The sequence below is a fragment of the Arachis hypogaea genome, chromosome 5 (assembly GCF_003086295.3).
Source record: "Arachis hypogaea cultivar Tifrunner chromosome 5, arahy.Tifrunner.gnm2.J5K5, whole genome shotgun sequence".
Classification (NCBI taxonomy): Eukaryota; Viridiplantae; Streptophyta; class Magnoliopsida; order Fabales; family Fabaceae; genus Arachis; species Arachis hypogaea.
In genome coordinates, this window is record NC_092040.1 from 95,728,169 (window position 1) to 95,800,257 (window position 72,089).

General features: G+C 34.5%; 5 protein-coding genes across 5 annotated transcripts; 4 read left to right on the plus strand and 1 right to left on the minus strand.

The window, feature by feature from the left end:
• The first annotated feature begins 15,897 nt into the window (after nucleotides 1-15,897).
• LOC112803797 (serpin-ZX-like) lies at nucleotides 15,898-18,714 on the plus strand. Its single transcript, XM_025847258.2, has 3 exons — nucleotides 15,898-16,008; nucleotides 16,116-16,367; nucleotides 17,979-18,714. The coding sequence occupies exons 1-3, from the start codon at nucleotides 15,898-15,900 to the stop codon at nucleotides 18,393-18,395; spliced, it is 780 nt and encodes a 259-aa protein (XP_025703043.1). The 3' UTR covers nucleotides 18,396-18,714.
• A 1,892-nt stretch (nucleotides 18,715-20,606) lies between these two features.
• On the plus strand, nucleotides 20,607-25,261 carry LOC112802079 (uncharacterized). Its single transcript, XM_025845087.3, has 14 exons — nucleotides 20,607-20,827; nucleotides 21,451-21,506; nucleotides 21,662-21,836; nucleotides 22,041-22,142; nucleotides 22,249-22,320; nucleotides 22,535-22,651; nucleotides 22,748-22,825; nucleotides 22,913-22,975; nucleotides 23,082-23,178; nucleotides 23,303-23,381; nucleotides 23,460-23,671; nucleotides 24,266-24,411; nucleotides 24,568-24,690; nucleotides 24,779-25,261. Exons 1-14 carry the CDS (start codon nucleotides 20,741-20,743, stop codon nucleotides 24,932-24,934), a joined length of 1,563 nt encoding a protein of 520 aa, XP_025700872.1. The 5' UTR covers nucleotides 20,607-20,740; the 3' UTR covers nucleotides 24,935-25,261.
• Nucleotides 25,262-25,922: 661 nt separating this feature from the next.
• LOC112802080 (senescence/dehydration-associated protein At4g35985, chloroplastic) lies at nucleotides 25,923-28,382 on the plus strand. Its single transcript, XM_025845088.3, has 6 exons — nucleotides 25,923-26,441; nucleotides 26,532-26,882; nucleotides 27,142-27,257; nucleotides 27,346-27,512; nucleotides 27,629-27,713; nucleotides 27,969-28,382. The coding sequence occupies exons 1-6, from the start codon at nucleotides 26,190-26,192 to the stop codon at nucleotides 28,141-28,143; spliced, it is 1,146 nt and encodes a 381-aa protein (XP_025700873.1). The 5' UTR covers nucleotides 25,923-26,189; the 3' UTR covers nucleotides 28,144-28,382.
• Nucleotides 28,383-28,473: 91 nt separating this feature from the next.
• Nucleotides 28,474-32,157, minus strand: LOC112802081 (proteasome subunit beta type-7-B). The gene is made up of 8 exons (XM_025845089.3): nucleotides 31,810-32,157; nucleotides 31,194-31,335; nucleotides 30,650-30,746; nucleotides 30,500-30,569; nucleotides 30,295-30,399; nucleotides 29,493-29,591; nucleotides 29,312-29,399; nucleotides 28,474-28,760 (listed from the first exon to the last, which is right to left on the minus strand). The coding sequence occupies exons 1-8, from the start codon at nucleotides 31,951-31,953 to the stop codon at nucleotides 28,684-28,686; spliced, it is 822 nt and encodes a 273-aa protein (XP_025700874.1). The 5' UTR covers nucleotides 31,954-32,157; the 3' UTR covers nucleotides 28,474-28,683.
• A 10,865-nt stretch (nucleotides 32,158-43,022) lies between these two features.
• Nucleotides 43,023-43,580, plus strand: LOC114927782 (uncharacterized). Its single transcript, XM_029298737.1, has one exon. It carries the CDS (start codon nucleotides 43,023-43,025, stop codon nucleotides 43,578-43,580), a length of 558 nt encoding a protein of 185 aa, XP_029154570.1.
• Nucleotides 43,581-72,089: the final 28,509 nt, after the last annotated feature.

The following is a 72,089-nucleotide window of genomic DNA, read 5'->3' on the forward strand; positions in this document are numbered from 1 at the left end:
TAACACACTCTACTTCAAAGGATTATGGAAAGACATTGGCATCTTCAGACAAAAAGATACACGGGATGGTGACTTTATCTCTTTGATGGGAGTGGCGCAGTGAAGGTTCCCTTCATGGATGTAAGTCACCGCCGTTCCGCCATTGCTCATCATTATCAAGATTTCAAGGTCCTCAGTCTTGATTACAAGGTAGCCAGCAGCGAAAATGTCCCCAGAAAGAGGTACACCGTGCATATTTTTCTTCCCGATGAAATCAACGGCTTGCCGGCTTTGGTTGAAAAGGTACGTAGGCAATACTCATTTGAGTAAAATATCCTTTTTGGTCTTGTTCAAAGGATAATACCCTCCACAATTTATAATTTTTTATACGGTTTTCAATAATTCAAATAATATTGGATTAAGCCGTCTGGTTGAAAATTAGGTAAAGATTTTCGAATTATGAAAGATTTTTTTGTCTTTTGAATAAATAGTTAAAGTATCCAGAAAAGAAAACATTTACTCTTATCATTTGAGTGTTGAATATTTTAACGAGAAGTGTTAAGCTACCAGTAAATTTTGTGATTTGTAGTTATTAATTAATTATTATTTAATGGTATAAAATTTTATCAAATGATGTGAGATATTTACTTTTCATTTGGCGTGAACTACCAATTTGGCCCCTCTTATAAGGACAACGCGATCCCTCACCATAAAAATGATCCACTTCGATTTCTGTTCTTTACTTCTGTGACCCAATGTGATTTCTGTGGGTATTTTTCCGTCAATTTTGAATAGAAAATGCTGACGTGTCAGGTTCAAAAATAGACAGGATCTAATTGTCTCTAAATTTAAATTGGTTAGGAATTTATTTGTCTCTATTCTTTAAATGATATTTTTTAAAATAATTTTATTCATTATATTAATATTCTTTTTTTAATAAATTATTGAATATATGGTATAATAAATACAAACTAATTAATAAATTATTTAAATTTAAAAATATTATTTATTATGAAAATAAATAAATAATTTTTAAATATAATTTTTAAATATATAAATAATAAATATTAAAATATGGTTAATGCATTAATACTAATAATTCTATGATATAATATTAGTATTATAATCTAGATAATTTTAACAATAAAATAAAAAATAATAAACACATTATTTGATATATAATAAATTTTTTTGAGTTTTTCTCTCTTTAAATTAAATAATTTTATTTGATATTTTTGCACTAAAATACACTATGAGTAGGCTATTAATACTAAATAAAATAAAATAAAACATAATATATATATATATATATATATATATATATATATATATATATATATATATATATATTATGAAGACCATTTATAAACTCAACAAACTCAAAGCATCAATAATATTATTAATCTATCAATAATACATATTCTCATAAGGTACAGATCCATAAAAATTTATCAATACAAGAATAATGTGGATTAACTAAACTTTTATGTATATTAAAATTTAATTAAATGTTACATATATTTTACTCAAAATATTATTCATAGATTAATAATATTATTGATATTTTGAATTTACTTACTTTATAAATATTCTCCATATATATATATATATATATATATATATATATATATATATATTATGTTTTATTTCATTTAGTATTAGACTATTAGTAGTCTACTCATAGTGTATTTTAGTGCCAAGATATCAAATAAAATTATTAATTTAATTTAAAGAGATAAAAAAAATAAATTTGTTATTACTAAAAAAATTTACTATATATCAAATAATGTGTTCATTAATTTTTATTTTATTATAAAAATTATTTAGATCATAATACTAATAGTATATCAAAGGATTATTATTAATGTATTAACTGAATTTTAATATTTATTATTTGTATATATTTAAAAAACATATTTGAGAATTATTCATAATAAATTATATTTTTAAATTTTAATAATTTATTAATTAGTTTATATTTATTATACCATATATTCAATAATTTATTAAAAAAATATTAATATAATGAATAAAATATTTTTAAAAAATATTATTTAAAAAATAGAGACAAATAAATCTTTAAACAATTTAAATTTAGAGATAATTAGGCCCTGTCTATTTTTGAACCAGACACATCAGTCTTTTCTGTTGATAGTTGATAGAAAAACACTTACAGAAACTACGTTGGGTCACTAAAATAAAGGACAGAGACCGAAATGAATTGTTTTTATGGTAAGGGGTTGCGTTGTCATTCTAAAAAATGGACAGAACCGAATTGATAGTTCATTTTTTTTTTGTTAAGTGTGTGCCAAATTTTAATAAAAATGTTGGTTCTAAATTTTCTCTATTTTAATTACATAAAATATTAAGTAGTTTCGTTGAATGTTTTGAAAATTTGTTAAGCTAATTCAATCGTTTATTATCGGAAATGATAATTCATTCTTAAAAGTTTTAACACACACGCTATCAATGCTTCCATTTGCATTCATATGGCAAGGGAAGGAAATAAATTTTAAAGAGCAATTAGATTTTATGCCAAAATTATTTGTTTGGTATTTAACGGAGAGAGAATTGATAAAATTGAAGGAATATTGATAGGGTTTTTATCATCGCCTAAAATAGGGGATTTTATAAAGTATCGAAAAGTGATTTTTTTTTATCACTATTTAGGTTTTTTTATTTAAATAAAATAAATATATTTTAAAATTGTTTGATTTTCCTAAAGTATTTTCTAAAATATAAATTTGTTTCCAATGATATATACATTTTTTTTAGTACTGTGGTTTATATAATATGTTAACTATGCACTCTATGACGATTTAATTCTACATGTGCTATATATGTATTTTGGTTTTTTCCCTTACTTTTTAGTGCTATTTGATCAAATTAGTATTATTCTCACACACATAAAAGATATGATTCAGTTTTCGGTCATAAAGAATCTATTATTCAATTTTAGGATTATTCTAATACTTAATCTTTGGTTTAAAATTTTTTAAATTGAATAAATTGATAAAATAAAAAATTAATTTTTAAAAATAAAATAATAAAATATACATTTTATAAAAATACAAATTTAATGATATTAATTTTTATTTTATTATTTTAAATAATTTTTTTATTTAAAATATATAAATTCTTTAATTTTTTTAGATATTGTTCTTTAAATAAAAAAAATTTCATACACAATAATTTAATCTTTTAAATGAAGTTTTTATTTATTTATTTTAAAAAATAAATTTTTGTTGTAACAAAATTATTTTTTATATTCATTTCTTAAACTAATTAAATTTTTTACTTCTTAAATTTATTAAAAAATTAATACTCTTGAATACAAATTAAAATTATATCTAAATATTTATCAGATTTAGATTTGCATGTTAATTGTGCTAGAGAAATACATCGGCATATTAGGATGAACGATTTACATACAACTTCAGAAATACATTGACATGTTTCATGGCACAACTTTGAGACGATTTACATAATATATAATGTAAAAAAATACATGTTTAAAAATTCTATTTAAAAAGATTTAAGTAAATTTGATCTTGTATTATTTTATTTAAATTAAAAAACCCACTATGTATTAGTTTCTTATTTGACATAATTAAGTATCTTTGAACCCTTTAACACTGAAACAAAAGTTACGACACGTTTAGGGAAAAAAATTCCGTGAATCTGAAATTTATACTAACTAATTGTGGCTGATATTCACACTTACCCTAAAAGATAATATACATGCATTTGTTTGTTTTTTAAAGATAGCCTTAGAAGAATTTTTATTCGTATGTTCTTTCTAATATAACCTTTAGTGAATAGTTGAGAGGTTTTTAAAAAAAAAAGTATAAGAAAAAATAAATCTTATTATTGCTCTTAAATATGTTATCAATTTTGAAAAATATAATTATAACAAATTTTAATATAAAAAATATTATTTACACACATAAAATAATTTTCAAATAAATTATTATGTATTCATTTGTTAACTATATTACTCATATACAAAAAGTTAGGTACCAAATTAATTACTCTTATATGATATACATTAAAATATAATATACATATTATAAGTAAATTAAACAACACATATTATATACAAATATATGATAATTGGTTTTATAACTGATTTTTTGTGTGATATAACATTTTATATATATATATATATATATATATATATATATATATATATATATATATATATATATAGGTGTTTTCTGATTCTGTATCTGTTGAAAGCATGCTCCCGTTCAGTAATGTAGATTTAGGTAAACTAAAGATCCCAAGATTTAAGCTATCTTTCAAGATTGAGGCTTCGGCAATGTTAAAGGAGATGGATTTGGTATTACCATTCATGGAAGAAGCTTTGACTGAAATTGTGGAAGAGAGAGCTGTGTGTATTTCCAAGATTATCCAGAAATGCACCATTGAAGTGAACGAAGAAGGGACCAAAGCTGCTGCAGCTACAATGATGATGTTTCCTCCTGCGGGTTGTGGAGCACCACGAATGAATAAGCCTCCTCCTTTTGACTTTATTGCAGACCATCCATTCTTGTTTTTTATCAGAGAACAGTATACTGAAACTGTTCTCTTTGTTGGTCAAGTGCTCAATCCTCTTGATGAATGATATGCCATGGTTATATACTGCTTTATTAAGGGTAGATGGAGTGAATTATTTCTTCGATGCAAATGCTTAATTGATTGGGTTATTGATTTTTATTTAAATTGGCTAATTCGATCAATTTTGACGATAGCTATATGATTTATTCTTTTTATGACTTTAAGTATATGGTCTAATTTAATAATGCAGACGGTTGATTTAGTTTCTAAAAATATTTCTTTTGATTAGAATTTTTATTTGTCAATAATTAAAAATAATATTTTTTAATAATATTAGATGTATATTAAAATTAATCATAAATATTAAATATATGCTAAAACATAAAGTATATATTGAAAATGAGTAGAATAATACATGTTATACATAAATATAAAGTGATTAATTTTATTCTACATATAGCTTTTTTGATATTTTTCTCCAAACTTTATTATTGTTTCTTTTCTAAAATTGTATAAAAAAAGGGAGTAATATAATTTAGTTATTATTTTATTCAAAAAATAAATGAATCTCAATACAAAATCTATTCTATCTATTCTATTATATAAAAATTAGATTTTTGCACTTAATGATAAAACTGACATGATATACTTTGAGAGTGTTTTCTAATTTATTTTTTTAATTCATTAAATACAATTCATTACGATGACTTAATTATATCAACTAATTTATTTGATTAGATGTTTAAGTATCACATAATTTAATATTATACATATCAATTAATTGAATATAATTGTTAGAATATGATTAGAATTAATTAGATCAATTAACATTATTCAACATACCTGAATATTGATTATAAGATATTACACTTTATTATTTTGATTCTCTCCCTTTTCCCTTTCTATCATGCTATCAGAACTATAGCATCTTCCTTGAAGAGGATAAGTTAATTAATTATCATACTTTTCATACTTTTTTTGTGCCTTTTTTTTCCTTTTCTTTTGTCAATACTTTGATGCTTTTTTGACTTCAATTAGCTCATCCACTACTTACTTATTCTCATGGAGAAACTATATGGTTTACGTTTCCTTCCAATAGTTTGTCATCTCTTCGCACTTTGTCACTTTTCAACAATTTTCTGTCAGTTCGCCATCTTTTCAATAGTTTTTTGGTAGTTTGCCATTCTTGCGGCAGTTTTATCTGCGTTTTCTTCTGGCAGTTCCGTCTGCACTTCCTTTTAGAAATTCCATCTGTGTTTCCTTATGGCAGCTCTGTCTATGCTTTCTTATGGCAGTTCCATCTGCGCTTCCTTGTACCAGTTCCGTCTGCGCTTTTTTGTGGCAGTTTCGTCTGCATTTCTTTTCGACAGTTCCGTCTGCACTTTCTTTCGATAGTTCTGTTTGTGATTTCTTCAAGCAATTCTGTCTGCACCCGTTCTATCAATTTATGCATTTTTTATTGCCCTCATATAAAATTGGAGAACTAAACCCTCATTCTGCTTATTGCATCTTCCCCTACCCTCATTTTTGCATTGAGCCCTCGCTTCTTCCCCTACCCTCTTCCTTACTAGATACCTTCATACTTCAACTCAATTTTTCGATTTCATCCAAAATCCTTTAAATTTGTTTTAGACACGGTGCCTCACCATAACAACAACCACTTCTCATCCTTCAAATCCTTCTTCATCCCCTCCTTTTCTGTCCAAAATTGTTGATGATGTCTGGAAAGACATGATCCTAACCCACTCTTACAGAGACTCACCTCACCATAATCACCATCCGTTCGAGAAAATGACCCTTGAGGCTTTTCTCTTAGAAAACACTGTCGTCATTAATGACAAAGTAACCGCTATTGCTCCCCTTCATAATCATCATCTTGTTTCTCATCAATTCTCGCAAGTTTCTCCGTTGAAGGCTCATCCTCCTCTGCGACTGCGATCGAGCCTTTTGCCAATGGAATACTGCGGTGGCAAGTGGAGTCCTAGTACCATCATTATCATAGAGTGTATATTTGTAGTATTAGTATTTGTGTGATTGAACGGTAAGTTGATTTCTATTCGTGAGATAGGAATAAAAGTTGATGCAGGATGAGAATATTAAAAAGGTGTAAAAGTGTCTGAATGAGATTGAGTGTGCGGAGTTTGAAATGATGGTTTGGTATTAAGAGAGGGAATAGGCTATGCAGTATTATTAAACTCATTTGGAGAAAAGTGTAATTAATCGGTGGAAGGATTTTAAAAATTAGTGTAAGTGTTAGAAGATATTTCATCATTTGTTAGTAGCTTATGATTATTAATATGAGAATTATCATATTTTGGAAGAGAAAATGTAGGGATAGAAAAAGTAGTGGCAGAGAGTTGGTTTAGCACATAGATAGTAATCTGTTTACCAAATAGTAAAAATTCATACAGTGACTTGTTTTGAGTATTTGGAGATGGTAACCAATTTATAAGATATGTTGCAAAAAGAAATACATCATTCCTGTGAACAAAAGGGATATAGGCTTTAGATAACATAGACAAATCAATTTCTATAATATGTTTATGTTTTCTTTCAATTCTCCCATTTGATTAATGAGTGTAGGGACAAAAAAATTTGGAAAAATTATTCTAAAGGACCGTTAGAAAGCTTTAATTATTAAAAAGGACCTTTAATACTAAAATTATTAAAAAAGACCAAATTTTTTTATAATATTTAAGAAGATGAACCAAATCTTTTTATAAGAAGATAAATATATCTTTAATTATTTATTTATTTATTTTTTATAATTCTTATTTTGATAAATTTTATTTCTCTTAAAATTTTAGTGATTTTTATTAATTAATTATTTATTTTTATTTATTTTTTTATTTTCATGGTCTTTATTTACCTAACGAGAAAAAAACACAAAGATCATAAAAATAAAAAATAAATAAATAAATAATAAAAATTACTAAAATTAAAAAATTGTTAATATAAAAATTAAAAAATAAATAAAAAATAGTTAAGAATTAATATTTTAATAATTAAATTTTTTTAACAATCTTTTAGAATAATTTTTTATAAATTAATTAACATAATTAATCCTAAGTGAATATTCATATATATCTATATAGTGTTGAGAATTAAACAGCATATATTAAAGATTATAAAAAATAAATAAACAAATAGTTAAGGATATATTTATCTCCTTATAAAAAGATTTGATTTTTTTCTTAAATATTATAAAAAAATTTAGTCCTTCTTAATAATTTTGATATTAAAAGTTCTTTTTAATAATTAAATCTTTCTAACGGTCTTTTAGAATAATTTTTTCAAAAATTTTTTGTAGAATCTTATTTTTGGTAAGAAAATGAGTAAAAGTATGTGAGGGATATTATATTCTCTCACATGATCTATTTGTAAGATTTTGATTTTAAACCTAGCATGATTCTTAATTTGTGTCTTAAATTGAATAAAAGCTTGGAACACATAAGTCTTTGAATTTAGCATAAAGATAGAAGTATACCTAGTAAAAGCATCTACAAAAGATGCATAAGAGTTAAAATCATGATAAGAGAGGATTGGAGAAGGTCTCCACACATCAATATAAATCATTTTAAGTGGCATGTGAAATTGAAATCATCTCTAACAAAAGATAATGCAAGCATCTTTCCCATACAACAGAATCTACACAAAGTGCTATCTTTTATTGAATTTGAAAAAGAAGTATTTTGTACCAAATTCATGTGGATCAGATGCACTTAATTGAAAACTAAAGAACTACAATCAATGTTATGAGATACATCAAAGACAATTCAAACAAAATTACTTTTAGAGAAACGAAGAAAAATCATCACAAATCATAGAATCAGAATTAGAATTTAAAGAACTAGCAATTGCAATACGTTGAGACTGATAGGAATAAAATACAATTTCCTACTTGCAATAATTAGAGGAGCAACAATATCCACTCACAAGAAGTATTAATACCAACACAATAATATCCAATAGCAGCGAAAAAATCACATAAACCAGAAATTAGAAACAAGCTAACACACCAGGATTTTTAACGTGGAAAACCTCTTCAATGAGAGAAGTAAAAACCACGAGTCACCAAGACCAGGAAATACCTTCACTATGATGAAAAATAGGGTACAAGAGAGTCACAAATTACTGCACAAAACGTGCATACAACAAGCCAAACAACTCAAGCTTCAAAGCTTACAAAACAAGAACAAGAAGATGAAAATACCACAAAAACAGAGCTAATGTGCGTGGCCAATATCTCCAGATACAGATGTCTAATTGCAGATCCGAACAGTAAAATCAAAAAACCAGATGTGTAGAACACACTATCCAAATTTGAGCTCAATCCAACGGTTAACGAATCTGCAGTGACCAATTTACAGAGACAGCTTTGTGTATGTGCGAAAATGACTTTCTCTCTTCTCTTCTCTCTAGTGTTTGGTGTTATCTTACAAAATGACCTATCTCTCACTCAACCCTAACTCACCTCAACCACTTCAACTATTCATGGACTTGGATACTAGCATTTGGGCTTTTTCTCCACATAGAAAGAGAGTCCAAAAACCTAACAAATCTCTCCCTCACGACTATGTGGAGGTAACCGCCAATCCGGCGATTAAGTAACAAACTTCAAACTTCCATCTTGGTAATGCCTTGGTCATCATATCAGAACCATTCTCATCAGTATGAACCTTTTCAAGTTCCAACAACTCAGCATCCAAAATATGACGTATCCAATGATACCTCACATCAATATGTTTGGATCGAGAATGAAAAGTAGAATTTTTACCAAGATGTATAGCACTTTGACTATCACAAAACAACACATACCTCTCTTGAGTAGACCCGAGTTCCTTCAAGAATTTCTTCATCCAAAGCATCTCCTTGCACGCTTCGGTAATGGCAATAAATTTGGCCTCGGTAGTAGACAAAGCAACACATTTTTGCAATCTTGATTGCCAAGACACAGCTCCACCCGCAAAGTTGATCAAGAAACCTGAAATGGACCTTCTAGAATCAATATCTCCTGTCATTTCTGAGTCAGTGTAACCAACTAGAATAGGCTTATCACTTCCATAACACAACTTCATGTTAGAAGTACCACGAAGATATCTCATTATCCATTTTACAGCATTCCAATGCTCTCTTCCTGGGTTTGAAACAAAACGGCTAACACAACCAACAGCATGAGCTATATCCGGTCATGTGCACACTATAGCATACATTAAACTACCCACGGCTGATGCATATGAAACTTTTTCTATGTCTTTCTTCTCTTCATCACTTGATGGACTTTGCTTGCAACTCAATTTGAAGTGTGTAGCAAGAGGAGTACTAATAGCCTTTGCTTTCTCCATTTGAAATCTGTGCAACATTATCTCTATGTATTTCTCCTGTGACAACCAAAGTTTCTTCTCCTTTCTATCACGCTCGATTCTTATACCAAGAATCTCCTTTGCTGGCCCAAGGTCCTCCATTGCAAATGACATTGCAAGTTACTTCTTCAACATATCAATCCTAGAAGCATTCTGACCAACAATAAGCATGTCATCAATATATATCAAAAGGATAATAAAATCATTACTAGCAAACTGTTTAATAAATACACAATGATCAGAAGTAGTCTTCTTGTAGTCTTGTTCTGCCATAACAGACTCAAACTTCTTGTACCATTGTCTTGGAGCTTGCTTCAAGCCATACAAGCTATTCTTTAGTTTGCAAACATGATCCTCTTTGCCTTTTACCATGAAACCTTCAGGTTGTTCCATGTAAATTTTATCCTTAAGATCTCCATAAAGGAAAGTAGTTTTCACATCCATCTGCTCTATCTCTAAATCAAGACTTGCAGCCAAACTCAAAACAATCATAATAAAAGATCTTCTCATAACCGGTGAAAAAATTTCATTATAGTCAACTCTCTTTTTCTGCCTGTAGCCCTTGACCACCAATCTAGCCTTGTACCTTGGACACTGAGAATTTTTTTCATGCTTCAACCTATAAACCCACCTGTTTTGCAAAGCTTTCTTTCCTTTTGGCAACTTCACAAGTTCAAATGTTTGATTATCATATAAGGATTTTATTTCATCTTGCATTGCATCAAACCATTTCTTATTGTCGTCACCTTCCATAGCTTCCGCATAACATTCAGGTTCTCCCCCATCAGTCAAGGTCACATATCCATCAGTAAATGTTACATACTCACTAGAAGGATACCTCGTTGAAGGTCGTCGCTCTCTAGTAGACCTCCTAGGATGGAACCCTAGTGGATCTTCAGGTAGCTCAGGTTGATTATTAGCATCATCATCAACTGGAGCATCAATTGGATCTCCCATCTCTTGGTCATTAGAAACCAAAGGCTCATTTTGCTGCATATGCTCCTGATCTTGATTCTCTGCTAGTTCTGACAAAGGAGGTGGCTGAACTGGATCTACATCAGTCAAGTCACTGCTCTCTTTTGATTGACTCTTCTTTGCCTTATCAATGTCCTCAATGGTCTGGTCTTCAATAAACTCTACATTACGGTTCCTTACAAGCTTCTTTTCAATTGGATCATAAAGCCTGTAACCAAACTCATCTTGACCATACCCAATAAAAATGCACTGCCTTGTCTTCACATCCAACTTGGACCTCTCATCCTTTGGAACATGAACAAATGCTTTGCATCCAAAGACTCTCAAGTGACCATATGAGATATCTTTGTCCGACCAAACATGATCCGGAACATCATTATCTAAAGCAATTGTAGGACTTAGATTAATCACATGAGCCGCTGTAAGTAGCACTTCACCCCAAAAGACTTTAGGTAGCCTAGCTTCAGTAAGCATACACCTAACTCTTTCAATCCGTGTTCTATTCATCCTTTCTGCCAAACCTTTCAACTGAGGTGTTTTAGGAGGTGTCTTTTCATGCCTAATGCCTTGCTGCTTGCAATACACATCAAATGGTCCACAATACTTACCACCATTATCAGTGTGAATACATTTAAGCTTTTTACCTGTTTGCCTCTCAACCAAAGCTTGGAATTGTTTGAACTTTTCCAAAGCTTGGTTCTTTATTTTCAAAGCATAAGTCCAAAGCTTTTTTGAATGATAATCAATAAAAGTAATAAAGTAAATAGCTCCACTAAAAGACCGTACCTTCAAAGGATCAGAAATATCAGAGTGCACCAATTCCAAGAAGTCTGATTTTCTTGAAGGTTGATGCTTCTTGAAGGATAATCTTTTTTGTTTACCAGCCATGCAATGAGAAAATTTCTCCAACTCTGCATTCTTCAAACCTGAAAGAGCATCCTTTCAAGCCAAATAGCTAATCTTTTTTCACTAATATGACCAAGTCGTCTGTGCCACAAGCTACAAACTTCTTTACTTTCAATCGCATTCACACTACCTTTTGCAATCATGGCATGCATCACATACAAACTTGAAGTACCTTTTTCTCGAGCCACCACTAAGTTGCCTTTAGTAAGCTTCCATTGTCCAAAGACAAAAGTGTTTACAAAGCCTTCATTATCAAGCCTTTTAACTGAAACCAAATTCAAGCGAACATCTGGAGCGTGTCTAACATCTTTGAGTAGCAGCTTCATTCTCATATTAGTCTCAAGACAAACATCTCCTACACTAATAACCTTGGCCAAGCCATCATTACCCATCTTAAGCACTCCAAAATTACCTGGAATATAAGAAGTGAAGAACTCCTTCTTCGGTGTAACATGTATTGAGGCACCACTCTCAATTATCCAGCTGAACTCATCATCAGAAACAAGATTGACCTTGTACTCATAATCAGCAATATCAATAGTAAGAAGATCATCTGAAATAGAAGATACACGATCATTACCACTATCATCTTTCTTTTCTTGCTTACCTTTGTTTTTCTTTTTCCAAAGATAGCAATATTTTTAAACGTGACCCATTTTGTGACAGTAGTGACACTCAACATTCTTGTATCTTCCCTGGATTTGCTCCTGCTTTTACTTCTACCCTTTTGAACTCTATTCTGATTTCTCTCCCTGGTTTCAGTGACTAACATTTCAGAGTGTGACGAAGAATTCTGCGTCTTCCTTCTCATCTCTTCATTTAAAATGCCACCTTTAACAAGTTACATGCTCACTTTACCATTCGGAGCAGAATTAGTAAGAGAGATACGAAATGTCTCCCAAGAATCTGGTAGAGTATTTAGCAACCACAATCCTTGAACCTCATTTTCAAACTTGATTCCCATGCTTGACAACTGATCCAGAACCCCTTGAAATTCATTCAAGTGATCTAATACTTGTGACCCCTCCTTGTATCTCAAATTCATCAACATATTCAACAAGTATAATTTATTATTGCCAGACTTGGAAGCAGACAAGGATTCAATTTGATTCCACAAAGCCCTAACATGAGTCTCATTAGCAATGTGATTGTAAATATTATCATCCACCCATTGCCTAATAAAACCACAAACTTGTTGGTGTTCAAACTCCCGTTCTTCATCTATTTTAGATTCTCGTTTTTGTGTAGAAAATACGGGTAAATGTAGATTTTTGACAAACAACAAATCTTTCATTTTTTCCTTCCATAGATGGTAATTAGTGCCATTCAAACTTATCATCCTAGTAGAATTATTTGCCTCCATCTTTCAAGCAAGTTATAACCAAATACCCAAAACTGAGCTCTGATGCCAATTGATAGGAATAAAACACAATTCCTTACTTGCAAGAATTAGAGGAGCAACAATATCCACTCATAATAAGTATTAACACCAGCACAATAATACCCAATAGCAGCGAGAAAATCACATAAACCAGAAATTAGAAACAAGCTAACACACCAGGATTTTTAACGTGGAAAACCTCCTCAATGAGAGAAGTAAAAACCACGAGTCACCAAGACCAGAAAATAGCTTCACTATGATAAAAAAAATAGAATACAAGAGAGTCACAAATTACTGCACAAAACGTGCATACAACAAGCCAAACAACTCAAGCTTCAAAGCTTACAAAACAATAACAAAAAGATGAAAATACTACAAAAACAGAGCTACTGTGCGTGGCCAATATCTCCAGCTACAGATGTCGAATTGCAGATCCGAACAGTAAAATCAAAGAACCAGATGTGTAGAATACACTGTCCAAATTTGAGCTCGATCCAACAGTTAACGAATCTGCAGTGACCAATTTACAGAGACAGCTTTGTGTATGTGCGAAAATGACTTTCTCTCTTCTCTTCTCTCTAGTGTTTGGTGTTCTCTTGCAAAATGACCTCTCTCTCACTCAACCCTAACTCACCTCAGCCACTTCAACTATTCATGGGTTTAGATACTAGCATTTGGACTTTTTCTCCACATAGAAAGAAAGTCCAAAAATCCAACAGAAACTGATAGATACCATTCCTATAAGCACTCCTTTGAGAAAAATTTGCTTAATGTCATAAGATTTTACATAACATGAGTTAGCATAAAATTCAAAGAAATATTTATTGTTTGCAGCAAATTTTTTAACACTAATCAAATTATTAGACATTTCAGGAGCATAAATAAAATTTCTTAACAATTTTTTTTATAATAAAAAAAATTAGGTAACTATGACCAATATGAGATATTTTTGTATATGTGCCTTATTTAATAACATTTGGTCAAGTCCTATGAATTCAAAAGTAGTGAGTGGATTAGATTGATCATGTAAAATATGGTGAGAGGTCTCGTGCCAGGATATCAAGGATCTTCTTGAAATTAGAAGTTGTAGCCATATATGATGTTGGATTGTGAAAAGTTAAAGGTGGTGGAGCGGGCAAAGAAGAGAAATTTGAAGAAGATCCTAAAGTCGCAAAACCTTGAGCCATAAGCAAAACCTCTTGACATTGAAACTTTGAAGAAACTAGATTTGTGAATCTTGAGCCATAAGCAAAACATCTTCCAACTGTTCTACTTCTGCTTGAAATCCTCTTCTATGACCTCGACCAAAACCTATTTGAGCGAAGTTTGATTGCATTAAGCCATGATCAGTCTTTTTGAGTAAAATTGTTTGCATATAATATAAACAATATTATTTAGAATTAATTAAGGTACTATAATATTATGCCAAAATTTAAGAGTGATGTTATATGACTAACAAAATTTGATAAAATATTTGAAATCTAAACTCTACCACAATTTTCCAAAACAAAAGAGAGAGAGATTTACTCATCAAATTGAGGAAGAGAAAGAAAGAGTAGAGTTTTAAATTTCGATTGAGAGTTTGTGTAACGAAAAAATAGTAACATAATATTGTTTAGGCGTGAACAGCAAAATGTTATTTTTCAGTGACAAAAATAAATGGAATAACTAACTTGACTCACACCTTAAAATTTCAGGATATATTTTGGGTCAATTGAATATTAAAGAACTAAATTAATCTAAAATTCAAATTTTAAGGAAAATTTTAAATGTTAACTCGATTAATTTCTCTCTTATTTTCCTATGTTTCTAATTTTTTTAGCCCACTAATATTATATTTAGAGATAAATATCTTAAAGTCATCATATAATAAGATAGCAAGAGATTCAAATAAAAGATATAATTTAATGAAAATAAATGTAAAATTATTTGTACGGATTAATATTTTTGTATTTTATTTTTATTTACAATTATATATATTTATTAGACATAAATTATACAAAATATTAGATTTGATATTAAAATAAAAATATAAACAATCAACAAAATTTTAAAATTTATGATCAAAGAAAAAAATAAAAAAAATTTGACAAATAATGATTCAAATATTAATGTGACAGTAAATTGAATTAAATAACATAAATTTAAATTAATTAAATTAGATAATTAATATAATAAATTAATTATAATGGTTTGGTTTAAAGTAAGTTAAATAAATAAAAAATATCTTATAAATATATTATATAAAAATTATAATACTTTTAAAAATTATAAATTAAAATACAATAAACAAAAAATTAATATAAATTAAAATAAAGTTAGTTCATTTATTAAATCAAATCAAACAATTTAATCAAACAAAATATTAAATAATTAATATTTATCTCAATTAAATTAAATAAATAATTAATTATAATATTTTTAAGAATTATTAGTTGAAATACGTGTGACCAAAAATTAATATAAATTAAAACAAAATTAATTTATTTATTTTAATTAAATTAAATAATTAATATAATTAATTGGTTATATTTATAATTAATATAGTTAAATAAAATATTAAATTAGTTGATCTTTATCTCAATCAAATTAAACAAACGATTAATAATAATAGATTCTAACAACTGACTAAGCAAATCGACGCACTAAAATAGGGATTTTGTTTCACTGCCTATATATATACATAGACTAGAGAATCAACTATGAATCATGATTGATTAGTTTCACAAAATGATGACAAGGAAAAGGAAATCACTCTCCAACTCTGCTCCCAACGACGCTGCCGCCCCCGCCGCCGCCCCCGACACCACCACCAACGATGGTGAAAAAGCAACGTCCGCTCCGGTGATCACTCCTGAATTCAGGCTTGCAAATCACTTGCTACTCTCCAAAAAAAGTGGCGGTTACAAGAACGTTGCTTTTTCGCCTTTGTGCATCAAATTACTTCTTAGCATTGTCGCCGCCGGGCCGTTTGTGAAGAACTCCTCTCGTTCCTCCGATCAGAATCCATCAACGATCTCAACTCCGTGGCAACTCAGCTCTTGTCCTCCGTGCTTGTCGACCCTTCTTCGAGCGGCGGACCTCTCCTCTCTTACGCGAATGGTGTTTGGGTTGACAAAAGGCTATCTCTAAAGCCTTCCTTCTCACAAATTTTGGAGAACATTTACAAGTCCACTTTGACTTCACTTGATTTCACAAACAAGGTAAATTTTTAGTAGGATTGGAGGACTAATTTTTTCTATAATGATTTTTTTTAACAATTATATGATATGTAAATTAAAAATCAGTTACCTGCCTAAAATATATTTTTAAATATAAATATAAATATATATTTAAAATAAATTAAATAATATATATTTATATATAAATTTATAATAATTAATTTAAAAGTTGATCTTTTATGCGTATATTGTTTTTGTTTTATGAAATATTATTATCTTATAATAAAAATTGTTAAAAATTTATTTTATCCATCACTTATATTAAAATTTCAACCATGCTGATTAAAATTCGTCATTAAACAAATTAGTTATATAAAATATATATTAAAAATATAAAATACATATGTTAAGTTAAAAGAGTATTAAGATTAAACTCATTTTAATATCTGATTGCTAAATAACACAAAAACCCAGGACAAATTAATATGCCAATCACTTAAATATCACAATTTTATGTTTGACCCTCTTAATTAGATCATATTTGATCAAGTTATGCTAGATAACCAATAATTTTTAAAAAAAATATAAACAGGAGACCTTAAATTTGATTATTATTAGATATTAATTATGGTGAAAACTCAGGTGAAGTCGACTTCACGTGAAGTTAATATTTGAGAGTCATTAGATGAAAATTTAGTTAAAGCAATCAAATCATCTAATGGTTCTCAGTATTTTTCACCGTTAATTATTCATGCTAGACAATAATCATTTGAGTAAATATTCTTTTGATTTGGCCGAATTTAGATCTTCTAAATTTTGAATTTTTATTTTAGAAGATAAAGTGTGATCTTTTACTCTTAAATATTTTCTCTCTCATATTTTCTCTTGGTTTCACCTATAAAATAAATGATGAGAGATCACACTTTACTATTTAAAGTGAAATTCAAAATTTAGACGATTCAAAAAAATTCTTTGTTAGTAAATAATTAAGAGTCTTTTTTTCTAAAAATAATTTATAAGGAAAAGCTAAATATTATTGTTGTTCTTAAATATATTATTAATTTTGATAAATATAATTATAACATATTTTCAATATAAAAATACTATTTACACAAAAAAACTAATCATTAAATAAATTATCATATATTTGTCCATTAATCATATTATGAAAATTAACTATATCAAATTTTCTATTCATATATGTATGATACACGTTAAAATATAATATGCACATTAAAAATGAGTTAAATAATATATATACTTAAATATAAATATAGGGTAATTGATATGGTGAATAATTTTAATACTTATATACAATAATTTTTATTTGTGTATATATGTATGCATATTTTTATTATTTTTTAATGTGTATTTTATATTTTAACATGTATCATATATATATGAATAACTAATTTAATGACTAGATTTTTACATAATATTATTGTTATTTTATATGTTGTCATAATTGAAAAAAATAAAATTTTTCGTGTGTACATATGAATCATACTTGGTTTGTTAAAAAAAATTAACTACAAAATAAATTATTTGTATAAAATACATTTTTAATAACATATATATTATATACAAATATATGATAATTGATTTTATAGTTATTTTTTTTGTGTGATATAACATTTTTGTATATATATATAGGTGTGTACTGAATCTGAATCTCTTGCAAAGATGCTCCCGAGCGGTCATAAAATATTAGGTATGTTAAAGATCCCAAGATTTAAGTTATCTTTTAAGGTTGAGGCTTCTCCAATGTTAAAGGAGATGGGTTTGGTGTTACCATTCATGGAAGGAGCTTTCACTGAAATTGTAGAAGAGAGGGCTGTGCATATTTCCAGGATTTTCCAGAAATGCATCATTGAAGTGAACGAAGAAGGGACTAAAGCTGTTGCAGCTGCAAGGATGCAATTACCTACGACTTCATCAGGAAGAACAACGAAGAAGCGTCCTCCTCGTTTTAACTTTATTGCAGACCATCCATTCTTGTTTCTGATTAGAGAAAAGTACACTGGAACTGTTCTCTTTGTTGGTCAAGTGCTCAATCCTCTTGATGGTTGATGCCATTGGTTATCAATATACCAAAAAACTCAAGTTACTAGGTTGCTGATTTATTAAGCGAAGATGAGTTATTGGTCGAACTGTATGATATGAAGACGAATATTGTTCGTTAAGGAGTGAATTTTTGTTCGATGCAAATGCTTAATTGACTAGCTTATCGGTATTTATTTAAATAGGCTAATTTGAATCCATTTTGATAGGTATGGTTTATATTTTTTTTTACTTTTTGTATATGGCTTAATAATATAGACCGCTGATTTAATTTCTAAAAATGTCTCTTTTGATCAGAATTTTTAATTGTCAATACTTAGAAATAATATTTTTTCAACCGTACTAAGTATATGCTAAAATTAATCGCTCGAACTGTATGCATATACTTGAGTTATTAATATAAAATATATATTAAAATATAAAATATATATTAAAAATAAATTAAATAATATATATTTATATATAAATACATAATAATTAATTTCTTTTTGTGTACACAGTTTTTTGTTTACCAATATAAAATGAAAGAGAATGGAACACTCTTTTTATTACGGAAAGCACTAATTAATAAAAGAAAGTAGAGTTTTGCAAGGTTTGTGCATGCATTGCATGCAAAGCAATAACCTAATCATAGATCCATGAATTAAGGCCATGAAAAAGCTTTAATCTAAAAAAGACATGAAATGAAAAAATTAATTTAGAATTTCTTTTCATGGTGATAATAAAACTTGTTTGTACTAATATTAAGAGGTAAGCTAAATGATTATGTTTATTATCTAACCAGAAAATATTTTCATTGGCTTTATGGTCAAAATGATTTTTCACAAAGTTTACATATACATCAATTTTATTGTTTGAAGTCTAATTTTTTTGGTGAAAACTCAAATACAATGTCTTTATTTAAAATTGATAGTTGAGAATTATTATATAATCTGATAAATTTGACTAAATTATTATTTAATAATTTTTAACTATTATCTTTATAAAAAAACTATTTCATGTGAATTTTTATCATTTTTTTATTTATTGTATACAGTATCTCCCCACACTTAACGGACCAAAAATTAATTCGTTACGAATTTAAAATTCATTTAAGGGTCTATCATTAGCCTGTAAAATTATCTAACACCTCTTGAAAGATACAATATTGGTCAAATTTTTTGAAATAAATAAAAAAATTATTTATTTCCAAAAATAAAATTATTTCATCTTTAATCTCTGAAATATATTTTTTTTGTGGTGTTTGAAGCAAGTTTGCTTAATGCGAACTTGCAAGATGCTAATTAAAATCAGACGTGTATGTTTATTTAAAATTTTAAATAATTCTTTTCGTATTAATTTTAAAATAATTAAAAAAATATGAATACGTTTATTTAAATTAAAAAATTTAAAATAATAAGAGTGTTTTATTTATAATTTTTTAATTTAAAAATAATATGATTACACTAATTTTTTAATTTAAAATTGTCAATTTTAAACCATTTATTTTTTTAAAACCGAATAAACATAATTTTATTTTTATCAAATTAAATTAAATTATGTGAATTAAATGAAAAACAAAAATACACCAATACCATCTAAATGATAAGAAAATAGGAACAAGTTTGGACGAATTTATTAGTTTCAATGAAATTGGTGGATGCCATGGGCGAACTTTCCTTAATAAAATATGCAAGTCCAGGGTTGCAGTGCAAACTTGTTTCAACTAAAAAAAATATATTTCGAAAAATAAAAATAAAAATATTTATTTTGGAAAATAAATAATTTTTTTAATTTATTTCAGAAAATTTTCCTACAATATTGAATCAAGTTAGTTTGATAATGTGTCATATGTTAATTCGTGTTATTAATTTATTATTTAACGGACCAAAGACTAACGAAATGTTGATCTTTCCAAGACTATTAATTCATGTATGAGACTTGAGAGAACCATTTTGATTATTATTAACCATTAAAAAGCTTGCTCAAACAATAGATAGTCATTGTGACTGTTATTCTTTTTGTTATATATATACATATATATAATATTGATGTATAAAATAGTTGATAATACGTATAACTAAAAATAACCACCAATCCAACGGCCACTTCCCCTGTTCTCTATTTTAGGTGTGAGTGTGTCTCTCTCACTAATAATCAGAGACATAGAATGGAGAGAGAAAGAAAGAGAGGTTGTGTTGATTTGTGTGGTGAAAATGGAATAAAGAAAATGGGGTAAGCTAGATCAATGAAATATTCTAGCTTGTCTTGTGTTTGAGTCAGAGAGTTTCAAAGGAAGAAAAGGAGGAAGAGAAAGAGAAAAAGAAAGACAAAGAAGAAAAAGAAGAAAAAGAAGAAGGATCATTGTAATATCAATGACTTTATTAGAGTATTTCGATTTGTTTCTCTTCTCTGCCTGTAGATACCTCTCCTATCCTTTCGCCATTTACGTTCATTATCAGGTTTTCACATTTCACTCTTCTTTTTTGGTGATTCAAGTAATGCTTTTTTATTTTCCTCCAATTGGAAAACAAATTTTAACATTCAACTCCTTTTAGAAAATACATGAAATTTCCTTGGTAAAATGAGCATTGCCTTCTTTTCTTCCTGAAAATTTGATTACTTTGATTATTTCATTTACTATATCATATGATGAGTTGTGTTGTCCCTTTTTGGAGATGCTACATGGACATTTTTTTTGTGGGGTAATTTTTAGAAAATGCATGAATTTGTGTTAAGTTCATGGCTTGTGAAGCATGTTAATTGCTTTGAAGTATTTAGCATCTAGGAATATGTACTTCATAGTTGATACTTGGGGACCAAGCAATGTGTCAAATGTCAATATAGTAATTGTCAACCAATACGAGTGTTGGCATGATGGTAAAGACGCGCAATGACCTTAGAAACCCGAATAGTTGGGAGATACCTTTCGAAAATTCGAGAGCATAAAGCATGGATTTGTCTTATCCTCACTATGGTACTCAGTTCTAGCATAGTTATAGAAAGGAATTTCCCCCTTTAGAGAATTGAAAATCTATCTTGATAACATGTCATAAAAATATAAACACTTGTGTTTGCTCTGCAGGGATGTTTAATTTCCTTAGTTCTTGCTATTGGATGGGCCCTTGCTGCTCATATCAGGTACTCGTTTAATGCGTGCTCCAGAAACATCTACAATCGCCTACTCTTTTGTTTTTATAATATTTTTGGAACATACATTAAATGTACTATAGAAGCATGAAAATACTATTATGATGATACAAAGAAACTTACATGAGATTTTTTTGGCATATCAGGAACAAAGAGAGAAAAAGAATAAAGAGAAGTATGGATAAGGGTAATAGTTTTGCTTTCCTTTGTCATGATATCAATCAACTTGAGCATTCCAATCAGGTTAATCTGCCAAGAGTGACAGTAATTATGCCCTTAAAAGGGTTTGGAGAGCACAATCTCCACAACTGGAGGAGTCAGGTATAAAAGACTAGTTCTTAAACAATTCATATATGCCAAATTTCTATCAAGATTGAAATTAATATAGTGCATAATCAAACAACTTTTATTTGTGTATAATCATGAATTACATTGTTTTATAAGTTTGTAGAAAGTATATCAAACTATTTTCATTTTGAATATGCAAGTTTTTATATATGATTATTGTTTCTGTTACATGTGCAGTTAACATCACTTTATGGTGGCCCTCTAGAATTTCTGTTAGTGGTAGAAAGTAGAGACGACCCTGCTTACAATGCTGTATCAGAACTGATATCGGAATTTGGGGTACAACTAAAAACTTCATCTTGAGGCTTTTCCCTTTTGATCATCAAAATGGGCTTGATTCTATTAATTTGTTCCCCTTGCACTGATAATCAATTGGTATATGCAGAGTGCTATTGATGCTAAGGTTATTGTAGCTGGTTTGTCAACAACTTGTAGTCAAAAGATTCATAATCAGTTGGTATGAGATTTTTTCTTAATTTCACTTTTCTAGCATATTTGAATGCAAAGTAGGACCTTGTTATACATTTGAACTTCACTTTTTTCATCTTTGATTCTGAATTCGCTCTAAATGAATACTTGTTGTAAGTTAATCACCACAAACAGCAATTTATGTACCAAAACAAACCACAAATCAAATTCACTAAAATTGCATAGTATTGGAACCTGGGCAGGTTGGAGTGGAGAAAATGCACAAGGACAGCAAGTATGTATTGTTCTTGGATGATGATGTTAGGCTTCATCCTGGAACTATTGGAAGCCTAACTTATGAAATGGAAAAGAATCCTGAGGTATATAATTTACATGATTCTTTTTCCCTTTTTTAACAATCAGATCATTTCTATGGTTACATTTGTTTAGAATTTTACTATTTTCATGCTTAATAGATATTTATTCAAACCGGATACCCTCTTGATTTACCATCTGGAAGTTTAGGAAGTTACTGCATCTATGAATACCATATGGTACACAACTACCCTCTTGCTTTTTTATTTATTAGAATCTATGTTTATAAGTCTGCATAATATGTTTCTTCACATTTTTTTTTTCAGCCTTGTTCAATGGGATTTGCCACAGGTGGAAAAACATTCTTTCTTTGGGGAGGATGCATGATGGCAAGTAGCTTCTACTTTTTATTGTAGTTGCCACACAAAAGAATATGATTAATGTCTTAATATCTTAAAATTTAATCAATTCTAAGTATATTCAGTTTTCCTCTAGATGCATGCTGTGGACTTTAGGAAAGACAATTATGGCGTAGTCTCCAGTCTTCGATACGGTGGATATTCTGATGACATGACTCTTTCGGCCGTAGCTGGTATACCTTTTGTATCTAGATACATTAACTTTTATCAATGTCATAGTTGTTCTCAAACCTTGAACAGAGGGACTAATGGCTACCATGCATGTTGTGTTCATGGCCATACTATTGTCAAATTCAGGGGCTCACAAGAAGCTAGTTTCTTCTCCCCCAGTTGCTGTCTTTCCTCATCCCCTTGCAACTGATCTTAATTTTGCAAGGTTTGTTGTGACAATTAATGTTTTTTCTTTCTTTCTTCATATATTCTATGATGGTAACTATTTTAAAATTGTATGCAGGTATTGGAACTATTTGAGAAAACAAACATTTGTTTTGGAGTCATACACGTTCAAAGTGAATCAGATAATGAACCGTGCATTATTTGTTGTGCACTGCTATTTGTCATGGGGATTTGTAGCACCATTTTTTATGGCAGTGGTTCATGTTGTGGCAGCACTTAGACTTTACATGAATGGCCAATCAATTGAAGAAAATGCCTATGTTTATGGGGGTGAGAACACTTTCTTTCCCTTTTAGGTAGGTTGTTTGTGAATGTGTCAGAACTCTCCTGATAAGGATCTTTCATGCTATATATCTATTTTAACCTATTCACAAATTGAACAATGACAAGTGCATTTTTTTTTTTCTCTCTTAAGAAGGGAACCCTGGAGCAACGGTTGAGTTGTCTCCATGTGACCTCAAGGTCACGGGTTCAAGTCGTGAAAACATCACTGATGTAATTATCAGATTATCAGGTTAGGTTGCGTCCCGAATCCTATGTTAACGTAGAATGCTTGTGCACCTGATTGCCCTTAAGAAAGAGTAATTTAAAATTAAAAGTTTGCACTCATAACATGGAGTTAGGTATAAAGAACTTGATCTAAGTTTGCAGTACACATGGATTGTGTGAGGTTTTAAGAGAAAGAAAGAGAAATTAGGTATGGCAGTTTACTGTAATATTTTATAGTGTATTATTTATCTTCTTCCTTATTTATATTCCATTTCTACTAATGAAAGCATTCATGAAAACACAAAGTATGCAAAAAAGGATGAAAAATTTTTCCCTCAGAAAACTCAAGCATTCTAACGGTTTGTGTTTCCTTAGGAGTAAGATTGGTGGGCTTGCTAGCAGGATGCACTCTTCTTGCCCTTTTTTCAATGTGGAACTTGACAAGGATAGAAGTTAGACTTTGCAATATATTGTCCCCAGAGGCACCCCCACTTCATCTAGGTTCCTATAACTGGTGTCTTGTAAGTATTCATTTCTCCAAACTTACTTTATCATCATAGGATAGAGAGTATCAGAGGTGATGATTAGATGATAAGTACAAAAGAACAAAATGCGAGAGTCCGAAGCTTCCTAAAAATACCAAAGTAATGATAACAATTCTTTGGAATGTTGAACAGGTGTTCCTAGCAATGTTGGTAGGTAACTTCCTATACACTATTTGCGCCATTCGCTCTCACTTCTCTCAATCTATCAATTGGTCTGGCATCAGATACTATTTGAAAGATGGTAAAGTCAGCAGGGTAAGTTGGTCGAATTTTATATGCTAATTTCACCAACCATCATATCTTAATTATGCTACTAATTATGATTTTGTTGTATAATGTTCAGATTGAGAGAACTCAAGGAACACAGGATATGCACCCAGTTTTCACAGACTTGGCAAGAAAATACTTGTATGGCAAGAAAGAGTTGGCTTATAAAGGCTCACATGCCAATAATCATAATAAGGGAAAGAAGAGGCGCCAAACAAAGAAATATCACTAACTATTTATATATATAGAACTATGCTTCATGCAGGATGCAACAAAAGTCACTGTCTAGGTAGCTATACTAATACTATAGTGTGTCTCTGCCCCAGTTTTTTGAGGCATGATGGGGCAGATTGATCTTGAAAACAAGAGATTTTTGGTAGATCAATATTGTTATTATTTATTTTAGTTATTCATCATTGTCTAGAATCCTTGTTACGAAAAAAATGATTATTCGGCTCATGGGGGGCCTGCTTTCTTGTAAATCTAACAATTCAATTCTGTATTTTTGTATTTTTGAAAGAAAAATTAGAAAATAAAGCATAAATATGTATCTTGTTTCTTTCAGTAGCACCAAAAGGATTATGTGTATGGCTCTATAAATAAAATACACCAATCTTGAAGAATGCATTCAAGCTTTATGATTTATCATTCAGATTTGGTGTTATGCTTAGCAAGTGTTTTGGTGCAAGTGGTTTCAACTGGCTCAATTTCAGAACTGTTGTACATTTTTCCTCTTTAGTTTTGCTGCATTTGTGAATCTGATCAAGTGATCATACATTCAGCTCTCCAGGAATCTGATATATAGACTTTAGAAAATAGAAAGTTCTAATGTTTTGCTGTTTCCATTTTTTAGTTTGTTTAAATTATGTACTTTATCTCAAGAAAACTGCTTTATTTTATTAAGGAAAAAAGAAAATCCAAATAACAACCATAAGAGTTAAGACAAGAATCTATCATTAACATTTACTACAATTGAAGTAAAGTATTCCTCAAAATGAACTAAAAAAAGATTCTCAAGAAAAAAAAATATTATAGTTGCTATTATGCAACAATCATAGAAGAGAAATAGAGAAAAGAAAGAAGAACTAGGAATTCAATCTACCAGTTTAGATAGAATTTGCATCCAAATAGACCAAAAGAATCATGCAGAGAAAAGAATGGTGCAGATAAAAGAATCATGCAGTTATATAAATATATAATAAAGTATCTGCTTTCACACTTGGAGTGCAAGTTGTGATGCTGCTGCAGATTATTCAACAACAAACATGCTCAATATTCTTTTTTTTTTCCCCTCATATATTCCACTCAAAGCCACATTAACTTAACACCGAATTATTCTTTCAAGAACAGAATAAAGCAATGAACAAAAGAATCCAATATCAGCAACAATAAGAACTTGTCCTTATGCTTCTTATCTCCATTAACATTCCAAAATTGGTCCCAAGAAAGTGACCAAGAAACACAAACACAAAGCACAAAAATCAAAGATGGGTTGCAATGGCTCAAAATCTTATGAACCAGAACCTTATTCCAGAGAAGCCTCCATGGCTCCTTCAGGTTATTCTGAACAATTCTCATCAAGGCCTAAAACCAAAGGCCTCACACATGAAATCTTGATGCAGATCCCAGTATGCAGGGTTCATCTGATGGATGAAGGAGAAGCTCTTGAGCTGGCTCAAGGCCAGTTTATGATCATCAAAATCATGGATGATAGTGTGTCTCTAGCCACCATCATAAGAGTAAGCTCTGTTCCCAAATTTCGACAGAAGTACTAAAACAACCACAATACGTTCATAAGATTGTTCAATACTTGTATTTGTGCAATATAGGTTGGAAATGAACTTCAGTGGCCTTTGACGAAAGACGAGCCGGTGGTGAAGATGGATGCACTCCATTACCTATTCACCTTGCCTGTGAAAGATGGTGGTGAGCCCCTCAGCTACGGCGTAACATTCCCAGAGCAGTGCCTTGGGAGTATGGAGTCCCTGGATTCTTTTTTGAAGGAGCACTCTTGCTTTTCTGGATTGAAATGGAGTAAGGAGAAGAGTGGTGATCTTGATTGGAAGGAGTTTGCTCCGAAAGTTGAAGATTACAATCACTTTCTTGCCAAGGCAATTGCTGGAGGGACTGGTCAGATTGTTAAGGGTATCTTCATGTGCAGTAATGCTTACACCAACCAGGTTTACAAATATTATTAGTTGCTATAAAATTTTTTGTTTTCGCCCTTGAATCGTGTTGGATATCTGATTAACATCCCTTCTTAGATATTCAAATAACATGACTTGTTCTTAATATTGAGACTATGAATTGATAACATGGACTATGAACTGTAGCTAGAAAATCTAAAGTTGCTCCCTAGACAATTCTTTCTTCTTGCTAGAAAGAAAATCTTAGTTTATATGCCACTAATTTTGTAGATATAATTTTCTTGAAAATCAGGTCCACAAAGGAGGAGAAAGCATCCTAAGCAGTGGTGGAGATAAGAGAAATGGTGGCATGAGCATCAAGTCTGATGATGGAACAAAGAATGGGAAGATGAATGAAAACCTTAAACGGTATTCAAAACACTACATTCAACATTTACACAACATAGATAGTGAGGAGACTAATTAATTATATTACCTTTGCTTTGCAATAATATAGGGTGAGAAAACTGTCGAATATGACAGAAAAATTAAGCAAATCAGTGCTTGATGGAGTTGGAATAATGAGTGGATCAGTGATGGCACCAGTCGTCAAATCGCAACCTGGACAAGCGTTTCTCAGGATGCTTCCTGGAGAAGTTTTGTTGGCCTCCCTTGATGCAGTCAGTAAGTAATATAAAACATTACTTTACCTTTAAGACTATCTATAACATAGTAGCATCATTCTTATTTGTAAGAATAAGTAGCATCAATTTGATTTATGGTTTCTTGTAATGTTGCAGACAAAGTTTTTGAAGCAGCTGAAGCTGCTGAAAAACAGACTCTTTCTGCCACCTCCCAAGCTGCAACCAGAATGGTTTCCAATAGGTAAAAGCCATTGCACCATTACAGTGGTTAATAAGTGAGCACTAAGCTTTTAATTTAGTTCCTTATTTGTGTTTACACCAATGTCATTATGGATTTAATTTGTTAAAACTAAATCAATAGACATTCATAAAAAATTCAAATCATTGTAAAAAACTACCTAACATATACTAACGCAATAAAGTATTTAAGAAATATTCATTGCTTGCTTATCAAGAAATACACATATAACTTGATGTGGGATCCATGGATAAATAGGTATGGAGAAGAAGCAGGTGAGGCTACAGAGCATGTGTTTGCAACTGCAGGACATGCTGCTAACACTGCTTGGAATGTGGCTAAGATACGGAAGGCCGTTAATCCAGCTTCATCAGCAGCCACAAAAGGGGCACTGAGGAATGCTGCCAAGACTAATCCAAGTGTTAGATATTAAAATCCAACTATCCTCTTTTGTGTTTAGCGACGGTTAATGCATAATCTTTTTACTTGTACATAGGTGTATTGATTAGCCCTAAGCTTACTTTGCAAGAATCAATTTGATGAAGGAGAAATTCATTGTTTGATAGAACTTGCAAGAAATATTATCTAAAAGTATTATTGAAGTAAAAATAATACCTGTATTCACTTTTTTAAAAAAAAAAAGAAAAAAAAAAAGGAACTGCTTGCTTACTATGTCATTACCCCTAACCTCGATCATTATTTAATAATGATTAAGTCGTTAACAAATTTTATGTTCCAAATAGCTAATCTTAGCACACACACATTTGCATCGGCTAATCAAATTCATTGTTTAATAGACGTGCGTTCACCATTCAACCCAACTGTTTCAAATGATGAAGTATGATGCAAATAATGTTGGGTAAATACAAAGTCAAAGTAACGCAAAAAAAGTAGAGATATAAAACATGAAAAACATTCTGTTAGTCTAAGTTCCAGACCAATCAAGAGTAACATTTAATTTTAGTAAATGATACTACTCTTCCATAGCATCTCCTGCTTCAATCACTTCCACCTTCTCCTTCAGTGGGGTAATCGTTGTTGCAAGAACCTCTGTACCAGATATAAATATTCTAATCAGATATAATGTATCATCAATAACACATTGGATACACTCATGGTTCATAGAAAGAAGCATTTTGAATCACTGGTTATGAATCCAAGTGTATCTGCTCAAACACCTCAGCAATAATTTTACTTTACTTAATAATTTAAAACATTGTAATGCAAGGGTATTGTCCCGAATCACTTGAGGTGTATTTCTTAGTTGGTTTTAGGAGGGAAAAAAGGAAAAGAAGGGTTTTGCAGTATGAAGGACAATTTCTTGAATGATATTCAAGAAAATTTCAGGTTGCTTAGTATTCCACCAATTAGTAACCCAAGATTCCAGACTTTTTTGAAATTCAAGGCCCTCCAAGAAAACCAGCAAACGCCCAAGTGGTTCTTGATTTGTACGAAAAAGATTTGTTACCAAATTTGCAAAATTGTGATATATTAAGCAATGCGTCAATTACTTGTTTGCAAGATATAGAGTCTGGCAGCAAAGGAAATATTATTTAGGTGCTCTCTATTGTAGGAATAAATTAGTAAAGTTTGCTACTAACCAGTCTTTTTCGAGAAGGTAAAGCCCTTTGGATTAACATAAGTTCGAGGATTTGGCTGCATGTGGTTCCTAAGATACTCCTTGTGCCCCTGTGCAGCATAAAATAAGAATTTGCACTTAAGAAGAAAAAAGAAGATTTCCCCTAAAAGACCAACTCATGGCAAATGATCAAGATGCTTTACCTTGGTTATTACACAAACATCAACATTACTTCCACTTCCCAAGTCATTAAACACACCAGCAAGTATTGCCTCACATACTATCTTTATTCCTTCATCCTTCTGTAACATGAAAATGCTCACTAAATCAAAAGCTTTGCAAATTGCAACATAAATTTGATGAAATTTTTAGCAGAGGTAAAAACCACAATTATGGGTAAAAACTTCATTGTATCTGAAGGTAGGTTTCTTTGGATATGGTATATGAACAATAAAAAAGAAGGGGCAGGGATACCTCACCCTGTAATACACTAATTACTTGAAACTATTTTCTGTGATAATAGAATCCTAAAAAATTGTTGCATGGGTAGTAAGACTGAGGCAGGTTGGTCCAGGTAACTAGCAAAGGCTGCCAAGGTCTATGGAAATAAAAACAAATAGCAAAAATCTTCCACATAAGCTTTGTAACTGAGTGCTCTTCTAAGTGGAACTGACATTAGCAAACATAGTCCAAACAACTTTTTTTTTTTTGGAGCCGAAGACTAATGAGAAGTCTGAGGGCTTCTGAGGACATGACAGCTAGAGTTGGAGGATATAAACGGTTCACTTCAGTTCTTCAAACAGGTTTGGGTTTTCTCATATTCAAGATATTAACAGTTCAGTTCTTCAAATCTCATGAATGTTTCAGTTTGTCATGGAAAAACAAACCAAGCCCAGTTATAAATAAATAGAATTCCATATCAGAATATAACCAAATGCAGATGTGTTAATAAGTTGTAAAGCTGCCTTTTGTCACAAATTTCAAAGCCTTAACATGGTCACTTACAGTTAAGCCCTCCTTGAATTTAGACTCAAATACTGACATTGCAGCAAGGGAACCAGAACCCATTGTCGCAAATGGGAGCGTGTCAGTTGATCCATGTGGATATATCTGAAAACCATATAGCAGAAGTCATGGAATATCACACCATATATGCATTTAAAAAAGAAAGTTCAGTATTGAAGATAAAAACTTTTAGCAACAAACTAACCGTGTGCAAATGTGGTCCAGTGACATCAACCCCACCAAGCACTAATGCAGCTGAGACATGACCTTGGTAACTGGACAAAAAGTTCAGTCAGTAAGAACAAGAGTTTAATGCAGAGAGCAAGTTAACTTGAGAGAATATCCAAAACTCAACTTGAAAAGATGTCTCTTTAGAAGGGTCAGTGCTGTAACAACTCTTGATTCTCGACCAGTATGGTAACGATGCAATTGCAGCTGTGAACTAACCATGTCTAGGCCACAAGAACAAATATCTCATTCTGAGTTGTTCTAAGATATTAATAACAAAACCTAAACAAAGACAATATAACATGGTTTGAATTTTGACATTGAAGTGGCTATAAAATTGTGGACCACAATGGCAGCCTGATACGGCTAATGCAGGTTTAGCAAATTATTATGGCTGCATTAGGTGTTGTGGTTCACAATTGAAAAACCAAGCTGTTAAAATAGTAATGAACGTTTTTACCCAAAAAAAAAAGTAATGAATTCATGATGCATGAAATAACAGTTGTAACAAGATCCGACAAGCTTGTAGGTGTGATTCATCATGTCTAATATCAATCCTTTACCCGAACTTATCAAAGTCCCCAAACCATGTGCTTGCAACTAAAATGTGCCCAAAAATGCAGGTGTAACAAAAAGAAGAGAAATATTCAGTTTTAGCAAATATGAAATACCAGTTACAGCCTCTGTATCAGCAGCAGTGCCTGCTCCACAGCAATATATGTTTGGTGCCATATAATGAATTTTCTCACAGTTTTTATCAGCAACAATGGGTCCCTCAGTGGCCCTTGTATCTGCTCCAAGAATGACACCATCCTGGTTCAAATTTATTTGTGTGGAGAACTTTAACATTAGAATAGGCTATACAAATAGAAATTCACAATGAAAAAACCAAGTCTTTTCTCACTAAATGGGATGAACCACACAATTCAAGATATATCGTATCCCATCCTCTATCATAAACAATTCAAGCACAGATTCTTAAGTCCATAAATCTTGACTATAGTACTTTACATTCTTATAGTCTCAACAGGTTTGACCTAAACAAACCATTGAGCATATTAACAGGTTTCTATACATCTACGAATGAGTCCATGAAATGATATGAAGAGAAAAATTCCAAACGTGAGTTGAAAGCAATCAATTTTTTTTTCTAAATCTCTGCTAAGTACCCTACTTATGAATTGTGATGGCCCAATAACCCCAACTAGAATAACACGAATAAACAATACATAACAGTAAATTAAGGGACAGATGAAGAGACTAAGACTTAAAAAAATGAGAAGGCACCTGGAAAATCAAACCGACTATGGTAGTTCCTGTCTTGAGAAAAGACTGAGGCTTAAGACCCTTCTTCTGAAGCATGTCATTCCTTCTGCAGAGATCGAAACTGAAACCCCCCTTGGGAGGAAGATCGATGGACGACTTAGCCATGCCCTAATTGGAGAAGCAACGACAATAGAGAGTGAAGAAGATCTCCGGCGTAGAGGAGTCGAAGACGAACGGCGAATCACAGAGGCAGAGGCTTTAGAAAGTGTGCACAATGGGTTAGAGTTACGCTTATACGAGGAACTGAGGGTGTGTTGTGTGCACAAGGGGTTAAAGTAATGTGCTTTTTATTTTTTTTTTCAAAAAAAATAATATATATATATATATATATATATATATATATATATATATATAGTAATATTTACGATTCTATCCCGCATTACACTGCTTTCTATACACCCTGACAATGAAAGAAATAAATCTCTTTTTTAAAGAGAGATGTGTTAAAAATTTTAAATATATTTTATTTGTAAATAAGATTCAAATTTAGATTTTTCCTCATTGTAAGTATCAGCATGCCAATAAATAATAGTCTAAATGAATTATAATTCAAATAATATAGTCTTTTAATATTTATTTAGAGATTGTAAATTTAAATTTTTTTATCTTTAATAAAAAAATATCAACGAGATATAAAAAGAATGCCTTTGTATATAAACTGCAAACTAGATTAATTAAAATCGAAAAAGGATAAAAATGTTTTTTAAGTTTGAGAAAATTTTGGAATTTTTTTTAGAGATGATTCTACGTAATAGGACCTCTTTATGGTGTGTTTAGTGGATATCAACAAATTGAATAAGAGATGACACATTAGAATATTTAATATTAGACTGAGGTTAGTGATTTTATTCATTTAATTTTGTTATTTTATTTGAACAATTTTAATGTTGTATTATGGTTTATGTATAAGAATATTATTATTCAATCTATTAATACCTAGATTAAGATAGGTTGTTCATATAATATAATTATAGGATTTAGATTATTTGTCGGTTATAAAATGTTGAATATGTAAATATTTTTTATTTGTAAATATTTTTAAACTAGCTTGGAAGAGTTTTTTTGTTGGTAATCATTTGTAATTTTGTTGTTTAATGGTATTTATTTGATTATCCTAAATGATATAATTAATCTTTCAATAAGGGAAAGGAATTAAGAAAGCGAGAAATAGATGATGTTGAACAACGATTTTTATCACTGAAAATCTTCTATCACGGAGTAGTTGATGAGATAACCAAAAACCGATAATAAGTTCTTAGAACAAATCAATTTCTTATCAAAATGACATTAAAAACAACTAATATTCACTCAACTGTCTCATAATCAAATAGCAAAAGTAAAAAAGTTATTGTTATCGGGCATACCAACACAATTGCTTTGTGAAATAAGCCCCTTTTCACTCGCAGAACAAGTAAAAACTAAAAAAATAAAAATAAAAACAGTAAACACAATAAAATCTTATTTTTTATTTTTACCTTCTGTTTTCAGATTTTATTAAAAAATTCAGAAAATAGATAAAAATAAAAACTAAAAAAATGCAAACTAAATACACTTAGATTTTTGTTTTGGTTTTTGGTTTGTAAAATGGGTCATGTTGGGCTCGAAGAAGTTTATTTTTATTGGTCCTGAAGTAGTGTTAATTACCATACCCAAAAAAAAAAAGAAGTAGTGTTAATTATAAGTTAGCCACCGACCTGGTTTAGCGTCAATGCTAGACCTAAAAAAGAAAAACACTCTTTACAAGAGCATTGCCATTAGGGTTCTTCTTTCTCTCTTTACATTTCGTAATGCCATTAGTTTTTGATCTATCACAATGCGTGATGCATCGGTTCTCTCGCTTCCCAAGGATTTCGAGGCAAATTATTCTTTATTCTTCATTCATCACTCTATCTTTCTTTCCCTTTTCTGTCTTGTTTTACTTTCACAATTGTAGCAGTTCATAACTGTTTTGGAAATAAAAGATGTTGCTGTGTTTTCAGAGGAAGCCAAGTCTTATCATCAACGAGAAGGAGTTGCTGTGTTCATCAATGGTTATATTTTTACCTACCAAGCCTCTCAATTTTTAAGAAGCCAATTAGCCAAGTCTTATCATCAACGAGAAGGAGGATGAGTATCATGAAGAGGGTATCTTTCTTTTGTTCTTTTTCTTTTTCTTGCACGTTATAATGGATTTTCTTGAAAAAAAAAAAAGAAACTTTTCTGCTGCATGATTAGGTAGTTAATGGCGATGCCTCAAGAATCAAGGATTTCAAGGCAAATTATTCTTCATTCATCACTCTATCTTTCTCTCCCTTTTCTGTTTTGTTTTCCTTTCACAATTGGACAAATTCATAACTGTTTTGGAAACAAAATCTGTTGGTGTGTTTTCAGAAGCAGAATAATGCTGTTGATGAGTCCCCATCGATGCGTCGACGGTTATATTTTTACCTACAAGCCTCTTATTTTTGAAGAAGCCAAGACTTATCATCAACTAGAAAGAGGATGAAGAGGGTATCTTTCTTTTGTTCTTTTTCTTGCATGTTATAATGGGATTTTTTTTGAAAAAAAAAAACGAAACTTTTCCACTGCATTATTAGTTAGTAAATGGCAAGTCCTCAAGAATCAAGAAGTTTCTATTTTAGAGTTTCTTCGGTTTTGCTTTTTTATTGTTACAAGACAAGTTGAAGCTTTGGTGTTTTGAAATCAAGCAATGATATTATTATAAATGTTTTAAAATTTAGATACAAAAGAAAAAAAATAGGGGGCCTCTTTAATTTTGCGGCGTGTTAAAAAACTCTTGTGTACTGAATGGAAGTTGGGGCCTTGGGGTGGTCAAGCCTTACACCTATATTGTCAATTTTAGTAGAGTCAGTATCATCAATTTATTCTAGGTGGTTCTCAGGTGGTAAAGTAATTCATTAGTTGCGTTGTTAACATGTTTTTCATAAGTATAGTGGATTACTGATTGTCAATATGCTAATTTTCTTTCATCTTTTTTCTCTGACACCCGTGAACTGTTTATATTTTCTTTTATCTCTTGTGCTATTAGGCAAACAATGCAAAAAGTATTTTTGGTATTATTGATTGCCAAACTCTCTCATCAAAGGATCCTGAACTGTTTATATTTTTAAAAAACTGTAGTTGCAATGTGAATTTACTGATTTATAATATAGGGCCTTGCAAAATGAAAATATTATTGTACATCAATTGTTGAACTTGTTTACATATGTTGGGATAAGCACTGTTGTAATCATATTTTGTATAGTTTTATCACTAGTATTGCTACACGTTACTTCTTGGCATTTGTGTTTTAAGGTTGGTAATCAAACACAGCTTCCAGCAACTGTGATTTCAGTCTTCGCTAAGAATTATGGGTAAGATATTCTTTTGATGATCACTTCATAAGCATATCTTCTAACTACATAAAACAATTCCTCTGCATATCTTTTAAAAAGTTCTTGTATTTTTCATTCGAAAAAAATTTGTTTTAACATTTGTATTTGAAAAGAATTGTGGGTTGAGTATGTAACTATTAAAAAAATGTTGGATATCAATGTGACTAAAGTCATTCGTGGGATAAACAAATTAGTTTATCTGATGGCATGGTAGAACTTTGCGATTATATGCATGACTCTTTTGAACGTGTTAAAAGAAATGTTAATACACCGAAATGTTTGGAATGTTATGAAACCTGGTATGCATGGCATTCATAACTCTGCCTATGTAAAACTTTGTTGCAAAAATTTTTACATAGCCGGTTCCAAGCCCGGATAAAAGAGGAGGATGAATGATGGTACAACGTGGCTTTTATGATCTTGAAAAGATCGAGATACGATATAATTGGACCCAGTTTGAAAAAAAGGGTGATATACGTTTGCTTTTATGATCTTGAAAAGATCGAGATATGACATACTTGAACCCAATTTGAAAAAAATGGTGATATACGTTTGCTTTTATGATGAATGATGGTAAACATGGCTTTTATGATCTTGAAAAGATCGAGATACAACATACTTGGACCCAATTTGAAATAAAGGATGATATGCATCGGCTTTTATGATATGAGAAAAAAGGGGACATGATCTACAAGACCCAAAAATTGAAAATGTCCCGTTGGATGACATGTGTGGCTTTTATAATCGGAAAAGATGGAAATGCGTTGACCTTAGAATCTGAAATAAAATGGTGTTAACTTCTTTTGTTCGAGAGGATCGTGATATCTATACTTGACCCTAAAATAAATGGTGTTAGCTATTTTTGTTCCAGAGGATGGTGATATCTATACTTGACCCTAAAGTTTATAATGTTTTGATATGATATACTGAATTTATGCAGGCGCTGGGAACAGATTATGTGGGCTTGAATATGGGAAGCATGTTAGGATGTTACAATGACAGAGGTTTAACTGTTTAAGGGCTGTTTTTGATGTAAATCTATGATTGTGAATGGAATACTGCAAACTGCAGTATAGAGGAGTAGGAGGAATTCCTGTGGTGTAGACAATCTTTAGAGATTGATGCGTGGTTATCATGTGGAAGACACTGAAACTTGGATAAGCATATCTTCTTTTTTTTTAATGGTCAAGAGCATATCTTCTAACTACATAAAACAACTCTTCTGCCATGTATTGTGCTCTTTTTGTTGCTTCGTGATTTAAGATGCGGAAATATTGATGCATGATGTTTATCCAATTTAACTTCTTGAAGACCCAATACTAAAGGCATCTTAAAGTTGGTGCAGTGTTTAACTTTGACCCGTGATTTTTTTTAACAGCTTGACTGTAGAAAAATATGGCTTAATTAATATGCTTTGGTCATGATTTCGCATTGTTCATCTGCTGAACATATTAAATGAAAATGTTTTGCTCCTTGAAAAAGAGAAGCATAAAAGAGAAGGATTAATGAAGGTAATCATAGTTAAAGATTGATATATAATACTTAGACCCAATTTAAAATAAAGATGGTATAGATTACTTTTATGATATAAGAAGGTAATATGATGTACTTGACCCAATTTGATCTTGAAGATAGCTTTTATGATATGAAAATTTTGAGATTACATCCTTGATCCAATTTGAAGTAAAGAATTGTATACATTGCTTTTATGAATTGAAAAGTTAGTGGCATGACATACTTGATCCAAAACTTGACATGATATAGTTGATCCAATTTGATTTGAATAGATAGCTTTTATGATCCGAAACATTTGAAATATTGCATACTTGATCCAATTGAAATAAAGGAATGCTATACATTACTTTCATCATTTGAGAAGTTGGTGGAATGATATACTCGCTACCTAAAGGACTAAAAGTTGAAATGATGATCTGTTAGATACATGTGTTGCTTTTTATAATCGAAAAAGGTTAAAATTCAATCTAGTTAATTATGGGGGAGTAAACATGGAAAGCATATTTTTTATGCAAATATATGGTTGGAATGGAATACTGCAGTTTGCAGTCTAGAAGAGTAGGAGGAATTGGTTTTGGTGTAGATAATCTTTAGAGAGTGATGTGTATTTAATTATCAAGTGGAAGACACCGAAAAAAAGTTGAGTATGAGACGCAAAATATGCTAATATAATAAAAGGCCAATCATGAAAATAATATAATGTTGTCTCCCTTGCTTCATTTTTGGATGGTTGCAAATTGAGAAAATATCTCTTCAATGCTATTTGAGAAGAATCAGTATTAAGTGCTAGTTGAGGTGTTTTTGTACATTTCCTTGTTGGTGCCAAGAAACCATGTACAAAACTAGTTAAGGTGTCTTTGTATAGAATTGATGCAAATCCAATCTTTTGATAGTTACAATTTGATCTTGTTCAAATTGGCTCTTGTAAACTGTCTTCAAACTACTAGCGCCAATGATGATGTCTGTTTTGAATAAGCCAGTGGTTGAATCTTTTAAGAGCTAATGCTGACATGCAATTTGGTTCTTGATTTTTGCTACTCTTGTTTTGCTTATAATTTCAAAGTTTGTTGTTTCGATTAAAGAATCAAAGTCACAAGCACTAGTAGCTATGCTCTTCTTGAATAGAACATGATTATGGCCTTAAGAATTTCTTCCACAAAGATCCTGATTCCCTTTCATATTAGATGCATTGATATGTGAAAATGTTCCATTCGTCGGCTCAACCTCAGGGCCCTCTAGTTACATCTGATTGGAGAGATTGGCAAAGTCATGGGGAATTGTGTGCCCTTCAAGTTATTCTGAGAAAGATTTATTGAAATGCCCAAGTTGTGCCAAGACTTTCAAGGATTTGACCATCTATATGGTTTCTTGAAAAGTTCAAGTTTTCAAGCAAGTCCATGTGACTAAAATCTTCTATCGGAATCAGACTTGAAATCTTGTTTTTGGAAAAATCAAGATTGAAAAGATTTTTGCACTTGGCAATTCTCTTGGGATTGACACTTCAAAGATAATTGTTTGAAATATCAATGGCCTTGTACCATTTTCAACATGTCCAACTCTGGAATGCTTCCAGCAAAATTGTTGTAAGAAAGGTTGAGATACACCTGCTTGTGTTTGAAATGTACAATGAATGGTATCACTAGGAATTGATCTTCTGATGTGGTTGTGAGAAAGATCCAACATCACAAGCTTATTAAAATTCCCAATGCTTCTTGGAAGGAATTATAAAGCTTGTTATCATGGAGGTCCAAGTATGAAAACATATCAGGCTATATGAGATAGAATCCGGTATCTCAACTGAGATTGCTTTGAATACCAGGTTTTAAAGTAAGATTAGCCATCCTAAAAGAGTCCTAAAAAATTTTGTCAGTGAATGAATTTAAAGATAAACTTACATTTACCAGGATAGTGCAATTGAAAATCCTAGGAAGGATGGATCCATGTAATAGTTGTAGTTTAAGGTTAGAAATTTCAAATTATGAAGCACAAATACTGCAAATGATGTTGAATATGGTCTTAGGAAGGGTTCCATTCAAGAAGTTAGTTTCTAATCCAAATACTGCAATATTTTCATTTCAAGTTTCCTAACTCGGGAGGGATTGGGTTTGAGAGAGAATTCTCAAAAATTCTAAGCTGAGTGAGTTGAGTGCAATGACTTAACTGATAAGAAATATGACCAATAAATGAATTTGAAGTATCAAGAATTTAAAGGCTTGAAGAAGGGTCATATTGAATGCTAGATCAGTTGCAATGAGAGTGGATTTCAATCCAATTTGAAAGTGTTTCATTTTGGTCAAGGGTAATGGAGTCCTTGAAAGCCTTTCACGATTTCAGTTTCAACCTCCAAGAATCCAGTATTATTATTTGCATATTTACTCTTCATACCCTGGCTCAACATTAAAGCCCAGGACTAAATAAGTAAGAAGGTCCAATCCAAAGATTGGCCTTTGTTGACAACTGACCTCCCTCGAAAAGGTCGAATTCTACTTACCCTTTCTTTCCAAGAAGTCGGGCTTTGAGGATAGCTGACAGATAACACTTATTTAAATAAGTAACTGCCTCTAAAATCTCTCAATCCCCTTCCAGGAGTCATATCTCAACTTCTCTAAGATTAAGGGACGGTTATCCACCTTAAAAGGTGGAACTACTTCAACGGTGGTTATTGGATCACGACTATAAATACACCGATACCTCTCAGGTATCTCTAAGTTCTAATACTCTGTAAACCTGTAAAACCCCTTTGCTGACTTATGCATCAAAGTGTCTTTGCAGGTACCACCCCTATTCCTTCACACATTCAAGTCGGACAGTGACTCCCGAGCGCAAACTGACTCGGAGATCCCCTCTTTCAAACGATTGGGCCAATCTTACAAGTCCAGCCCATTAATCTCCGGTTACCTAACATAACATTGGCGTCGTTGCCGGGGACCCGAGAGATTAACCAGTGATGGCGGACGACTTGCACGAAGATGGAAACACAGCGCCTGATTCTGAGCAAGAGAATCAGGACGCTGGAAACGACAACAGAGATATGGTCACTCATCAAGGAGCGACCAACCAGCATAGAGAAGGCACTTCATGGGTAAAAGACCCGAAGAAAAACTCCTCTAAAGGGCGTGAATCAGGAAAAGAGGGACAACCTCATGCAACTGACTTCATGGGATTGTTCTACGGACACCAGGGGCGCCTGGAGCAGTTGGAGCAAGAACTGGAACGTCAGCGGGAGGCAGAGAGAAATCTGAGGAATGAGATTGAGCGACGAAAGGAGTTTGAGGAAAAGCTCCTGAGATTAGAGTCTGCTCTCAAAGGTCGAAGCTCTCGCAGTGGCCGAGAAGACTCTCCTTTGGGAGGAGAAGGTCCGTTCAATGACGACATAATGAGGGAAAAAGTTTAAAGAAACTTTAAAAGCTCTGATATGGACCTCTACGACGGAACTATTGATCCAAGGCATCATTTAAGCAACTTTAAAAGTCGAATGTACATGGCTAACGCTTTTGATGCTACTCGCTGCAAGGCTTTTCCGACAACCCTTATTAAAGCAGCGATGAAATGGTTCGATGCCCCCCCCAAGGTCAGTCATTAGCTTTGACGACCTCTCGCGGAAGTTCCTCATTCGATTCTCAATCTAAAAGGAAAAAGTAAAGCACGCACCAAGTCTCCTGGGAGTGAAATAGGAGGTCGGAGAACCTTTGAGGGACTACATAGAAAGGTTCAACAAAGCGTCTTTGGAGATTCAAGACCTACCCACGGAGGCAGTGATTATGGGCCTAGTAAATGGACTCCGAGAATGCCCCTTCTCCTAATCTATCTCGAAGAGGCACCCAACATCCTTGAGTGATGTACAGAAAAGAGCTGAGAAGTACATCAACATGGAGGAAAATGCCAGGCTTCGAGAGTCAAGTTGGCAACATGGGCATTCTCACTCATCAAAAGAGAAAGAGAGAGAGAGCCCAAGAAGAAAGAGGAAGTCGGCCCTGAGAAGCCTATGAGATACCACTCCTATACTCCTCTACGAGTTTCCCTAGTTGATGTCTACAGGGAAATCTGTCATATTGAAAGACTACTTTCTCCTAGGCCCATCAAAAATAAAAAGGAGGGGAATCGCGGCGACTACTGTGATTACCATAAGTTATATGGTCACTCCACAAATGATTGTTACGACCTCAAAAATATGATAGAAAAGCTGGCTAGAGGAGGTCGGCTAGATAAATATATCTCATGGAAAGGTCGGACCATAATGGCAAGAGAAAACGAGATGACGAGGACCGAAGAGACCCACCATCACAGATCCCGGAAAGACATATACATATGATTTCGGGGGATTTGGTGGAGGCGGCCTCACAAAGTCATCTCACAAGAGGCACATGAAGAAAATCTACCAGGTCGGGGGCGAAGTGCCCGACCTCCCAACCATCTCTTTTACTAAAGAAAATGGGAAAGGTATCATTCCTGGACATGATGATCCAGTTGTGATAACCATGATCCTTGCCAATGCCCATCTTCACAGAACCCTAGTGGATCAGGGAAGCTCAGCCGACATCCTGTTCAAACTGGTATTTGATAAGCTAGGGTTGGATGAAAATGAGTTAAGAGTTTACCCCAACACTCTATATGCGTTGGGGAATACACCAATAAAGCCACTAGAATTCATATCCCTACATACAACTTTCAGAAAAGGGGGTAAAATCCAAAACTTTGACCATCGACTTCATAGTCGTTGATGTGGGTTGGCTTGTAATGCTTTAATAGGCAGGAAAATCCTAAATCGCCTCGGAGCAGTGGTATCCACCCTCCACCTTTGCATGAAATTTCCAACGCCAGAGGGAATAGAAACCATCAGGGGAGATAAAAAACTGGTGAGAAAATGCTACAAGGAAAGCCTAAACCTGAGAGTAAAAGGTAAGGAGGTTCACACCATTGAGCTCGGAGGAGTCAGAGCTAAGGAAGAGTTGCAACCACAACCCGGGAGAAAGACTGAAGAGGTACAGGTCAAAAAAGAGGAAGGTAAAAATACCAGCATAGGAGCCAACCTGAAAGAAGGCTTGAAACAGAAGCTTATAAGGCGCCTACGAGAGAATTCCGACCTCTTCGCCTAAAAAGCCTCCGACATGTCAGGGATAGATCTCGAACTCATGTCGCATAAACTGTCAGTATACCCCGGATCGTGACCTGTTCAGCAAAGAAGATGGAAGCTCGGACCAGAGCGGGCCCAAGTGGTAGAAGAGCAAGTACATGCCCTCCTAGAAGCCGGCTTCATTAAAGAGGTCAAAGACCCGGCATGACTCGCAAATGTGGTGCTGGTCAAAAAGCAAAACGGAAAGTGGAGGATGTGCGTCGATTACACTGACCTGAATAAGGCGTGTCCCAAAGACCCATATCCACTTCCAAACATTGATACCTTCGTTGACTCCAGCTTGGGGTATCAATATTTGTTGTTCATGGATGCATACTCGGGATATAATTAAATTTCGTTGTATAAGCTGGATCAAGAAAAAACATCTTTCATCAAAAGCTATGTGGTCATGACTTTTGGGTTAAAAAACGATGGAGCCACATATCAAAAGCTGATGAATAAAGTGTTTGCACCTCACCTTGGGAGCTTAATGGAAGTCTACGTAGACGACATGCTAGTAAAGGCCAAGGATAAGGCCGATCTCTTGACGGACCTCTCGAAAGTCTTCAACACCATAATGATGCATGGGATGAGGTTAAATCCCACAAAGTACACCTTCGCGGTAGAGCAGGAAAATTTTTGGGATTTATGCTTACACAAAGAGGAATTGAAGCCAACACCGACAAGTGTAAAGCAATTCTAGAAATGAAAAACCCGACTTGCTTTAGGGAGGTCCAGCAATTGAATGGCCGACTTGCAGTCCTCTCCAAGTTCTTGGAAGGATTGGTGTTAAGATCCCTACCAATCTTCTCTCTTCTAAGAAAAGATTCCAGTTCAAATGGATTCCTGAGTGTGAAGAAGCATTCCAGGAGTTTAAAAGGTTTTTAAGCCAGCCTCCTATTCTGACCCGACTTAAAGTTGGGAAAGAACTTGTCCTGTATTTGTCCGTAGCTAACAAAGCTATAACATCAGCTCTAATACGGGAAGACGAGGTCGAGCAGCATCCTGTATACTTCACCAGCAAAGTTCTACAAGGTCCTGAATTAAGGTATCAAAAATTGGAGAAGTTTGCGTATGCCTTAATAGTAGCCTCTCGAAGGCTACGACCTTATTTTCAAACTCACACAATAAGAGTTCGAATGAACTAACCCATGAAGCAAATTCTCCAGAAGATGGATATTGCGGTTAGAATGGTTCAATGGGCCATAGAGCTATCCGAGTTCGACCTTAAGTACGAAACGTGGACGGCAATCAAAGTCCATTGCCTCACCGACTTCGTGGTAGAATATGCAGGAGATCAAGAGGAATCTTCCACTACATGGGAGCTATACGTAGATGGATTCTTCAACAAAGTTGGAAGTGGTGCAGGCATAATCTTAGTCAACCAAGAGGGAACTCAGGTAGAAGTCTCTCTCAAATTTGAATTCCCAGCCTCCAACAATCAAGCAGAATATAAAGCCTTGATTGCAGGATTAAAACTAGCAAAAGAAGTCGGCGCAACCAAAGTAGTTGTGTTCAGCAACTTTCAGGTGGTGACTTCACAAATCAATAGAGAGTACCAGGTGAAAGACCCTAATATGAAAAGGTACTTAGATAAAACCTTGGATTATCTAGGGCGATTTATCGAAACTGAGGTCAAACACATAATCCGGGATCTTAACAGCAGAGCAGACGCCCTCTCCAAACTAGCAATTACCAAGCTAGGAGGGAATAATAGAAGCCTGATCTAAGAAACTCTCCAAGAACCCTCTGTCACAAAAACAGAGGCCAAGAAAATCTGAAGGAAAGCACAGAACTATATCTTGGTGGAAAATATTCTCTATAAAAGGGGAATATCTACACCATTATTGAAGTGCATCCCGACCTCAAAAACAACCGAGGTACTTGAGGAAGTCCACAATGGTATCTGTGGAAATCATCTCGGAGTAAAGTCGTTGGCTAAAAAAGTAATCCGAGTTGGGTTCTACTGGCTAACCTTGCAAAAAGATGCTACCGAGTTCATGAAGAAGTATCAGCCATGCCAAATGCATGCAAACTTTCACGTCGCTCCTCCCGAGGAGCTCATTAGCATAACTTCTCCATGACCTTTTGCAAAATGGAGATTGGATCTATTAGGACCCTTTTTTCAAGTGCCTGGACAACTAAAATATCTAATAGTGGGAGTAGACTACTTCACGAAGTGGATAGAAGCAAAACTGTTAGCTATCATCATAGCCCAGAGAAGTCGAAAGTTCCTCTACAAGAACATTATCATAACGTATAGGGTACCTCCATTCCATCACCACTGATAATAGCACTCAGTTTACCGACTCTTCCTTCAAAAACCTAGTAGCTAGCATGCAGATCAAGTATCAGTTCACTTCGGCAGAGCACCCACAAGCAAATGGGCAAACCGAGGCAGCAAATAAAGTTATACTGGCAAGTTTAATGAAAAGGTTAGAAGAGGCAAAGGGAGCATGGACTGAGGAACTCCCTCAAGTATTATGGGCATATCGGATTACACCTCAGTCAACTACAGGAGAAACACCCTTCTGACTTGCTTATGGCATAGAAAGTCATGATACCATTTGAAATCAACGAGAAAAGTCCAATGGTGAACTTCTACGGCGAGGTCGATAACGTACAGGGGCATAAAGAAGAACTCGAGTTACTTCCCGAAGTCCGAGAACAAGCCCAGATAAGAAAAGCAGCGCTGAAAGTCATTCGAAAAAGCTTCACAACAGACGACTTGGTTTTGATCAGAAATGATATTGGCATCAACAAGTCTGGAGATGGAAAGATTGCTGCTAACTGGAAAGGGCAATACAAAATTAGTGAGGTCCTAGAAAAAGGCTACTACAAGGTGACTGACTTGAACGGCACGAATTACCTAGGTCCTGACATGCTTGTAATATGAAAATGTACTATAGTTAAAGCGAACTCCACTCCCTGATATACTCTTTTTCCCGACTTCATGGTTTTTTTTCCAAAAAGAAGGGTTTTTCCGAAGGGGGTTTTAACGAGGCATCAAAGTGGAGGCTAAGGGACAATCATTTTTAACCCCTTAGTAGCAAAAAGTACCTTCACCAATAAATAAAGATCTTTCTCTACGTCTCTTTGTAAAATTCTGTTAGTTATTATCATTTTTCTACGAAATGCGCTGACTTAAGCTTGACAAAACGTAAAAATCTCATGCTTGACCTACGTGGTCGGCAGGATAAAATGACGAGGTACAACTCGGTGTAAAGAGGTTATAAAAGCAAATCATGATAACTCAGAAATACCACGACCAATAAGTCAGAAAAACCGAGAAAGAATTGAAATGCATCCCGAAAATAACCTAAGTTATGAACAATTCAAATAAGAAAATTTGAATTTATGAGGAATGCAAAAAGAGATAAAAGGAAAACCATAAAAAATAAAGGCAGAAGCTATCTCAAGTCTTTGAAAAAGCTTAGACAAAACACAGCATGTCCGGATAAAAGGTTTTTCCAAAACAAAAAGATCGAAGGGGCTTTTTTCATAAAAAAGCCTAACAAAGGAAAAATTGCAGAAAAGCATGCACACACCAATTAATCTTAAACCCCTTATCCAAAAAAGGGATAGAAATTAAACGCATTTTTTGTTAACAGCCATAAAAGGCTAGGAAAGTCAACAACAAAACCACCACAAAAAGATAATAAAATTGTTCAAAAAAGGGGCCCACAAGCCATGCCCCAAAATAGCCAGAAATCAATTAAGTGGAAGAAAGATTGGAATCACCAGCAGGAAGGGAAGTCGGATCAGCAGCAGGGGAGGACGGAGCAGTCTCTTCAGGATCTTGAGCGGGAACCTCTGAAGAACTCGGCAGGTCTCCTTCTAGTTACTCCTCACGAGGAGGAGACTCTATTATCCTCTGTCCGCGAGTCTTCAGATTGGAGTCAGTCTAAGGTCGGGGAGGAGAAATAATAGCCCCATTCACGACTATCTTATTAGGATTGAGAGGGGAAAGGTCCAGGCCAGGAGCGATAACGCTGACTTGTTCCTTGAAGATCCTCCAAGCCTCCTCCGAGCTCTCTGCCATGGAGTCCTCCAAATCCTGATAAGCCTCCCGACCTCTTGCCAGCTCCTTCTCCAGGTCAAGATTCTCCCCAAAAAGTCTGACATAATTCTGCTCCGCCTTTTTCTTAAGGCCCTTCGCCATGGCACACTGCCCATCAACCTCTTCTCCCTCTCCTGGAGTTGAGTCCTCTCCTCCCTTAGCTCAGCGACCTCCTCCTTAAGCATCTTCTCTTCCTCTTGATAAAAGAAGATCCTCTCCTCCAATTCCTCAACCTTTTGGGTAGAGCCCAAAGAGCTAAGGAGAGTTTTTTCCAAAGTATCAAGAAGCCTCATGCATACCCCAGCTGCCTGAACACTCCCCTGAATCATAATATTAAGATGGTTTCGAACGGAAGCATCATCCATACTAATTTGAGTATGTGAAAAGATGTGATTCCGAACGAACTTGGGACCATCAAATGATGAATCCCCAAAAGATGAGCCAGAAGTCTTGCGTTTTTTTTGGGTGGGTTCAGGGGAGGAACAGGCTGGGGGATGGGAGGAGGAAGAGGAGAAGCAGAAGACAAAGTTACTAAGATCGGACGAGAAGTCCCCAGTTCACGAGGGAGAGGAGAAGGAGGAGGAGCACCAGCAGCCCTGGCAGCAATAACCTGGGCCTGAGACCTCTTCTTGGCCTCCTGGAATTTTTGGTAAGAGGTGCTAGAACCTTTCTTCACCATCTCTGAAAAAGGAGAAAACAAAGAGTTAGTCTACAAATTGGAAGACCATAAGTTGGAAGCAACAAATCGAAAGATTACAAGTCGGAAGTTATCAAAATCAATAATGCAGCTACCTAATTGGGTCCGCACGAAACTCGGAGACCCCTGAAGAAATTTTTTGGTATTCAGGTAAGGGGCTCTCCCCCAAGCTTCCTGGAAGAACCCCACTATGGCCTCCTCAACTTCATCCAAATCATCTGGACCGTACTTTTCTATAGAAGAAGCCTTTAGCCAATATAGAGGAAAGAGGGGGCTAGAATGTTCATCAAGGAAAAAGGGATGGTGACCCTCTACTGCTTGGATTTTGAAGAAAAAAATCTTGAAATCATGAAAGGACTCGTCAAACATGGAGAAAACTCTCCGACCTTGAATGGCCCGGAAAGATACCCACCGCTGCATATTATTTTGCCCACTAAAGGACTTGGTCATATGAAAAATATAAAAGAAAATCTTTAAAGAAGTCAAAAAATCTAATTCTCAGCTAACAAGTTGGTAAATTTTCATGAAATTCCAAGAGTTAGGGTGAAGCTGGGTGGGAGCGAGGCGACAATGAGACAATACAGCTATTTCAAAGTCAAAAAATGGTAGAAGAACCCCCAGACGGGTAAACGAACAATCGTACATAAAAAGAAAGGAGGGTCAGCTTCAGTAGCCTCCCCAAAACAAACCCAGTCTTTAGGACCCGGGGCAATCAACTCATACTTGGGCTCATCATCATCAGAGCAAAAAATCCTATAGTGGGTGCAGAGATCGGTGATATAGTCTGTGTCTACTAAGGGACTCTTCCCAAGAACCGTATCATTTACCTACTTAGAAACATGAGAAGTCATCTTTTTCTAGTAAAAAGAAATAGGAGAAAGGCGACGATACCTACAGAGGAAAATGGAAAAAAGATCAAAAGTAGGGTCTCTAAAAGGCCAAAGCAGTCCCTCAAAAAGAATAGAGTCACTAGATCTACCAATAAACTTATTGCAAACAAGAAAAACTCCTCTAAATGCACAAAATAAAGCACTAAGAAAAGGAGAAAGAAAATCTAACCTTTGTTGGCAGAAGCGAAGAGAAGCGGAGGCAACAGTAATCGCAACACCCCAAAATTAGTGAGGTCCTAGAAAAATGCTACTACAAGGTGACCGACTTGAACAGCACGAATTACCTAGGTCCTGGCATGCTTGTAATATGAAAAGGTACTATAGTTAAAAGCGAATTCCACTCCCTAATATACTCTTTTTCTCGACTTCATGGTTTTTTCCAAAAAGAAGGGTTTTTTCGAAGGGGGTTTTAACGAGGCATCAAAGTGGAGGCTAAGGGACAACCATTTTTAACCCCTTAGTAGCAAAAAGTACCTTCACCAATAAATAAAGATCTTTCTCTATGTCTCTTTGTAAAATTTCGTTAGTTATTATCATTTTTCTACGAAATGCGCCGACCTAAGCTTAACAAAATGTAAAAATCCCATGCTTGACCTATGTGGTCGGCAGGATAAAGTGATGAGGTACAAGTCGGTGTAAAGAGGTTATAAAAGCAGATCATGATAACTCAGAAATACCACGACCAATAAGTCGGAAAAACCGAGAAAGAATTGAAATACATCGCAAAAATAACCTAAGTTATGAACAATTCAAATAAGAAATTTGAATTTATGAGTAATGCAAAAAGAGATAAAAGGAAAACCATCAAAAATAAAGGCAGAAGCTATCTCAAGTCTTTGAAAAATCCAAATAACTTAGACAAAACACAGCCTGCCCAGATAAAAGGTTTTTCCAAAACAAAAAGATCGAAGGGGCTTTTTTCATAAAAAAAACCTAACAAAGAAAAAATTGTAGAAAAGCATGCACACACCAATTAATCTTAAACCCCTTATCCAAAAAAGGGATAGAAATTAAACGCATTTTTTGTTAACAGCCATAAAAGGCTAGGAAAATCAACAACAAAACCACCACAAAAAGATAATAAAATTGTTCAAAAAAGGGGCCCACAGGCGGAGCAGAGGGAGTGGTAGAGCGCTGCCGAAGTAGAGGCGTAGATCGGAACCTGGCCGAGTTTAGGTACACCAGACGGAAGGCAATGGGCGACATGGGAAAACCGTCGACGCAGGCACTGCGGTGGAGAAGTCGGAGGAGCAGTAATGAGATCGATGAGCTTCTCCGCCAATAGTGCGAGGTCACTCATTACTCTCTCACCAATTACCACACCACTCTACTTCCACTCTCTCCAATTCATTCATCGATTCTGCTTCTTTTTTGTTCAATTTTCTCAAATTACGGAGCGGTTTCGTGATCCTCGAGGCCTTTGAAGGGATCCCTTTCTCAACTCCTTGCCGACAACCCTTTCCTCCCCATGTCAGTCTCACTCCCCCTCTCCCTTCTTTTCTAGAGCAGAAAATATTGTCTTTCTTGTAATCTGAGTTTAGGGATTTGGTTAAATAGTGTAATTTGACATACAAGGAGACAGGAATGAACCGGAAGGTCAACCTCCTGCTAAACGCCGACTTTCTTCTGCTGTTGTCAGGATAATAACATTATAATCTTCTCATTTTCATGTAATTTGGTTCTTTTTGCACATTAGAGGATTAGAATAGATCGTAGGAGGAAGCATATGATATAGTTTACGTTGATTCTGGCTTATTAATTGATAAAGGTAGAGGAGGAGAGAGAATTGATTCAGGATGATCCTGCTCATGCACCGAAGAGTGTTAACACTAATGGGATCAGTGCTACTAATTGAATATCCCGCTTTCTGGTAACTAGAGTTTCACATTAATATTTTGTTGATAAAGGAATAGTTTTGGTAGAATTTCTGAATCCATTCTTTTTAGCTGTTTAATCGGACTACGATATTTATCTAAATGTGACTTAATTGTATTATACACAGTTCATTGATGCCGGAACAATGGTTTCTCCTACAGTCTATGCACGACGCAGTCTGTGTTATCTTATTAGCGATATGTGTCAATAAGCGTTGAACGATGCAGTACAGACAAGAGTGATTTTTCCTGTATGGCACATTGCATTTTATCTTGAATCTGTTGCACTTGGAGGACTTAGAATGGAGAATAAAGCACAAGTAGCAATTAAAGAAGCTACAACACTTGAATCTAAGAAGAGTTCAAATGCTAAACAAAAGTGAATAAGGCTTTGTACAGATACAAACCTTTCTTGCTGATTTATGTTCTGCATGATGATGATGACAACCACCACCTCCGCAAGAATAATTATTACAAAGATTTCATCATTGAATTACACCATAGATCCACAACAACAAAGTTGAATGTGTTTTTTTAAGACTACTACTTCAAGAAACAGTGATTGGATTAGATGAGTGTTGGTTATGACACACCCTTTCCCCTTTTTTGTTGGGCTGGTTAGGATGTTCAATTTAGTTTATGATTTGATTCATTGAAGCAAGGCTCCTTACTTCTGGCAAAATTTTTTATTTTTTTTTTCATTTTATAAAAGGCTAAAAGTGTGAAAAGTGAATAGCTTTGTTGATCATGGCCTTGTATTTTCACTATTTTTTGTTGGAATGCCAAGATATTGTGTTCATTTGTTGGTTTCTTGAATCTTGTGACATCAACGTTTTTGATTGAATGAAAAAAAAAGTTGGATGAGAAGTAAAAAATGGGAAGAAAAATACCTATAGTCTCGTTACTTAGATGAAGAAAGTAAAAATATTTTTTCTTCTTATCTTTTACTTGATGAAAGGAATTGGAGAGAAAATAATAATATGTTGGTTGTAGAGAAAAAGTAAGAGTAAAGAGCATAAAACATATTAAATGATATTTTAACGATTATTATAGGTGAAGAGTACATATCTAATATTTTTTTTGCGGTGTTTTTGTTTTTCCTCTCTTCATCATACTTAGGTGTTATAATGTTGGATATGCTGCTCATTCAATAATGATGAGAGCTATTTGCTCACTTTACACAATATGAAGGTTAGTTCTTAACGAAAATATACACTTGTGAATGCATCATTTTATATGATAGGCCACAGGATCCAAATAAAAGGGGAGGAAAGTTAACAAAAGATAAACGAAATATTTATGCCATTTATGCAATTGGTACTGAACTTGAGTCGGCACATTTTCTCATGTAAAATGAGTATATCGAACATTTCTTGTCATTAAATCATTCTATTAGACAACATTAATTCACATATGCAAATGGCTAAAAAGAAAACCTTCCTCAACAAGATGAATCAAATGTTTATGATCATAGTATGAAGATAAGTTTATGGATTCTCCTTGCCGTTGTCCAATTTCGCCAGGTGATTTTCTTGAGACTCTCTTTGTTCCGAAAATGTACTCCTTCACGGTACTCTAAGCTAAAAGTATTTGCTTCTTAACATGCCATTAAGATAACATAAACTTAAATAATAAGATTAACAGATGCTTTTAATAAAAACTGTAAATCAAACATGTTCTGAAGCTTTTGGATTTTGAAAATCGTAGATTGATGTATTGACATTCAGGCACTCTTGCCAGTGAAGCACATAAGCATCAAGGGCTTAAACTATGCATTCTATTAACAAAGTTTATTTAATGACACTTGAAAAGGTGACTCAAATGAGGAAATTAATTTTCAGAGTACAACTAGAAAAGAGGTTCTAGAAATAGCATTCTAATTACAAAAGGCACATACTTATCTCTATTGCAAGGCCATAGTTTCTAATATACATAGTTAGTTATTAGTGCAACATTTTACAGCTCATTCACAAGCAATTGCATGTATTTGCAAAAATGAAAATATTGATATTTGATTATTTGAATAGTTTTTGAGAAGGGAACCATGTACGAATAGAATAATCATGGTGGTCCAACTCCCAATTCATCAGTAGATTCTGAATAAAGTTTTAAATTGAGATCAGCATTCATTCAATAGGTATCAATTTGAATACCTCAGAAACACTCCTTTGTTCAAAGTTTTTCGAATAGAATATGATAATAACCAATACCAAATATTAGATGAGCTAATTTGAGCTTTGTTTGAGACAAAAAATTTTAAATTGCAGCCATGAAGCTTGCAATTAATAAGTTAATAGCCCATAAACCAGAAAATCAACTGAGAAGTTTGGAAAAAATTAGAACATCTATCCAATAATAATAATAATAATATAGAAAAGGAACCAGATGAAGAAAAGGGTAAAGATTAAAGCTTTTGAATGATAGAAAAAGAAAGATTACACACAGGGTTGAGAGCGTTGGACTGAGGGCCATAATCAGCGGTCAAGAGGAAATAGGAAGCGGTGACGGTTGCAGCAATGGTTACCCTTTTCACTAACTTCTCCATTTTTGGACTTAACAAACTCATTTTTATTCAATTTGATCAGATCCAATGCGATTATCTTCTTCGCTTCTCCCTAGCAGTCTAACTTCAAGTTTCAAATTTCAAACTTCAAACTCTGTGTTCGAGCTTAATTATTGAATTTTATTTGCCATTTATTTATATTACAAGAGAAAAGGTAATCCATTTCGTCAAAAAAAAAAAACAAACTAATAAACTGGGTCTTATCATTTCAATTGAATCAGACCAAGCTAAATTGGTTTGTAATTTGATTAAGTTTTGGGTCAAATACATAATTTTCAAGAATTTTCGTACGAACGCTATCCTCACCATTGAAATGGCATCTTTCTATCTGGTCCACCAAAATTCAGAAAATACTTTTCCCACCAAAGACAAAACCAACGATCAATTGAAGGATAAGAAAAAAGAAAAGTATAAAAAATGATAAAAGAGACATCCAATGATCATCATTTGTACATGTCTTGACCAATAAGGCATGGAGAGGATGAACAAAAAGAAATTGCAGAGATGCATGATAGATGCACTTCTACAAATAATGGGTAAATTTTATGATAATGTCAAAAAAAAAGAGAAATGTAATAAAAATCATCTCATGTCCTTTATTTTTCACTTTTTCTATCATATCTTTTTTCTCCTCTTTCTTTTTTTTCTTCTTTTTTTTTCTCCCTTCTCTGAGTCTTTTTTCTTCCATCCATCCTAATCTTCTTTCTTCTCTCCTTTCTCTTTTTCTTATCTTTTGAATTCTTATTTCTTTCTTGTTTTTTTCATCTTTAACCAGATTGAATTGAAAATTTGGATTGACATCTTTGACTGATATTTAAAAAAACCAACGAAATTTTTTTTTTGTTATATAATTGATGAAAGTGAATGCTCTTAATCAATTTTTTTAATTGAAAAAGATAAATATAATCCCCTGTGATATAAAACTTTTAAATGAGACCAATACAAGATGTTTACAAATTTCTATATAAATTTTAAACATACATAACAATTTTTTATAGACCAAAAACCAAATAAAATAAAGGCAACAACTTAAAAATAAATGGTTATTGAAATATATTTGTACCTAAATCAAAATTTTTATGTATAAGGATCAAAAGTTTAATTTTAATGCATTGGTAGAATAAAATAATTATATCTATTTTTTTGGATGACTATTTATGCAGTCAATATAAAAGATAATTATTTTTACTGATATGATATTACGTAATTGGATACACATATAAAATTATTTACACAATATCAAAAATTAAATTCTAAGAATCAAATCCAAAACTAAAATTAACAACTTTTGTAAAAATAAAAGATTAATCCATTATTAATTTATTATTGTCGTTGTCGGTTGCCTGAGAGTGTGTTTGATCACTTTTTTATTTTTCATATTGGAAAGAAGATGGAGTATCACATGAGTATGAGAGTACATGGTGTTTTACGCAAGTGTGATGGTTTGGAAATCGCTGGGTCCGATTTTATGACCTGTAAAGAAATCGCTTGGTCCGATTTCTTTGGACCCAAAAAAAATTTGAATGTAAAGCATGAAATCGGTGGGTCCGATTTCCATGCACTGCCTTCCATAAACCACAAATCGGACGGTCCGATTTGTGTTCCCTTTCAACTGCAATAAATCGGACCGTCCGATTTCTTCCCTTCACCTGAACGCCGTCACACCGATGTAAAACTCCCCCAAATTCCATAACCCAGCATTACACCAAACTTAGTCTCATATAAAAAAAATTAGCCGTGTTTGATTTGCATTTTTTATTTTTTATTTTTATTTTTAGTATTTTCTATTTTAAGAATTTTATGAAAGAAAAAGTAAAAACTAAAAAAATAAAAACAGTAAACACAATAAAATCTTATTTTTTATTTTTACCTTCTGTTTTCAGATTTTATTAAAAAATTCAGAAAATAGATAAAAATAAAAACAAAAAAAAATGCAAACTAAATACACTTTTAGATTTTTGTTTTGGTTTTTGGTTTGTAAAATGGGTCATGTTGGGCTCGAAGAAGTTTATTTTTGTTGGTCCTGAAGTAGTGTTAATTATAAGTTAGCCACGTAAACCAAAAAAAAAAATATAAGTTAGCCTCCGACCTGGTTTAGCGTCAATGCTAGACCCTAAAAAGAAAAACACTCTTTACAAGAGCATTGCCATTAGGGTTCTTCTTTCCCTCTTTACATTTCGTGATGCCATTGGTTTTTGATCTTTCACAATGCGTGATGCATCGGTTCTCTCGCTTCCCCAAGGATTTTGAGGCAAATTATTCTTTATTCTTCATTCATCACTCTATCTTTCTTTCCCTTTTCTGTCTTGTTTTACTTTCACAATTGTAGCAGTTCATAACTGTTTTGGAAATAAAAGATGTTGCTGTGTTTTCAGAGGAAGCCAAGTCTTATCAACAACGAGAAGGAGTTGCTGTGTTCATCAATGGTTATATTTTTACCTACCAAGCCTCTCAATTTTTAAGAAGCCAATTAGCCAAGTCTTATCGTCAACGAGAAGGAGGATGAGTATCATGAAGAGGGTATCTTTCTTTTGTTCTTTTTCTTTTTCTTGCACGTTATAATGGATTTTCTTGAAAAAAAAAAAAAGAAACTTTTCCGCTGCATGATTAGGTAGTTAATGGCGATGCCTCAAGAATCAAGGATTTCAAGGCAAATTATTCTTCATTCATCACTCTATCTTTCTCTCCCTTTTCTGTTTTGTTTTCCTTTCACAATTGTACAAATTCATAACTGTTTTGGAAACAAAATCTGTTGGTGTGTTTTCAGAAGCAAAATAATGCTGTTGATGAGTCCCCATCGATGCGTCGACGGTTATATTTTTACCTACAAGCCTCTCATTTTTGAAGAATCCAAGACTTATCATCAACTAGAAAGAGGATGAAGCGGGTATCTTTCTTTTGTTCTTTTTCTTTTTCTTGCATGTTATAATGGGATTTTTTTGGAAAAAAAAACGAAACTTTTCCACTGCATTATTAGTTAGTAAATGGCAAGTCCTCAAGAATCAAGAAGTTTCTATTTTAGAGTTTCTTCGGTTTTGCTTTTTTATTGTTACAAGACAAGTTGAAGCTTTGGTGTTTTGAAATTAAGCAATGATATTATTATAAATGTTTTAAAATTTAGATACAAAAGAAAAAAAATAGGGGGCCTCTTTAATTTTGCGGCGTGTTAAAAAACTCTTGTGTACTGAATGGAAGTTGGGGCCTTGGGGTGGTCAAGCCTTACACCTATATTGTCAATTTTAGTAGAGTCAGTATCATCAATTTATTCTAGGTGGTTCTCAGGTGGTAAAGTAATTCATTAGTTGCGTTGTTAACATGTTTTTCATAAGTATAGTGGATTACTGATTGTCAATATGCTAATTTTCTTTCATCTTTTTTCTCTGACACCCGTGAACTGTTTATATTTTCTTTTATCTCTTGTGCTATTAGGCAAACAATGCAAAAAGTATTTTTGGTATTATTGATTGCCAAACTCTCTCATCAAAGGATCCTGAACTGTTTATATTTTTAAAAAACTGTAGTTGCAATGTGAATTTACTGATTTATAATATAGGGCCTTGCAAAATGAAAATATTATTGTACATCAATTGTTGAACTTGTTTACATATGTTGGGATAAGCACTGTTGTAATCATATTTTGTATAGTTTTATCACTAGTATTGCTACACGTTACTTCTTGGCATTTGTGTTTTAAGGTTGGTAATCAAACACAGCTTCCAGCAACTGTGATTTCAGTCTTCGCTAAGAATTATGGGTAAGATATTCTTTTGATGATCACTTCATAAGCATATCTTCTAACTACATAAAACAATTCCTCTGCATATCTTTTAAAAAGTTCTTGTATTTTTCATTCGAAAAAAATTTGTTTTAACATTTGTATTTGAAAAGAATTGTGGGTTGAGTATGTAACTATTAAAAAAATGTTGGATATCAATGTGACTAAAGTCATTCGTGGGATAAACAAATTAGTTTATCTGATGGCATGGTAGAACTTTGCGATTATATGCATGACTCTTTTGAACGTGTTAAAAGAAATGTTAATACACCGAAATGTTTGGAATGTTATGAAACCTGGTATGCATGGCATTCATAACTCTGCCTATGTAAAACTTTGTTGCAAAAATTTTTACATAGCCGGTTCCAAGCCCGGATAAAAGAGGAGGATGAATGATGGTACAACGTGGCTTTTTTATGATCTTGAAAAGATCGAGATACGATATAATTGGACCCAGTTTGAAAAAAAGGGTGATATACGTTTGCTTTTATGATCTTGAAAAGATCGAGATATGACATACTTGAACCCAATTTGAAAAAAATGGTGATATACGTTTGCTTTTATGATGAATGATGGTAAACATGGCTTTTATGATCTTGAAAAGATCGAGATACAACATACTTGGACCCAATTTGAAATAAAGGATGATATGCATCGGCTTTTATGATATGAGAAAAAAGGGGACATGATCTACAAGACCCAAAAATTGAAAATGTCCGTTGGATGACATGTGTGGCTTTTATAATCGGAAAAGATGGAAATGCGTTGACCTTAGAATCTGAAATAAAATGGTGTTAACTTCTTTTGTTCGAGAGGATTGTGATATCTATACTTGACCCTAAAATAAATGGTGTTAGCTATTTTTGTTCGAGAGGATGGTGATATCTATACTTGACTCTAAAGTTTATAATGTTTTGATATGATATACTGAATTTATGCAGGCGCTGGGAACAGATTATGTGGGCTTGAATATGGGAAGCATGTTAGGATGTTACAATGACAGAGGTTTAACTGTTTAAGGGCTGTTTTTGATGTAAATCTATGATTGTGAATGGAATACTGCAAACTGCAGTATAGAGGAGTAGGAGGAATTCCTGTGGTGTAGACAATCTTTAGAGATTGATGCGTGGTTATCATGTGGAAGACACTGAAACTTGGATAAGCATATCTTCTTTTTTTTTTTTAATGGTCAAGCATATCTTCTTTTTTTTTTTAATGGTCAAGAGCATATCTTCTAACTACATAAAACAACTCTTCTGCCATGTATTGTGCTCTTTTTGTTGCTTCGTGATTTAAGATGCGGAAAGATTGATGCATGATGTTTATCCAATTTAACTTCTTGAAGTCCCAATACTAAAGGCATCTTAATGTTGGTGCAGTGTTTAACTTTGACCCATGATTTTTTTTAACAGCTTGACTGTAGAAAAATATGATTTAATTAATATGCTTTGGTCATGATTTCGCATTGTTCATCTGCTGAACATATTAAATAAAAATGTTTTGCTCCTTGAAAAAGAGAAGCATAAAAGAGAAGGATTAATGAAGGTAATCATAGTTAAAGATTGATATACAATACTTAGACCCAATTTAAAATAAAGATGGTATAGGTTGTTTTTATGATATAAGAAGGTAATATGATGTACTTGACCCAATTTGATCTTGAAGATAGCTTTTATGATCTGAAAATTGAGATTACATACTTGACCCAATTTGATGTAAAGAATTGTATACATTGCTTTTATGAATTGAAAAGTTGGTGGCATGACATACTTGATCCAAAACTTGACATGATATAGTTGATCCAATTTGATTTGAATAGATAGCTTTTATGATCCGAAACATTTGAGATATTGCATACTTGATCCAATTGAAATAAAGGAATGGTATACATTACTTTCATCATTTGAGAAGTTGGTGGAATGATGATCTGTTAGATACATGTGAAAATTCAATCTAGTTAATTATGGGGGAGTAAACATGGAAAGCATAGTTTTTATGCAAATATATGGTTGGAATGGAATACTGCAGTTTGCAGTCTAGAAGAGTAGGATGAATTGGTTTTGGTGTAGACAATCTTTAGAGAGTGGTGTGTATTTAATTATCAAGTGGAAGACACTGAAAAATATGAGACGCAAAATATGCTAATATAATAAAAGGCCAATCATAAAAATAAAATAATGTTGTCTCGCTTGCTTCATTTTTGGATGGTTGCAAATTGAGAAAATATCTTTCAATGCTATTTGAGAAGAATCAGTATTAAGTGTGCTAGTTGAGGTGTTTTTGTACATTTCTTTGTTGGTGCCAAGAAATCATGTACAAAACTAGTTGAGGTGTCTTTGCATAGAATTGATGCAAATCCAATCTTTTGATAGCTACAATCTGATCTTGTTCAAATTGGCTCTTGTAAATTGTCTTCAAACTACTAGCGCCAATGATGATGTCCGTTCTGAATAAGCCAGTGGCTGAATTTTTTAAGAGCTAATGCTGACATGCAATCTGGTTCTTGATTCTCGTTACTCTTGTTTTGCTTATAATTGCAAAGTTTGTTGTCTCGATTAAAGAATCAAAGTCACAAGCACCAGTAGCTGTGCTCTTCTTGGATAGAACATGATTATGCCTTAAGAATTTCTTCCACAAAGATCTTGATTTCCCTTCATATTAGATGCATTGATATGTGAAAATGTTCTATTCGTCGGCTTAGCCTCAGGTCCTTCAATTTACATATGATTGGAGAGATTGGCAAAGGTCCTTCAAGTTACATATGATTGGAGAGATTGGCAAAGCCATGAAAAATTGTGTTCCCTTCAAATTATTCTGAGAAAGATTTATGGATGTGAGATGCTCAAGTTGTGCCAAGACTTTCAGGAATTTGACCATCTATATGGTTTCTTGAAAAGTTCAAGTTTTCAAGCAAGTCCATGTGACTAAAACCTTCTACCGGAATCAAACCTGAAATCTTGTTTCCGGAAAAATCAAGATTGAACAGATTTCTACACTTGGCAATTCTCTTGGGATTGACACTTGCAAAGATAATTGTTTGAAATATCAATGGCCTTGTACCATTTTCAACATGCCCAACTCCTCTGGAATACTTCCAGCAAAGTTGTTGTAAGAAAGGTTGAGATACATCTACTTGTGTTTGAAGTGTACAATGAATGACATCACTAGGAATTGATCCTCTGAGGTGGTTGTGAGAAAGATCCAACATCACACGCTTATTAAAATTCCCAATGCTTCTTGGAATGAACAATGAAGCTTGTTACCATGGAGGTCCAAGTATGAAAACATATCAGGTTATATGAGATAAAATCCGGTATCTCAACTATTGTTTTGAATGCCAGGTTATAAAGTAAGATTAGCCATCCTAAAAGAGCCTTAAAAAATATTGTCAGTGAATGAATTTAAAGATAAACTTACATTTACCAGGATAGTACAATTAGAAATGCTAGGAAGGATGGATCCATGTAATGGTTGTAGTTCAAGGTTAGAAATTTCAAATTATGAAGCATAAATACTGCAAATGATGTTGAATATGGTCTTAAAAAGGGTTCCATTCAAGAAGTTAGTTTCTAATCCAAATACTGTAATCTTTTCATTTCAAGTTTCCTAACTCGGGAGGGACTGGATTTGAGAGAGAATTCTTAAAGAGACTAAGCTGAGTGAGTTGAGTGCAATGACTTAACTGATAAGAAATATGACCCATAAATGAATTTGAAGTATCAAGAACTTGAAGGCTTGAAGAAGGGTCACATTGAATGCTAGATCAGTTGCAATGAGAGTGGATTTCAATCCAATCTGAAAGTGTTTCATTTTGGTCAAGGGTAATGGAGTCCTTGAAAGCCTTTCACGATTTCAGTTTCAATCTCCAAGAACCCAATATTATTATTTGCATATTTACTGTTCATACCTTGCCTCAAAATTAAGTCCCAGGACTAAATAAGTCAAGAAGGCCCAATCCAAAGATTGACCTTTGTTAACAACTGACCTCCCTCGAAAAGGTCGGATTCTACTCACGCTTTCTTTCCAAGAAGTCGGACTTTGAGGATAGCTGACAGATAACACTTATTCAAATAACTTAATTGCCCCTAAAATCTCTCAATCCACTTTCAGGAGCCATATCTCAACTTTCCTAAGATTAAGGGACGGTTATCCACCTTAAAAGGTGGAACTACTCCAACGGTGGTTATTGGATCACCACTATAAATACACTGATACCCCTCAGGTATCTCTAAGTTTCAATACTCTGTAAACCTGTAAAAACCCTTTGTTGACTTAGGCATTGAAGTGTCCTTGCAGGTACCACCCCCATTCCTTTACACATACAAGTCGAACGGCGGCCCCCGAGCGCAAACTGAGTCGGAGATCCCCTCCTTCAAACGATTGGGCCAACCTTACAAGTTCAGCCGATTAATCTCTGGTTACCCAATGTAACATTGGCGTCGTTGTTGGGGACTCGAGAGATCAACCAATGATGGCGGACGACTTGCACGAAGATGGAAACACAGCGTCCAATTCTGAGCAAGAGAATTAAGACGCTGGAAACGACAACAGGGATATGGTCACTCATCAAGGAGCGACCAACCAGCGTAGAGAAGGCACTTCAGAGGTAAAAGACCCGAAGAAAAACTCCTCTAAGGGCACGAATCAGGAAAAGAGGGACAACCCCATGCTAACTTCATGGGATTATTCCACGGACACCAAGGGGGCCTGTAGCAGTTGGAGCAAGAACTGGAACGTCAGCAGGAGGCAGAGAGAAATCTGAGGAATGAGATTGATCGACGAAAGGAACTTGAGGAAAAGTTCCTGAGATTAGAGTCCGCTCTCAAAGGTTGAAGCTCTCACAGTGGTCGAGAAGACTCTCCTTTGGGAGGAGAAGATCCGTTCAATGAGGACATAATAAGGGAAAAAGTTCCAAGGAACTTTAAAAGTCTTGATATGGACCTCTACGACGAAACTACTGATCCAAAGCATCATTTAAGCAACTTTAAAAGTTGAATGTACTTGGCTGACACTTCTAATGCTACTCGCTGCAAGGCTTTCCCGACAACCCTTACTAAAGCAACGATGAAATGGTTCGATGGCCTCCCTCCAAGGTCGATCACTAGCTCCGACGACCTCTTGCGGAAGTTCCTCATGCGATTCCCAATCTAAAAGGACAAAGTAAAGCACGCACCAGGTCTTCTGTGAGTGAAACAGGAGGTCGGAAAACCTTTGAGGGGCTACATGGAAAGGTTCAACAAAGCGTGTTTGGAGATCCAAGACCTGCCTACGGAGGCAGTGATTATGGGCCTAGTAAATGGACTCCGAGAATGCCCCTTCTCCTAGTCCATCTCGAAGAGGCACCCGGCATCCTTGAGTGATGTACAGAAAAGAGCAGAGAAGTACATCAACATAGAGGAAAATGTCAGGCTTCGAGAGTCAAGTTGGCGACTTGGGCATTCTCACTCATCAAAAGAGAAAGAGAGAGAGCTCAAGAAGAAAGAGAAAGTCGGCCCTGAGAGGCCTAGGAGATACCACTCATATACTCCTCTGTGAGTTTTCCTTGTTGATGTCTACAAGGAAATCTGTCATACTGAAAGACTACCTCCCTCTAGGCCCATCAAAAATAAAAAAGGAGGGGACTCGCGGCGACTACTGTGATTACCATAAGTTATATGGTCACTCCACAAATGATTGTTACGACCTCAAAAAGTGATAGAAAAGCTGGTCAGAGAAGGTCGGCTAGACAAATATCTCATGGAAAGGTCGGACCATCATGGCAAGAGAAAGCGAGATGATGAGGACCGAAGAGACCCACCATCACACACCCTCGAAAGACATATACATATGATTTCGGGGGGATTCGGTGGAGGCGGCCTCACAAAGTCATCTCGCAAGAAGCACATGAAGAAAATCTACCAGGTCGGGGGCGAAGCTCCTGACCTCCCAACCATCTCTTTTACTAAAGAAAATGGGAAATGTATCATTCCTGGACATGATGATCTAGTTGTGATAACCATAATTCTTGCCAATGTCCATCTTCACAGAAACCTAGTGCATTAGGGAAGCTCAGCCGACATCCTGTTCAAACCAACATTTGATAAGCTAGGGTTGGATGAAAAGGAGTTAAGAGCTTACTCCGACGCTCTGTATGGGTTGGGGGATACATCAATAAAGCCACTAGAATTCATATCCCTACATACAACTTTCGGAAAAGAGGGGTAAAATCCACAACTTTGACTATCGACTTCATAGTTGTCGATGTGAGTTGGCCTATAATGCTTTAATAGGTAGGACAATTCTAAATCAGCTCAGAGCAGTGGTATCCACCCCACCTTTGCATGAAATTTCCAACGTCAGAGGGAATAGCAACCATCAGGGAAGATAAAAAACTGGCGAGAAAATGCTACAACGAAAGCCTAAACCTGAGAGAAAAAGGCAAGGAGGTTCACACCATTGAGCTCGGAGGAGTCAGAGCTAAGGAAGCGTTGCAACCACAGCCCGGGAAAAAGATTGAAGAGGTACAGGTCAGAAAAGAGGAAGGAAAAAATACCAGCATAGGAGCCAACCTGAAAAAAGACTTGAAACAGAAGCTTATAAGGCTCCTACAAGAGAATTCCGACCTCTTCACCTGAAAAGCCTCCGACATGCCAGGGATAGATCTCGAACTCATGTCGCATAAACTGTCAGTATACCCCGGATCGCGACTTGTTTAGCAAAGAAGATGGAAACTCGGACCAGAGCGGGCCCAAGTGGTAGAAGAGCAAGTATAAACCCTCCTAGAAGCCGGCTTTATTAAAGAGGTTAAAGACCTGTCATAGCTGGCAAATGTGGTGCTGGTCAAAAAGCAAAACGACAAGTGGAGGATGTGCGTCCATTACACTGACCTGAATAAGGCGTGTCCCAAAGACCCATATCCACTTCTAAATATCAATACCTTCATAGGCTCTAGCTCGGGGTATCAATACTTGTCGTTCATGGATGCATACTCGGGATATAATTAAATTTCGATGTATAAGCCGGATCAAGAAAAAACATCTTTCATCACACCAAGAGCAAACTACTGCTATGTGGTCATGTCTTTTGGGTTAAAAAACGATGGAGCCAAATATTAAAGGCTGATGAATAAAGTGTTTGTACCTCACCCTGGGAGCTTAATGGAAGTTTACGTAGACGATATGCTAGTAAAAGCCAAGGATAAGGCCGACCTCTTGACGGCCCTCTCGCAAGTCTTCAACACCATAAGGATGCATGGGATGAGCTTAAATCCCACAAAGTGCACCTTCGCGGTAGAGCATGGAAACTTTTGGGATTTATGCTTACACAAAGGGGAATTGAAGCCAACCCCGACAAGTGCAAAGCAGTCCTAGAAATGAAAAGCCCGACTTGCTTAAGGGAGGTCCAGCAATTGAATGACCGACTTGCAGCCCTCTCCAGGTTCTTGGCAGGATTGGTGTTTAGATCCCTACCACTCTTCTCTCTACTAAGAAAAGGATGCCAGTTCGAATGGACTCCTGAGTACGAAGAAGCATTCCAGGAGTTCAAAAGGTTTTTAAGCCAGCCTCCTATTCTGATCCGACCTAAAGTTGGGAAAGAACTCGTCCTGTATTTGTCCGTAGCTAACAAAGCTGTAGCATCAGCTCTAATATGGGAAGACGAGGTCGAGCAACATCCTGTATACTTCACCGGTAAAGTTCTACAAGGCACTGAATTAAGGTATCAAAAATTGGAGAAGTTTGCATATGCCTTAATAGTAGCCTTTCGAAGGCTATGACCTTATTTTCAAGCTCACACAATAAGAGTTCGAATGAACCAACCCATGAAGCAAATTCTCCGAAAGACGGATTTTGCGAGTAGAATGGTTCAATGGGCCATAGAGCTATCCGAGTTTGACTTTAAGTACAAAACTTGGACGGCAATCAAAGCCCAATGCCTCACTGACTTCGTGGCAGAATATGCAGGAGATCAAGAGAAACCTTCCACTACATGGGAGCTATACATAGATGGATTCTCCAACAAAGTTGAAAGTGGTACATGCATAATCTTAGTCAACCAAGAGGGAACTCAAGTAGAAGTCTCCCTCAAATTTGAATTCCCAGCCTCCAACAATCAAGCAGAATATGAAGCCTTGATTGCAGGGTTAAAACTGGCAGAAGAGGTCGGTGCAACCAAAGTAGTTGTGTTCAGCAACTCTCAGGTGGTGACTTCACAAATCAATGGAGAGTACCAAGCAAAAGACCCTAACATGAAAAGGTGCTTAGACAAAACCTTGGAGTATCTAGGGCGATTTACAGAAACCGAGGTCAAACACATAACCCGGCATCTTAACAGCAGAGCAGACACCTTCTCCAAACTAGCAAGTACCAAGTCGGGAGGGAATAATAGAAGCCTGATCCAAGAAACCCTCCAAGAACCCTCTGTCACAAAAACAGAAGCCAGACAAGACATCCTCGAAGTATCCGGATTAGACCTCAGATGGATGAACCCAATAATCGAATACATGAAGTTCGACATCCTACCCAAAGAAAAAAAGGACAAGAAAATACGAAGGGAAGCACAGAACTATACCTTGGTGGAAAATGTTTTCTATAAAAGGGGAATATCGACACCATTATTGAAGTGCGTCCCGACCTCAAAAACAGCTGAGGTACTTGAGGAAGTCAACAGCGGTATCTGTGGAAATCATCTCGGAGCAAAGTCGTTGGCTAAAAAAGTAATTCGAGCTGGGTTCTACTGGCCAACCTTGCAAAAAGATGCCACCGAGTTCGTGAAGAAGTATCAGCCATGCCAAATGCATGCAAACTTCTACGTCGCTCCACCCGAGGAGCACATTAGCATAACTTCTCCATGGCCTTTTGCAAAATTGGGATTGGATCTAATAGGACCGTTTCTCCAAGCGCCTGGGCAAGTAAAATATCTAATAGTGGGAGTAGACTACTTCACGAAGTGGATAGAAGCAGAACCGTTAGCCACCATCATAGCCTAGAGAAGTCGGAAGTTCCTCTACAAGAATATTATCACAAGGTAAGGGTACCCCATTCCATCACCACTGATAATGGCACTCAGTTCACCGACTCTTTCTTCAAAAACCTGGTAGCTAGCATCAGATCAAGCATCAGTTCACTTTGGTAGAGCACCCACAAGCAAATGGGTAAACCGAGGCAGCAAATAAAGTTATACTGGCAGGTTTAATGAAAAGGTTAGAAGAGGCAAAGGGAGCATGGACTGAGGAACTCCCTTAAGTATTATGGGCATATCGGATTACACCTCAGTCTACCACAGGAGAAACACCCTTCTGACTTGCTTATGGCATAGAATCCATGATACCAGTTAAAAATCAACAAGCAAAGTCCAAGGGTGAACTTCTACGACGAGGTCGATAACGTACAGGGGCACAAAGAAGAACTCGAGTTACTTCCCGAAGTCCGAGAATAAGCCCAGATAAGAGAAGCAGCACTGAAGCAAAGGATGACAAACATATACAATAAGAAAGTCATTCGAAAAAGCTTCACAGTAGATGACTTGGTTTTGATCAGTAACAATATTGGCATTAACAAGTCTGGAGATGGAAAGCTTGCTGCTAACTGGAAAAGGCCATACAAAATTAGTGAGGTCCTAGGAAAAGGCTACTACAAGGTGACCGACTTGAACGGCACGAATTACCTAGGTTCTGACATGCTTGTAATATGAAAATGTATTATAGTTAAAAGCGAACTCCACTCACAGATGTACTCTTTTTTCCGACTTCATGGTTTTTTCCCAAAAAGAAGGGTTTTCCTGAAGGGGGTTGGTTTTAACGAGGCACCAAAGTGGAGGCTAAGGGATAGCCATTTTTAACCCCTTAGTAGCAAAAAATACCTTCACCAATAAATAAAGATTTTCTCTACGTCTCTTTGTAAAATTCTGTTAGTTATTATCATTTTTCTACGAAACGCGCCGACTTAAGCTTGACAAAACGTAAAAATCCCATGCCCGACCTACGTCGTCGGCAGGATAAAATGACGAGGTACAAGTCGGTGTAAAGAGGTTATAAAAGCAGATCATGATAACTCGAAAATACCACGACCAATAAGTTGGAAAAACCGAGAAAGAATTGAAATGCATCGCGAAAATAACCTAAGTTATGAACAATTCAAATAAGAAAATTTGAATTTATGAGGAATGCAAAATGAGATAAAAGGAAAACCATCAAAAATAAAGGCAGAAGCTGTCTCAAGTCTTTGAAAAATCCAAATAACTTAGACAAAACACAGCCTGCCCAGATAAAAGGTTTTTCCAAAATAAAAAGATCAAATGGGCTTTTTTCATAAAAAAAACTAACAAAGGAAAAATTGCAGAAAAGCATGCACACACCAATTAATCTTAAACCCCTTATCCAAAAAAGGTGTAGAAATTAAACGCATTTTTTGTTAACAGCCATAAAAGGCTAGGAAAGTCAACAAAAAAACCACCACAACAAGATAATAAAATTGTTCAAAAAAGGAGCCCACAGGCCAGGCCCCAAAATAGCCAGAAATCAATTAAGTGGAAGAAAGATCGGAATCACCAGTAGGAAGGGAGGTCGGATCAGCAGCAGGGGAGGACAGAGCAGTCTCTTCAGGATCTTGAGCAGGAACCTCTGAAGAACTCGGTAGGTCTTCTTCTTGTTACTCCTCACGAGGAGGAGACTCTATTATCCTCTATCCGCGAGTCTTCAGATTGGAGTCAGTCTAAGGTCGGGGAGGAGAAACAATAGCCCCATTCACGACTATCTTATCAGGATCGAGAGGGAAAAGGTCTAGGTCAGGAGCAATAACGCCGACTTGTTCCTTGAAGATCCTCCAGGCCTCCTCCGAGATCTCCGCCATGGAGTCCTCCAGATCCTGATAAGCCTCTCGACCTCTTTCCAGCTCCTTCTTCAGGTCAAGATTCTCCCTAAAAATCCTGACATAATTCTGCTCCGCCTTTTCTTTAAGGCCCTCCGCCATGGCACACTGGCCCATCAACCTTTTCTCCCTTTCCTGGAGTTGAGTCATCTCCTCCCTTAGCTCAGCGACCTCCTCCTTAAGCCTCTTCTCTTCCTCTTGATAAAAGAAGATCCTCCCCTCCAACTCCTTAACTTTTTAGGTAGAGCCCAAAGAGCTAAGGAGAGTTTTTTCCAAAATATCAAAGAGCCTCGTGCATACCCGCAACTACCTGAACACTCTCCTGAACCATAATATTAAGATGGTTTCGAACGGAAGCATCATCCATACTAATTTGAGTATGGGAAAAGATGTGATTCCGAACGAACTTGGGACTATTAAAGGAGGGATCCCCAGAAAATGAGTCAGAAGTCTTACGTTTTTTCTGGGTGGATTCAGGGGAGGAACTGGTTGGGGTATGGGAGGAGGAAGAGGAGAAGTAGAAGACGAAGTTACTAAGATCAGACGAGAAGGCCTTAGATCACGAGGGAGAGGAGGAGGAGGAGGAGCGCCAGCAGCCCTGACAGCATCAACCTGGGCCTGAGACCTCCTCTTGGCCTCCTGGATTTTTTGGTAAGAGGCGCTAGAACCTTTCTTCACCATCTCTGAAAAAGGAGAAACAAAGAGTTAGTTTACAAATCGGAAGACCACAAGTTGGAAGCAACAAATAGAAAGATTACAAGTCAAAAGTTATAAAAATCAACAACGCAGCTACCTAATTGGGTCCGCACGAAAGTCGGAGACCCCTGAAGAAATTTTTTGGTATCCAGGTAAGGGGCTCTCCCCCAAACTTCTTGGAAGAACCCCATTATGGCCTCCTCAACTTCATCCAAATCATCTAGACCGTACTTTTCTACAGGAGAAGCCTTTAGCCAATATAGAGGAAAGAGGGGGCTGGAATGTTCATCACGGAAAAAAGGATGGTGACCCTCTACTGCTTGGATTTTGAAGCAAAAATTCTTGAAATCATGAAAGGACCCGTCAAACATGGAGAAAACTCTCTAACCTTGAATGGTCCGAAAAGATACCCACTGCTGCTTATTATTTTGCCCACTGAAGGGCTTGGTCATATGAAAAAGATAAAAGAAAATCTTCAAAGAAAAATCTAATTCTCAGTTAACAAGTTAGTAAATTTTCATGAAACCCCAAGAGTTAGAGTGAAGCTGGGTGGGAGCGACGTGGCAATGAGACAATACAGCTATTTCAAAGTTAGAAAATGGTAGAAGAACCCCCAAACGGGTAAACAAACAATAGTACATAAAAAGAAAGGAGGGCTAGCTTCAGTAGCCTCCCCAAAACAAACCCGGTCTTTAGGACCCGGAGCAATCAACTCATACTTGGGCTCATCATCATCAGAGCCAAAATTCCTATGGTGAGTGCGGAGATCGGTGATATAGTCTGTGTCTACTAAGGGACTCTCCCCAAGAACCGTATCATCTACCCACTCAGAAACGTAAGAAGTCATCTTTTTCCAGTAAAAAGAAAGAGGAGAAAGGCGACGAGACCTACAGAGGAAAATGGAAAAAAGATAAAAAAAGCAGGGTCTCTAAAAGGCCAAAGCAGTCCCTCAAAAAGAATAGAGTCACTAGACCTACCAATAAACTTATTGCGAACATGAAAAACTCCTCTAAATGCACAAAATAAAGCACTAAGAAAAGGAGAAGGAAAAACTAACCTTTGTTGGTAGAAGTGAAGAGAAGCAGAGGCAACAGTAATCGCAACACCCCAAGAAGGAAGAATAAAACGCTCTCTCTTTGAAAAAGTAAGGATTGCAAGTAAGGGATTTCAGAAGATGAAAGAAGATAAAAAAAAAGAGAAGAAAAAGTATTTATAAACATGCCAGGGGCAAAATGGTAAAATCAGCGCCATCATTAAAGAGACGCGCCGTTACCAATGTAATTGCTCCCACGTGTAAATACAAAAACTCTAACGGACACGATGTTTGATTAGACGTGACTTTTGAAGAAATTTGAATCACGTCAGTTCTAAAAATCACGTCGGTTCTAAAAATCACATCGGTTATAAGACCAACTTCAAATACTTGAATCCTACTCATTAACAAAAGAGATCAGACTTGAGTAGGGGCACTATTCATACCCTGACCCAACACTAAGGCCCCAAGAAGGCCCAATCCAAAGATTTGCCTTTGTGAACAACCGACCTCCCTTGAAGAGGCCGGATTCTACTCACGCTTTCTTTCCAAGAAGTCAGGCTTTGAGGATAGCTGGCAGATAACACTTATTCAAATAAGTAACTGTCCCTAAAATCTCTCAACCCACTTGCAGGAGCCATATCTCAACTTCCCTAAGATTAAGGGACGGTTATCCACCTTAAAATGTGGAACTACTCCAACGATGGTTATTGGATCACCACTATAAATACACTGACACCTCTCATGTATCTCTAAGTTCTAATACTCTGTAAACTTGTAAAAATCCTTTGCTGACTTAGGCATCGGAGTGTGCTTGCAGGTACCCCTCCCCATTCCTTTACACATACAAGTCGGACGGCAGCTCCCGAGTGCAAACTAAATCGGAGATCTTCTCCTTCAAACGATTGGACCAACCTTACAAGTCCAGTCCATTAATCTCTGGTTACCCAACATAACAGTTACAATGGAAATGGATATGACTATGATCAAACAAATCCTAGGAATAAACATCATTTGAGAAATATTGTGAAGAATGTTGAATGGACATGCATTGGTGAATTTTGTGAGAGTGTGGACCCACGCAGTATACAACAAAGTCAATTACCTTGAGTCATTGGCAGAGATGTGAGTATAAGGACAAAAATTCATGATTGTTCAGTTTTTAATCAAGTTGACTTTTAGTCAAGTACACGCCGAAAAGTACCTGAAAGGGAAGCATATGCTAATCAAATTGTATTCATTTTTTTGTTGTTTCTTTTTCATGTCAACAATTTGAACTTTCTTCTAACTCCCAACCTTCATTATTATATTGTATTTCATTCTCTGTTCTTTCTTTTTCAACTTATTCATCATCGTTTTAATTTTTCTTTTCATTCTTTGGCTTCACATTTTTTCCTCGTCACTTGTTCGTTTTCACATTTTCTTTCTTATTTTTACTTCCCCTTATTCGTGAATAGTTCTTCAGCTACCACATTAAATAAAAAAGGGAGAATAACAAACCCATTAAGCAACTTTTCTCATTTTTTTGTATTTTTTTTCATTTGAATATGTGAGTATTTTGTTTTAATTTATTATAGGAGAAATATAACTTTTTTTATTTAAAATAAATGAGAAAAGACCAATAATCACATTAAAAATTTAGATGTGTCTCTATTTTCATAATACTTTAGATATATGTCTATTTGGTTAGGAGAGGTATATATATAGTTAGATTGTTTCAAACCTAGCATTCGGAGCCTCAACGACTTAATGATGACCTAGCTCCCAAGTCCAAATCATTCTTACGGCCCAAATTAGCTTAAATAATCGAAAATCACTAACCAATATTCAAATTCAAGTATTCTTTTTATCTTAGGCAACTGAAAAGATAAGATCACAAGACATTATATAAAGGGGAGCTTAAAACACTTCCAGGTACGTTACACACCACCCCTTAAACCTGTACCTCTTAGATCCATTTTAATTTGAGCGTTGGAGTATCTTTGCAGGTACCACTCCTTGTCGATCCAAAGGTCCGATCGCATCATCACCAAGACTGACGAGTCCTTGATCCTTCTATCAACCTGTACGAGTAAAGACTTGTACGTTGGCACCGTTTGCGGGGACCTGCAAAACCTTAGTAGCATGACACATAAAGAGCGACTTTCAAATCACCACAACGAACCAAACCCACCAACTCCGCTCCCCCTCCCCTCCCGAGCGCATGGACTACAGAAGGACAACTATCCCTCAACTCACAGGAGGGTAACCAGTGTCGTCCACGCCCAGCCAACCCACAACAAGCAACAATTGTGAAGAGATGATTGCCGATCTGACGAAGGCAGGACAATCGACGACTTGGGAGAATATGCAAACCGGATAATCCGGGAGCTCCACTATCAGATGCAGACCCTGGAAGGCTAGGTCGCCTCTAAAGAACAGTACCAACGGGACTGCACGAGCGAGGCGGTCTCCTAGACCATGTTGCGACGAGAGCAGAAGAACGAGAGGTTGCCAAACCAACATCACAGTAGATGCCGAAATCACAGAAGATATCGGGAATCTAAATGCCATCGTGATGATGACAAAAGGATACACCAAAAAGATTCCATGCGAAGAAGAAGTGAACACGTGATAATGGGGCTACTCCATTCACCGAAAGAGTCCTAACTGACATGAATTACGATGGCACTAAAGATCATCAAGATCACTTAATAGCCTTCGAGGCCAGAATGAACCTAGAGGGAGCAGCCAATGCAGTTCGGTGCAGGACCTTTCCGGTGACACTGGCTGGCCCAGCCATCAAGTGATTCAACGCCCTTCTGAACGGCTCGATATTCTATTTTGATTATGGGTGGCAATAGGGCAGTTTTTGCCCTACCCGACCTTGACCCCGCCCTATAATAATCCGCATCAAACCCGTTCTGTTTCTACACACGGGTAGTAAAAAGTTAAACCCTAACCCGCCCCGCTCCTACCCATCTTTATAATTATTAAAATCCAACAAATAAAATTAAATTTTAAAATTTATATAACTATTATTACACACATAACATAAATTAAAATAAAAATTTAATATAATATAATATTATATTATTTTATTAATTATATATATATATATATATATATACCACTTGTATAGGTTGGGCTGGTAGGGGTTGAGCTTGTATTAATGGTTGACCCATTTGTTGTAAAGTTATCATATTTTGTCTATGAACATAATGCAATTTACGAACATGATAAATCCTTTTATTCTTAATGTTTTCTTTTAAGCTTTTTACGGATCTTACTACTTTAACATTTCTTAACATATTTCTTATTTTGATTATTTTTTTATCTAATTTTTCTATTTCTTGACTTAATTCAGAAGATTCAGCTATTATTTCTATGTATCTTCTTGCTAAGGCTAATCTTCTCATTTTCATATTTCTTCTAAGAAACTTTAAAGATTTAAGCTTCTTATGCAGTAATGACATTATATTTAAAGAAAATAGAATATAATAATAAAGAGATTAAAGGATGAATAAAGCTTACAGAAATGGACTTGTACTATTATTGATTGCAAAGTTGATACAATTCTTGAAGATGATTACAAATACTTGGAGAATTTATAAAGTAAGAAGATATAAGAGTAGAGAGATTTCTTGAGTATTCAAGTTTTTTATGCCCTTAAATGAGTGAGGGCTTTGGTATTTATAGACCCAAAATGGTGACTATTTGGGTACTATTTGCCGACAGTACTGTTTGCTTTTACTGTTTGCCGACATTTACTGTTTGCCGACATTCACTGTTTGCTTTTACTGTTCAACATTTACTTTTTACTTTTTT

Bases quoted from the DNA above. Each gene is read 5' to 3' on its own strand.
- LOC112802079 (XM_025845087.3), top strand. From the start codon at position 20,741: ATGACTTTATTAGAGTATTTCGATTTGTTTCTCTTCTCTGCCTGTAGA. The intron at 22,826-22,912 runs GTACACAACTAC...TTTTTTTTTCAG, and splicing joins GCATCTATGAATACCATATG to CCTTGTTCAATGGGATTTGC. The intron at 23,179-23,302 runs GTATACCTTTTG...TGTCAAATTCAG, and splicing joins GACTCTTTCGGCCGTAGCTG to GGGCTCACAAGAAGCTAGTT.
- LOC112802081 (XM_025845089.3), bottom strand. From the start codon at position 31,953: ATGGCTAAGTCGTCCATCGATCTTCCTCCCAAGGGGGGTTTCAGTTTC. The intron at 31,336-31,809 runs GTGCCTTCTCAT...AATTTGAACCAG, and splicing joins TAGTCGGTTTGATTTTCCAG to GATGGTGTCATTCTTGGAGC. The intron at 28,761-29,311 runs GTTAGTAGCAAA...TATCTGGTACAG, and splicing joins TACCTTCTCGAAAAAGACTG to AGGTTCTTGCAACAACGATT.
- LOC114927782 (XM_029298737.1), top strand. From the start codon at position 43,023: ATGGATATTGCGGTTAGAATGGTTCAATGGGCCATAGAGCTATCCGAG.
- LOC112802080 (XM_025845088.3), top strand. From the start codon at position 26,190: ATGGGTTGCAATGGCTCAAAATCTTATGAACCAGAACCTTATTCCAGA. The intron at 26,883-27,141 runs GTTTACAAATAT...CTTGAAAATCAG, and splicing joins GTAATGCTTACACCAACCAG to GTCCACAAAGGAGGAGAAAG. The intron at 27,513-27,628 runs GTAAGTAATATA...GTAATGTTGCAG, and splicing joins GGCCTCCCTTGATGCAGTCA to ACAAAGTTTTTGAAGCAGCT.
- LOC112803797 (XM_025847258.2), top strand. From the start codon at position 15,898: ATGACAAGGAAAAGGAAATCACTCTCCAACTCTGCTCCCAACGACGCT. The intron at 16,009-16,115 runs GTGATCACTCCT...ATTACTTCTTAG, and splicing joins AAAAAGCAACGTCCGCTCCG to CATTGTCGCCGCCGGGCCGT. The intron at 16,368-17,978 runs GTAAATTTTTAG...ATATATATATAG, and splicing joins CACTTGATTTCACAAACAAG to GTGTGTACTGAATCTGAATC.